At 36.7% G+C, this 72,089-nt stretch overlaps 3 protein-coding genes and 2 long non-coding RNA genes across 8 annotated transcripts; 3 read left to right on the forward strand and 2 right to left on the reverse strand.

Moving 5' to 3' along the window:
- The first annotated feature begins 12,181 nt into the window (after positions 1–12,181).
- On the forward strand, positions 12,182–16,081 carry LOC110794144 (SAP-like protein BP-73). Of its 4 annotated transcripts, XM_021999085.2 has the most exons (4): positions 12,184–12,337; positions 13,292–13,468; positions 14,597–14,967; positions 15,436–16,081. In XM_021999085.2, exons 2-4 carry the CDS (start codon positions 13,401–13,403, stop codon positions 15,771–15,773), a joined length of 777 nt encoding a protein of 258 aa, XP_021854777.1. In that variant the 5' UTR covers positions 12,184–12,337; positions 13,292–13,400; the 3' UTR covers positions 15,774–16,081. The 4 variants fall into 4 exon arrangements, with proteins under 4 accessions (XP_021854779.1, XP_021854778.1, XP_021854777.1 ...); XM_021999087.2 differs by lacking the exon at positions 13,292–13,468 and having other exon boundaries at positions 12,182–12,337; XM_021999086.2 differs by lacking the exon at positions 13,292–13,468 and having other exon boundaries at positions 12,182–12,337; positions 14,614–14,967.
- A 2,155-nt stretch (positions 16,082–18,236) lies between these two features.
- Positions 18,237–21,096, reverse strand: LOC110794143 (uncharacterized). The gene is made up of 2 exons (XM_021999084.2): positions 20,192–21,096; positions 18,237–18,551 (listed from the first exon to the last, which is right to left on the reverse strand). Exons 1-2 carry the CDS (start codon positions 20,668–20,670, stop codon positions 18,329–18,331), a joined length of 702 nt encoding a protein of 233 aa, XP_021854776.2. The 5' UTR covers positions 20,671–21,096; the 3' UTR covers positions 18,237–18,328.
- Positions 21,097–22,177: 1,081 nt separating this feature from the next.
- LOC130462066 (uncharacterized) lies at positions 22,178–31,133 on the reverse strand. The gene is made up of 7 exons (XR_008922198.1): positions 30,295–31,133; positions 30,137–30,207; positions 29,974–30,041; positions 27,022–27,121; positions 25,401–25,471; positions 25,238–25,305; positions 22,178–22,384 (listed from the first exon to the last, which is right to left on the reverse strand). It is a non-coding gene; the product is annotated as an uncharacterized lncRNA (long non-coding RNA).
- A 1,767-nt stretch (positions 31,134–32,900) lies between these two features.
- Positions 32,901–37,938, forward strand: LOC130461258 (uncharacterized). The gene is made up of 4 exons (XR_008921685.1): positions 32,901–33,350; positions 33,436–33,620; positions 36,772–36,867; positions 36,983–37,938. It is a non-coding gene; the product is annotated as an uncharacterized lncRNA (long non-coding RNA).
- A 9,609-nt stretch (positions 37,939–47,547) lies between these two features.
- Positions 47,548–48,310, forward strand: LOC130460658 (uncharacterized). Its single transcript, XM_056828026.1, has 2 exons — positions 47,548–47,640; positions 47,722–48,310. The coding sequence occupies exons 1-2, from the start codon at positions 47,569–47,571 to the stop codon at positions 47,956–47,958; spliced, it is 309 nt and encodes a 102-aa protein (XP_056684004.1). The 5' UTR covers positions 47,548–47,568; the 3' UTR covers positions 47,959–48,310.
- Positions 48,311–72,089: the final 23,779 nt, after the last annotated feature.

Below are 72,089 nucleotides of genomic sequence, written 5' to 3' on the forward strand. Positions count from 1 at the left end.
GGCATGCGACGACGAGCAAGGGAGCTGGTCGCCCATGCGTACAAGGCGACGAGCAACAAGGCATGCGCGGCAGCAAGGTTGCTGTGCCGTGTGTGCCGTGTGGGGGCCGAGAACCAAAGGGCATCGATGCTACGGAGCGCCAGGCACGAGGCAAGGCAGCAGCATACGAGCAAGGGAGCTCGCATGCGCTGCACATGCCACTGCCCAGCGCTGGGAGCGTCAGCGAGCAAGCAAGCAGCCACAAGGGCAGCGAGCAAAGCCCGCATCACTCGGCCACACGCAAGCAGGCCTGGGCGCTGCTTCGTGCATGTGGCCCATGGCGCTGCGACAGGTTTGTACTTGGGCGAGGCTTGGGCTTCGGCCTAAGGCCTTGCCTTAGTACGTAAGGGCCGTTTTAATTTTGATTTTGATTTTTAGGTTGAAAAACGATTTAATTAAATTTAAAATTCGTAATTTAATTTTTTTCTCGGAATTTAATTTTTAGGAAAATTTGGTAATATTAATCCAACCTTTGGCCGGTTTTCTTTTATTAATCCCATCTACGACATATTTTTTAATAATCCCACCTTTACTACCCAACGACTTTTATTGGGCTTAAGTGACCGATAACCGGTGAAAAAATCATCGAGATGGTGATGAATTGATGATGATGACTGAATATATCAAGAGAGAGTACTTCCACTTAGGGACATATTACCGCCTACAATAGGTTTATGACGTGTTGGGCCCAATAAAAGGCGTTGGGTGGTAAAGGTGGGATTATTAAAAAATATGTCGTAGGTGGGCATAATAAAAGAAAATCGGCCAAAGGTTGGATTAATATAACCAAATTTTCCTAATTTTTAATAATTTAATTATTATAAATTTATTTATACTAATTATTTTACTAAAATTAAAACCTTGATTAAATTTAATTATTTAATTTAATCAACTGGAAATAAATTAAAGGATTTAAATAATATTTTATATGAGCTTTAAATTTTAATTAAATTTGTAAGTTTCCAGTTGGACTACGAAATACAATTTTATGTTTAAAATTCGTAAAGCATGTAAAATTCTTGGTTTTAGTGGGAGCGTTTTAGTCATAAACTCTTGATTAGGTCTACATTCCTTTAAGGTTAAAACAACTCGATTAGAATTAATAAGGATTGAATAATTTGTAGATTATTGGAAGCCTTGATTAATTGCTGCAAATATTTATGTGATGCGTAATATGTTCTACTAACCAGCTATGTGGGCCATTCATTGATAAATGAATGGGTGAATGGTATATTGTATAAATGTACTGTTTTGCAGGTTATGGAAAGTGACTAGTATGGCCCAAATAGGATAGAAAATATGGTCTGCGTACCATTAATTTGAATGTAAAATTGGTCTAATGCACCAAAGTTTTTAATTTAAATATGGTCTGCGTACCATCAAATAGTTGTAATTAGTTTAAATTATAGCTTATCCTATTTGAAGAAAATGGCGCCTCCCATGGCGAAATTCAAGACGGAGTTTCCAATCCATTTTCAAGACGGAGTTTGAAGTTGAAGCTTCAAGATGAAGTCGGGCCATACTAGATCACGTTTATATCTTATGCATGCTTTAAGTTATTTATTGTTTTAAATATGTCTTAATTATGCATGAGATTGTGGCTTGATTATGTTGCATGATTAAGGATTTTAGTTCACTTAAAATCTAAGCAACATAGTAAGAGCCTTAAGTTCCAAACTTTAAAAATTGAGTTAAAAGTTGACATGCCAAAATAACACTTACTTGGATATCCTTTACATCAATCTTAGTAATAGTTTTCCGCCATAGCGAGGTGTTACTTATTGATCCTAAAGGGGTAAGGTACACAAATAATTGTGAGTACATGTTAGTTTTGGTGAAACTCAACGATATAAGTAATGAGTCCTTTTATGTCGTGGCAAATAAGATAGGTTTACCTAATAAGACCTTAGACTATTAGCAAAGGCTTTGCTTACCTAAAATATTTTAGAATTGAGTCTAAATACATAATGTGCTTAATTCTTCAATGATTTAAGGGTCTTGGAATCATTTTATTCACACCTGCCGGAACACATAACTTCAATAAAATGCTTAATAAATATTGAATTATGCATGCATGCTAGAATTTAAGTTTATTAAGAGAAATTGTGAATGGTTATTTATTTGTTTATTCTTTTTCAATTGTAGTTTTTACTATGGCAAAAACAATTAATTCAACATCCGCTCAATTCTCGAAAAGGAGAAGTTGAACGGGAAAAACTTCCTTGACTGGCAAAGGAACTTGCAAATAGTTCTTATGCAGGAAGAAAATGAGTATGTCCTGGAAGAGGGGATGCCCGAAGCCGCTGGCGACGGGGTCACTCAGACAGCCCTCAATCGTTGGATTGATGCCAACAAGGATGTAAAATGTCTAATGCTTGCAACCATGAGTGCAGATCTACAGAAAACGTTCATCAACTCAGATGCTTTCACAATCATCAGTGAGTTAAAGAACATGTTCCAAGATCTGGCTCGAGTCGAAAGATTCTAGACTCATAGGCAAATTCTTGAGACCAAGCTTAAGAAAGGCGAGCCCGTAAGTCCACATGTTCTCAAAATGATTGGACTCATTGAGAATATAAGTCGGCTGGATCAGCAGTTCTCTCGGGAAATGGTTGTAGACACCATCCTCCATTCTCTTCATAGCGGGTATGATCAGTTCAAGCTGAACTACAGCATGAATAGTCTGGACAAATCGCTCACTGAGCTTCACGGTATGCTGAAGACCGCTGAAAAGACGCTCAAAAGTGATAAGCAAGATGTGCTTATGGTGCGTGGGGGCAAGTTCAAGAAATCTGGCAAGAAGAGGAATGCTAAGAAAGGTGGCAAGAAGGCCAGCCCAACTAAGCAAGCTGGCGGCACCAAGTCTGAAAAGAAGAAGGTGAGCCAACCCACTTCTGAATCTGAATGCTTCTACTGCAAAAAGAAGGGGCATTGGAAGAGAGATTGCTTGAAACTTAAGGAAGATCAGAAGAACGGAACATTCGTTCCATCTTCTGGTATTTTTCGTTATAGACTGTATACTTGCTAATTCAACTTCTTGGGTATTAGATATAGGTTGTGGCTCACACTTATATTCCAATTCGCAGGGACTAAGAAGAAGTAGAAGGTTAAGCAAGGGTGAAGTCGACCTACGAGTGGGAAATGGAGCACGGATTGCTGCATTAGCTGTAGAAACTTATTATTTGTCGTTGCCCTCTGGGCTAGTTTTGGAACTGGAAGAGTGTTTCCATGTTCCAAGTCTTACTAAAAACATCATTTCTGTTTCTTGCTTAGATGCTAAGGGATTTTCCTTTTTGATAAAAGACAATAGTTGCTCGTTTTATTTTAAAGAGATGTTTTTGGATCTGCTAGATTAGTCAATGGACTTTATTTATTAGATCACGACAAACAAGTTTATAACATAAATACCAAAAAGGCCAAAAAGAATGATTCAGATCTCACCTATCTGTGGAATTGTTGATTAGGCCATATTAACATGAAACGCATAGAAAGACTTCAAAAGGAAGGAATTCTAGAACCATTTGACTTAGAGGATTATGGTAAATGCGAATCATGTTTACTTAGAAAAATGAAAAGGCAACCTTTCTCTGAAGTTGGAGAAAGAGCAACTGAACTATTGGGTTTAATCCATACAGATGTATGTGGACCAATGAGTACAAATTCTAGAGGTGGTTTCAGCTACTTTATCACTTTCACTGATGACTTTAGTAGATATGGTTATGTCTAGCTAATGAAGCATAAGTCTGAATCCTTTGACAAATTTAAGGAATTTCAGAGTGAAGTAGAGAATCAATTAGGAAAGAAGATTAAGGTATTGCGGTCTGATAGAGGCGGTGAATATCTGAGCTATGAATTTGATGACCATCTGAAAGAATATGGAATTCTATTAGAATTGACTCCTCCTAGAACACCTCAATGGAACGGTGTGTCAGAATGGAGGAACAGAACCTTGCTAGACATGGTTAGATCAATAATGGGTCAGGCCGAACTTCCAATAGAATTTTGGGGACATGCACTAAATACAGCTGCAGTCGCTATAAATAGAGCTCCGTCTAAAGCTGTTGAAAAGACTCCATATGAGTTATGGTTTGGAAAGCCTCCAAATGTGTCTTTCCTTAAGATTTGGGGTTGTGAAGTATACGTCAAACGATTAATTTCAGACAAACTTCAACTAAAATCTGACAAATGTATCCTTGTGGGCTATCCAAAGGAAACAAATGGGTATTACTTCTACAATACATCTGAGAACAAGGTGTTTGTTGCTTGAGATGGTATCTTTTTGGAAAGAGATCACATTTCTAAAATGACAAGTGGGATAAAAGTAGACCTCGAAGAAATTCGAGTCGAACAACAAACTCTAGAGAATGCTCAAGATGACATTCAGGATGAAACTCTGAGATCTTTAGAAGTATCTGGTGAGAATCAGGAGCCATCTAGAAATGTAACCCCGCGTAGATCGCAGAGATATAGGTCTCAACCGGAAAGGTACTTAGGTATTTTGACGAACGAGAGCCATGAAATTCTATTACTTGAAAGTGATGAACCTGCGACTTACAAACAAGCTATGACGAGCCCTAGCTCCAAGCAATGGCAAGAAGCCATGCAATCTGAATTAGACTCTATGTCTGAAAACCAAGTTTGGGATTTGGTCGATTTGTCAGGTGGCTACCAAGCCATAGGAAGCAAATGGGTTTTCAAACTGAAAAAGGACAAGGACGGGAAACTAGAAGTTTTCAAAGCTAGATTTGTTGAAAAAGGTTACAGGCAAGTCCACGGTGTGGATTACGATGAAACCTTTTCACCAGTTGCAATGCTAAAGTCTATTCGGATAATGTTAGCAATCGCTGCATATTACGATTACGAAATATGGCAGATGGATGTCAAAACCGCTTTCTTAAACGGCGTTTTAACATAAACTGTGTTTATGACACAACCTGAGGGTTTTGAGGATCCAAAAAATGCTAACAAGGTATGTAAGCTTAAGAAATCCATTTATGGATTGAAGCAAGCATCAAGGTGTTGGAATATACGTTTTGATGAAGCAGTCAGTGACTTTCGCTCCGTCAAGAACGCAGACGAATCTTGTGTATACGAGAAGGTCAGTGGGAGAAAAATTGCTTTTCTAGTATTATATGTCGACGACATATTACTTATCGGAAATGACATTCCTATGTTGAACTCTGTCAAGATTTGGTTTGGGAAATGTTTTTCGATGAAGGATCTAGGAGAAGCACAGTACATACTGGGCTTCAAGATTTACAGAGATAGATCTAAAAAGATGATTGGACTCAGTCAAAGCACTTATATCAATAAAGTGCTTGAAAGGTTCAATATGGCAGACTCCAAGCGAGGCTACCTACCCATGTCTCATGGAATGACTCTAAGTAAGACTCAGTGCCCAAAAACACTGGATGAGCGTAGACGAATGAGTGGGATTCCATATGCATCATTGATTGGTTCAATAATGTATGCTATGATATGTACACGCCCGGATGTTGCGTACGCACTCAGTGCTACAAGCAGATACCAGTCAGACCCAGGAGAGGCACATTGGACTGCTGCCAAGAATATTCTGAAGTACCTGAAAAGGCACAAAGATGATTTCCTGGTTTATGGTGGAGATGATGAATCAATTGTTAAAGACTATACGGACGCAAGTTTCCAAACCGACAAGGATGATTTCAGATCACAGTCTGGATTTGTCTTCTGCCTCAACGGAGATGCAGTAAGCTGGAAAAGTGCTAAGCAAAGCACCATTGCGGATTCTACAACTGAAGCGGAGTACATTGTTGCACATGAAGCAACAAAGGAAGATATTTGGCTAAGGAAGTTCATAGGTGAACTTAGTGTAGTCCCCTCCATTAAAGGACCAATAGCTCTATATTGTGATAATAACGGAGCAATTGCACAGGCAAAGGAGCCTAGACACCACCAGAGAGTCAAGCATGTACTTCGTAGATTTCACCTTCTACGAGAGTTCGTTGAAAGAAAAGAAGTCGTGATAAGCAAGATTGGAACTGACGACAACATCAGATCCATTAACTAAACCTCTGCCGCAAGCGAAGCACAACTCGCACACTGCAACTATGGGAATCAAGCATGTTGGAGAATGGCTTTGATGTCCTTATTTTATGTTTTAAAATTTTAGAGTTTAATACTTTGTAAAACGTTATTGGTTAACCATTCATATAAATTAAATAGAATTCATTTTTCCATTTAATTTGTGGTTTATTAAATGATGAGTCCCTTCAATTTGACGATATATTCAAGATAGACTATCAGGACCAGTCCTGTGACTAAGAACTGTCTATCAAGTGAACTTGAATGTCAAAAGTTGAAAATGGTCCCTGATCGGAGTTTTCTATAAAGATGGACGCATCGAAAACGCTAGACGACTAGAATGCAAGATGACTAGTAGTTCTGTTTCTTGAACTATGTGGACATGGCAATGTCGCAATCATTTGCATAGATACTTACTTTGGGAAGACAAGTATCGGACAGACCTATGAAACTTTACTGTAAGAGATAAAAATCTGTCATAAGTAAATTTCATTAAAATTATTAGACACTAATTCTCAATACCTGAGTGATTTGAGATTACTTGTTTGAGAACTAATTACTTTGACGTTGTCAACCGTCGCACCGTAAAAGGAGGCTATAACAGCAACGCTCGGGTAATCACCTATCAAACGAAGTCTAATCTCAAGATCGCAAGATTGGGATTGTCCTCCCATAAATCGGGTTGAGATGCTGAAAGTTGTACAAGGCCACTCGGAGAGCTAGAAACTGTAAAATGCATGGCCGTGCTCAGATGAATCATATGCTATGATTATCTGTTTATTTGATCAATTGAATTCTGAAACCGAGAAATACCTCTAGACATAATAAGGATGACAACTCTTACCTTATGTTCAGGAGCAAGAATCAAGAGGCAAAGGAATTAGGCAATGCACACTTGTCCCTAAGGACAAGTGGGAGACTGAAGGAAATAATTCCCTTGGTCCAAGTATGCATTCAACGCTAAGTCTAATAAATGCGGTTCAGTATTAATTAATTATACAAATAATTCAGTGAGATCAAGTGAACTGTATGCCTAGCTAAGGGCCGCTTCAGTTCAAGTGGAATTAATAATATTAATCCACAGCTTACTCTTGACTGAACCCGTAGGGTCTCACAAAAAGTACGTGAACGGATCAAGTATTTAAGTGAATTAAATACTCCATTTATGGATATTCGGAATCGACGGATCTCGGTTCCAGTGGGAGCTGAAATCGTCAAAAGGCAAATTATGAATACTCCGGAAACGATGATATTGCCGGAAACGGAAATATAAATATTATCTAAGTCGTAGATGTTTCCGGAAACGGAAACATGGTACGTATCGGAAAATATTGTCGGAAATGGAAATATTGTCGGAATCGGAAATATTGCCGGAAACGGAAATATTTTCGGAATCGGAAATATTATCGGAATCGGAAATAAATTCCGGAAACGAAAATATTAAATATTTGTTCGAAATGGAAATTAATTCCGAAATCGGAAATATTAAATATTGTTCTTATCGGAAATGAATTCCGGAATCCGAAAATAAATCGGAAGCGCGACGTACGAAATAAACATCGGACGAGCTTGCTAGACGCAAGGCCCAGCACGAAGCTAGGCCCGCGCCTAGCAAAGCCCGCGCTAAGGCAAACAAGCAACAGCAACAGGCCGCCCCACCAAGGCAAGGCCAGCTGAGCACAAGGCAAGGCCAGGCCCAGCCAAGGTGAGGCAGCAGGCTGGCGCGCCATTCGTGGGTTGCGTACCAGCGTTGCTGGGCCGAGCCAACCCACGCGCGCGGGCAGCGGCCCTTGTGGGTTGTTCGTGCGTGTCGTTGTGTTCGTGCGTGTTTCGAATCCTTGGGCATTTAGGATTTGTCCGATTAGATTATTTTCCTAAAACTACTAGAGTTAGTTGTTAAGCTAAACACTAAATCAATAGATTTAATTTAAGTCTAATTCTAATTGAATTAGATAAATTGAATCCTAGTAGGTTTCTAGTTCCGATAATCCTACCCTATAAATAGGTGATGGAAATCACAATTTATAATACATCAATCTAAAGCATTCATATAGTTTTAAGTTAAAAACTAAGCTTAATAATTTGCCAAATAATTAAGTACGAATAACATAATACCTTAGGCTAAATTCTAGTTAATTGAATCTAAGGCGGATCCGAACGTGTTGTGGACTATCTACGGAGGGACTACACTTGGAGTCCTAAACTTGTTCTTGTTCGGTTCGGGAGCAGCTAGGGAAGGCACGCTACACATGTATGTATCCTAAATTATGCTAATTGGTTATGTGGCAATTAATTTGGATTCTTGGCTTTATGGTTTTTCCGCATGAAATATATGTTTTATATTTGTCATAACCTAACAAATAAATGCGGTTCAATATTAATTAAGCAAGTTAATTATTCAGTGAGATCAAGTGATCTGAATGTCTAGCTAGAGGTCGATTCAGTTCAAGTGGAATTAATGTTATTAATATCAAAACTTACTCTTGACTGAACCCGTAGGGTAACACAAATAGTACGTGAACATATCAAATATTTAGGTGAATATTATATTCAGTAAATAATCTAATTATGGATATTCGGAAATGATGGATGTTGGTTTCAGTGAGAGCTAAACAAACTGTCAAAAGGCAAAGAAAGAATATTTACCGGAAATTAAGATATTACCGGAAACGGAAATATGGTTCATAACGGAAATATAAATATTATCGAAGTCAAAGATATTGCCGGAAACGGAAATATGGTTCGTATTGGAAATATTATCGGAAGAACAAATATAGCCGGAGTCGGAACTATTATCAGAAATGGAAATATTACCGGAATCGGAAATATTATCGAAATCGGAAATATTGTCGGAATCAGAAATATTATCGGAAACATAAATATTGTTCGAATCGGTAATATTTTCTGGAATCGGAAAAACGAATCGGAATGACGAAACGAGCGATAGACCATCGCACGAAGCAATGCCCATCGCTCGATGGGCCGTAGCAACGCCTAGCTTGATGGTCCAGCGCGCCAAGCAAGCAAGGCCAGCGTTGCTAGCCAGCGTGCATGGGCCAGCGCTGTTGTGCCTGTTGCTTGGCCAGCGCGGCTTGGCATATGCGAGCAAGGCCATAGTTGGCCGGTTTTGGTTGCTATGGAAGCAGCTGGCGAACCCTAATGTTTTAGGGTTTTGGTTTTTGGTATATTCCCAAAACTTGCCTAATTCGTTCAATTCTAGGGTTTTTGGCTCTTAGGGTTTTTCCTATTTCTTATAAATACATGGCTTATGGTCATGAATTAATACACACAATTCAATACACTTTGCCTATCACCTAAAAGTTAGATCCCGAAATCATAAACCTTAATTATATCCTACTTAGTACGATCTAAGGCGGATCCGAACGTATTGTGGACTTTCTACGGAGGGACGACGTTTGGCGTTCTAACTTGTTCTTGTTCGATTCGGGAGCAGCAAGGGAAGACACGCATCACAAAGTGTGTTCACTAAATTATGATAAATGATTATGTGCATTTAATTTGGATTCAGGCATTATGGTTTATTCCGCATGACAATAGATTGTTCATAACCTAACAATATATAGGCTTCACAGCCAGTGACTAGAGACCCCTTTGTTTGATGTTTACCACCCTCGTACATTTAAGGGTTATGCTGGAGTACACACAGGATTTGCCTCCATTTCTCCCACCCCACTTCGACTAATTACCTTACCCTTAAATTATTCGTCAACACACTAGTTCTTATAAAATACTCAAAACCCTTTCCAAAGGCATAAACATAGGAAAATTTACAAAAAGCTTCTCCTGATCGGCTCATTAAAGTTATCAACGTCCTCATTAACTTTTGCATGAGTGTCCTCAACATGAGCGTTTTCATTACTCCCTCTGTCCCTTAATACTACCTCTAAAATTTCCTTCACCGGTTGCCATTTAACCGCCAATGAGATCACGAGTCACTTACCGGAGTAATGCAACATTCTACTAAATTAAACCAACAATTTTGAGAGTAATATATTTCTAGTGATTCTCTCTCTCAATAACAAAGGGGAATAATCTTAGTAATTTCCTTGATTGAATCACCCAAGACATCAAAAAGTTACTATGCCTACGTTAACTGTTAGTTACACAATTTTTATACTAATTCAGACACACAATTGTATCAAACCTGCATAGTTCCCTTACAAATTTGGATTGAAATTTGTTGGCCACGGCCAAATGATTAGAAGATAATCTAACAAAAATAACATTCATGACCTAGTGATCATAATATGAAACCACAATACACCACTTAAATGGTTGTATATCAATTCTCTCATATTAAAATTACGTTTATAATTTACATAGAAATAACACCTCCAATGGCTTCAATCAAACAATTAACATAATAAAACTAATGTATTCTATAATTTATAAACATGCAATACAAAATAATGCGGTACCTTAGAGTTTGAAAATTGAAAATTGATTAAATCTCCCGCAATGTCAGGTAATAAAATTCGTTTTTTCTAATTTTTGAGAAAGGGTAATGGAAATTTAACTAAAAAAGAGTTCATCAGTAAAAATAAAAAACACGATTTTTAATTTTTTATTTTTAAAAAACGATTTATTTTATTATCTTTGGCGGGATAAAATTTTCGCCAACAATAGCGTATTTCGCCAAATTCTTACTGCCGAAATATCACCACATGGAGCAATTCTCCCAAAATATTATCGCCCTCGCTCCCCCTATTTTCCCGCCCAGAATATTTCACCAGATCTTAATCTAACAGTTGTGGTTGATTTTGTATGTTGAGGCCACACACATCCATTGTAGTATGTGTATCATCTTTCGTTTTTATGAGGAAGAGGAAAAAGTAGATAATTGTTTACTCATGAAATACAAATAAAAATGGATATAGGGATGGAAAATGTAGAATGTGTAAGAAATATTAATCATGAAAACTGGGAAAAGTGAGAAAAGTGGATGTTCGAGAATAAAACAAGACATGTATAGGAGAATGCCCGATTTAGAATATAGTACACTTAGTTAGGAACAGATAGAGTACTAGTACTCCCTCCGTCCCTTGATACTCACAGCGCTTTCCTTTTCGGGCCGTCCATTAATACTTGCACCGCTTCTATAAATAGAATTTTTTTACCAATATTATATTATTTCTCACATTTTCCTACTAACCCACTCACACCCTTACTCCCTACCAAAAATCATTTTAAAATTCACACCCCACTTTCCACTTTCCACCCCTTACTCATTTTCCACTTTCCACCCCTTACTCATTTTCCACTAATTATATTAAAAAAATATTCTACTATCAACTAACACCTATTAAATTAATAAGTCAATTCTAGTATTTTAAACTCCGCACCGATCTCAAGAATTAAGGGACGGGGAGTAATAAATAAGGTTGGATATTCACTCTTAAGATATACTCCCTCTGAACCTAAATGTTTTTCCCGTTTGTCACTTTACGCGGTTATTAAGGAAAAAGAAACATTGTAAGATTCACTATTATTAATGTAGTTTTATGGGGAATTGTTGCTTTTTTATTCCATTTTCACAAGAAAACAAAATAGTTGAGCCACTAGAATTTAAGGAATAAAAATGTCAACTCATTAATCCATCCAAACTTAATAGAATTTTTTTACCAATATTATATTGGAAAATTTGGTAATATTAATCCAACCTTTGGCCGATTTTCTTTTATTAATCCCACCTACGACATATTTTTTAATAATCCCACCTTTACTACCCGACGACTTTTATTGGGCTTAAGTGGCCGGTAATCGGTGAAAAAGTCAACGAGATGGTGATGAATTGATGATGATGACTGAATATATCGAGAGAGAGTACTGCCATGTAGAGAAATAATGCCGCTTACAACAGTTTTATGACCTGTTGGGCCCAATAAAAGTTGTTGGGTAATAAAGGTGGGATTATTAAAAAATATGTCGTAGGTGGGCTTAATAAAAGAAAATCGGTCAAAGATTGGATTAATATTACCAAATTTTCCTATTATATTTATCATCTTCCAAAAGGAAAGAAAATAAATTGGAAGATCATTTTGGGACACATTAAAAGGAAATTGAAAAAACATTTAGATTTGGAGGAGTAAAGATAAAACCTTTAAATCAACAATTTAGGAGGATTGAGCTTTTGCACGCAGTGGAGAATCTGATCCCCTGAGAATGGATGCAACAGCTTTCTCTCTCCTCAGCAATCCCACATCGTTGTTTCTGGGAGGTAATCACTTTTCTGTATCTCTATTTCAATCTTGTTTTTCTAATTTTTCTTTCATTTCACATTTCCTTGAAATAACAGTTTGATAAATTTTCTGTAATAGTTCCAGTACTAGTAAATCTTTTTTGATTCTAATGTGCACTAGTTCATATCAACAATTTTAACAATTTGTTAAACAAAATTGTTTAGTTACTAATCGCTTCCTCGGTCCATCCGGTGTTATCACAGTCATGTTTATATAGGCTTTGTTTGGTTTAGCGTAAAATGATTTTCGTTTGGAAAATATTTTTCAAAGAAAAACTCAATTCCAAATTATTTTTCGTTTTTGATTCCTTACAATAAAATTAATAGAAGAAGGAAAATGGGAGAAGATTAATAGGAAGAAGAAGAGGGTTAAAGAAGAAAGGAATAAGGTGGAAATGTGTTATTCCTTTCTTTCAAATGGAAAAGGTTTTTCCATCTTTGGGTGACCTATGGAAAATTGTTTTCCCATCACTTGCCAAACCAAACAACTTAAAATATTTAAGAAAGAAAAAAGTTATACACCAAACCAAATGGAGTATAATTTGAACTATTAACGTGATGACTAAATCTGGACAGAGGGAGTAGTTAACTGTGATGATCTCAAATTATTGTTTTTCTTAGATGAAATTTGATGTAATAGAGATTAAAGGAAGGGAAAAGTATTTGTAGAGATTATTTAGTTGCATCATAATGGAAATTTGAATTATGGTAGAAGAAAGTGATGTTCTATTGAGTTTTGTTTCAGTTTCGAAACCCTTATTTAATCTCCAGAACCTAGTAATGTTTTACAAAATGTGTTGATTACACGAAAACGATTGTTCATCGAACTCCACGAATGCTTGATGAAATTAGGCATAAGGAGTTCTTGTAAGTGGCGTGTTGGATTTAGGAAGTGCCAAGCTGATTGTTTTCTCTACCTTCTGTTGTTGCCAGGGAATGTCATCAAAATTCTTTTGCTTCACACAGAAAATAACTCAGGGATAGTATGAAGTTACAAGGGTATGACATGGAGAAATTAATTAGGTGCTAAAATAAGGGGGTGATGGTTATTCAGACTTGGTCGAAGAGAGGGTCAGAGGGGATAGGCATCCTCTTACTACCATTTAAGAGGTGATCTATACCCTGCCTACCTATTTAATATATTGGTTAGAATTTTGTAGTAGTTTCCATTACATAAAGTACCCTCTAACTGGTTCTTCTTATTTCAAGTGTGGTCTAAAGATTCAAACAACAATCCACTTTTTTGCATTGAACCAAAGATGATCTTTTCTTAGTTTTTTTGGTTGAGCAATAATCTTATTATAAACTAGAGCTATGGTTTTATCTTCTCTCATTACGAACATGAACTTAATGCCCGTGATGTGACTCTGTATGTTACTTTTTCTCACCGCTTTATGTCTTCCTTACCACCGTCAAGAAAATGCTTCTAACCTTTATTTCCAGACGGTGGTTTTAACATTAAGGGAGTGTTTGGTTGGATGTAAATGGTTTTCCAAGAAAATAATTTTCCTGTTTTCAATCATTTTCCTTTGTTTGGTTTGTTAAAGGGTGGAAGACAGTTTTCTTAATGGCAAAAACTGGCAAATATATAAGGGTAGAGAACATTTTCCATTTGAAAGGAAGGGAAGCAATATTTCCCTCCCTCCTTAACTCCCTTTTTCTCTCCTTGTTTTTTTTCTCTATAACATTTCTGGTAAGGAAACCAACAAAGGAAAACTAATTTGGAATTTGTCAAAACAAATGGATCCTAAGATTTATATTGGTAGTCCCACTTACTCTTATTTTGGGTGAGCAAGTTAAGAGAACCATTAAAAAATCAATGGAGTGCCAAAATCACCTTTCCCCAAGCACCCTGTCTCCATAATGGAGTTTTCTTTTTGGGAGGGGGGGGGGGATTCGGTTTAGATATGGTATTAAATGTGTTAATTAGAATAAATTTTCGGAAGGTTTGGTATGAAAGTATGAACTAGGAAGAGTGAACCATGCTTTACCTGAACAAAAATGTAAACAAACGCAACAAACAAAAATGTCAAATAATATTTTAGATATTGCATATAACTTAAGATTGATCTAGATAAGTTCCATGCTTGATCCCATTTAAAATGATTGTGGATGCAACGTTTGTTATCTTCAATGACTCAAAGTTAATTGTAGAGGGAGCAAATTCTCATTGTGGTTGCGGTTCAATGGTGTGCGCATATTTGGGACTAGAAACTGAGTCATCATTTCTTGATGCAGCTTGTTATATTTGGCAGAGACTGTATGCAGATTAATGCCTGTTGCATCCTGCAAGACACCATCATTTCAGCATAAAAACTCAAGCATCAAAGCTTACACAGCTAATAGGGGAAGTAGTCCTTTGTTAAAAGAAAGTGTCCTGGGAAGAGCATTTAAAGATGATGAGTTTAGCACACGTTCAACATCTGACGGCAAGTCCTCAAGAAGTGATAACTTAAAGGCGTTGTTTAAACGCATACAGGTCGAAATATCTCAAGGGGACTCAAGAAGCGGAAAATATAGCAAGAGTTCCAAAGCATCAATTAATGGTGATTTATCTGTTGAAACATCTGTTCTCGAATTCCTTCAGCGATCAGAAAGGGAAAAGAAAGGTGAGGTTAGCAGTAATCTCAGCCTCTTTTCACTACTAAATAAGTATACATAATTAAATTATCTAATAAAAATCAGGTTAACAGATGGACTACAGCACGTTCTTTTCAATTGTTTAATCAGAGTCTCTATTGTCTGATTGCTTTATAATGCTTGATTTGGATTAAGCAAGCTATCTGTCATCCCAATAGTAAATATAATTTATGTAACTAAACAAAACTGGATTGTGTGATAAAGTAAATTACGATTGTCAGTTGATTATAACATCTGGGTTCTGAAAACTTACTTTTGTAATTCAATCTCTGAAAACTAGTTGTGAACAGTGACAAGAAATTGTTGGTCTCGTGTAGAATGACTTTTCTTTTATGGTAATTTGATTTCAATAATCTATTATTGAAATATCGGATTGAGATGATTTGTGGACTTGTGGTTGAGCATATTTTACACAATTGAAGCAACTCCTTTTGCAGTTGAGGATTCAATGTTGAAACGTAGTGAAGAATCCAATCACAAGAAAAAAACAACGAATAAGGAGAACTCGATACCTATCCCAGAATCTGCAGCTCCTCTGTTTTCTCGTCCACCTTCCAACTTTGTGAAGAAGTCTCCGATTCCGTCCACAACACCGCTGAGAAGCAAAGAAATCGAAGTGACTAATAGAGAGGAGTTGAGCTTAGAAGCTGACAAAGAGTCTTCTGAAATTGAAGGAATGAAGCTCATTGAGCTCAAAGAGCTCGCCAAAAAAAGGGGTATCAAAGGCTATTCCAAACTAAAGAAGAGTGACCTTGTAGAACTGTTAAAGTCCTAGGTAAATGTCTAAACTGTCTCTTATGGTTGATATCCTAGCAATTACTAGCTTTTGGTAACCACTGAAAAGGTGGGGAAGGGGGGTTTAAATTTCAATCTGATGCTGATAAACATTCATCATTCTTGGTTTCCTTATATCTGGTTTTTTTTTCTGTTCAGAAAGTGTCACTGTCATGCACCTTTTGCTAGACAAAATATCGGCTCTCGGTTAATGAGCCTTACACCTACCCTTCTACTTGACAATGTATTCCTGTGACGATGTGCATTTCTTGATATGACAAAGTTGACTTTGATGCTGATTAGCATTCACATTCTTGGTTTTTTTCTGCTCAGAAATTATCACTATCATGCAACATTTGTTAGACAAATATTGGCTTTCAGCTAATCAGCCATACACTCAATAACAGGCACACATAAGTTTCAATCTTATTCGCAGGATTGACAGATCAGAAAAATACAGACTCAATATCAGTGTAGGCTATGAACTCAACAGACTATTCTCGTCAGGTTTATGTGTTCCCCTCACATTGCATCTGAGACCACTTTGTAGCAGATGCATCCTTCATCAAATTTAAGCAACAGGAAATGTTTATTATGCAGAATCAGTTTTTAACTCTCAGATATTCCAGTACAACTTAGGAGTCTGTAGGCCCTAATCTGATTTGTTTAAGGTGACGGCCACATATTAGATTCGATAATACATTTACGCATCAGTGGCCACTGGCCACGTTACCTGTCATAGCAGATTATCATGTGTTGATAATTGCATTTAGTAGTCTTAATTAAAACATCAGTGGCACATTTGGGGGACAAATTAATAATGTTGGGGTCATTTTAAGGAAAGTAGCGACTATTAAACTGTTAGAATTGGCAAATTATCACATCGAGTATTCTGATATTTGCCTTCATATAAGTATATACAATCTCAATAGGCCTTCCCCTAACTCAAAAAAGAGAGGAATAGATGATAGATCTAGGTTCTGATCCCTGTCTTACTTAAATGTAAGTGAATCGGAGAAATAATAGGTCGATCACTAAGATTTGTGAGTGATGTCATATCTCGGTGTTATTAGTACGTGCAATTTGTCTGAACTTCTTTTTCGTAACTAAGGCGCTGAACTGAACTGAATTGAGCTGAACTGAACTGAATTGAACTGAACTGAACTGAACTGAACGCTCCTGAACTGAACTGAACTTAACTTAACTTAACTTAACAGAATATATTACCGAAATAAATAATAAATAATAAATAATAAATAATAAATAATAAATAATAAATAATAAATAATAAATAATAAATAATAAATAATAATAATAATAATAATAAATAATAAATAATAAATAATAAATAATAAATAATAAATAATAAATAATAAATAATAAATAATAAATAATAAATAATAAATAATAAATAATAAATAATAAATAATAAATAATAAATAATAATAATAATAATAATAATAATAATTAATAATTAATAATTAATAATAAATAATTAATAATAAATAATTAATAATAAATAATGTTAAATAATAACTAAATAATAATTATTATTAATAACTAAATAACTATATAATAAATTATAATAATAATAATCTGTAATTGATTACTCAATAATTTCAATAAATGATAAATATTAATAATAATAATATTTCATATTTAATAACTAATAACTAGATAATTAATAACTAATAATCCGTAACTAATTAATAAATAATATTAATAAATAATTAGTTATAAATAATAATAATAATAATAATAATAAGTAATATAATAATATAAATATAAATATAAATATAAATAATAAGTAATATAATAATATAATAATATAAATATAAATAATAATATAAGTAATATTAATAATAATATAATAATAATAATAATAATTATTATTATTATTATTAAATTAAATTGAATTAAATTAAACTGAACTGAACTTAATGCTCCTGAACTGAACTGAACTGAACTGAACTGAATGCTCCTGAACTGAACTGAATTGAACTGAACTGAACTGAACTGAACTGAATGCTTTTGAACTGAACTGAACTGAACTGCCAAATAAGTCCTGAAACTGAAATTAAGCCAAAAAGAACAGGGCCTAATACAGAGTAGCGAATGCTATTAGTTAGTCTGTCTGATACTTTGATAAAAGAATCTGAATTAATTACTTATATAATCTTGTATAAGGAAGATTGTCTTTGGTGTATCAAGTTGGTAATTTGACATTTCTACTACTCAATCCAATTGAATATCCTACATTCCTACAAGATCAAGTCCTTAAATATTGGTGTGACATCCCATAAATAATCCACATTTCTTCCAATTGGGCAAGTATATTCATAAGAAAAATATGAATTTAGGAACTCCCAAGTTATGGGTTCAAGTAATACAACCTGTTGCCACTGCTCAGATCTTGAACCTCAAACTTGATTTCTCAAATCTCGAAACTAAAAATGCTCGTGTGTAGGAAAATTAAACCAAAATCTTAGGCATTAATTGGCTAGGAAAAAAGGATTTATTATGTTGTCGAAAAAATTATGTACACATTCGGAAAAATCAGAACATGCTGAATCGAAAAAACCATGGTAGGACAAAGGCGATGACCAAGCAGGCCATGAGGAAGTTACACAATGGCTGTCCATGCCAGCATCCTTCTGCACTCCTGTCCGCTGAGTCTAATGCGTTAGCATTCATTCTGCCATCTTTCCACTCCTCCATGAAGCTCTCGTTCCCCACTCCTCTTATATTATTTGCTATCTCCCCACATATTTCGCATATCCTACACAATCACAAAGCCAATATAAGAAACTTTAATTTCATAAAGTCCTACTACTCCGCATTTGAGTTGGGAATGGAGTTGATAAACTGTAATCCGATTGTATTACTGAAATACGATACAACATATCGATAGAAGAGAATATAACTTTGTGAAACTAGTTACTCGAGAGTTCTGAGACCAAAGGGAAAGATTTTTTAATTTTCTCATGGGAACTTCATGATCTGTTGTGAGGTTGATCAACTTTTTACGCAACTTAATACCCACATAAGTGATAACTTACTTATGCAGAAAGGTCTGCAAGTGGAACTTCCCATACTTTTCTAACACAGGTTACACATTTGTTCATGAAAAAGCAAAGCAACAACTTTCACGGGCTTTCCAGCTTGCATATGCAACTTTCATTTTTATGGACTGCTAATATTTACAGTAAGTTGTCTTCGTCCAAATCAGACTCGCTATAATAGGATCATCAAAATGAACAAAGTTATTCTGGATAATCTTGTGATATGTCATCCGAAAATAATTAACCATTGACATGTTTTCAAGGTTTTAATTAACACTCTTTGTTTCCTATCATATCTAGACTCTAGAGTAACATAAAGGAGTTCAATATCTTTGTTCAAAATATATTCAAGTAATGATTCATTTGGTTTTCAAGTTTGGTCACACCAGGTTATATTCGGGTTTATTTGTTAATTCAATGTTATTAAGAAAAACAATCACATTAATAATCGGTTTGGCTTGGTGATGTGACTGATGTCAAATCAAATAATCTAGTGTCGGATACGTATTGGATCCGGGCTCTATTAGTCTAGAACTGGTAAAAAGCAATAGGCACATCCAGAATGGATCACTTCCCAAATAGTCAAATCTGAGATTAAACGCCGAAGAAAGTTGGGAGTATAATTTAATCTTAACCAAGATGTGCTATTTGTGAATGTGTTGACTTTATGAACCTACAGAAAGCTACATACCTAAATCCTTAATCTTACACTTTCAAGTCATCAAAGTAACAACTTGTAGTTAGGTATTCCGTAATACTCTCTCCGTCCCAAAATTATATTTTTATTTCACTAAAAATACGAATTTTAAGAAAATTGAAATTTAGTATATTGATGATTAATTTGTATGAGATATTAGAATATTTGTATTTAAGAACGAATAATTTAAAATATATTAATTTGAAATATAGTATATTGTTGATTAATTTGTATGTAAGAACGAATAAAGTTCCTGTAAAAAAATTTAAGTACGTGGAGAAGGGGATTTAGTACATAGGGAAGTTTTCTATGCAACGTTTTTTTTCCTTTTGTTGTCCTAAAGGAGTGTAATATGAGAAAAGTATTTTAGATTCAAATAAGAAAATAAGATTATAATTATAGTACGCCCCGATTTAAAATACAAGACTTTAATTTTGGTAAGGAAGAAGTATCAAACATCAAAAGTCGAAGTTCATGGTACAATCGGCGAGTACAACTAACAAGTGGTGATTTTACGGAACACCTTTGCAAAAACAAATTGTAACCACCGACTAAATCAACCTAAATGCTATCACAGATGTTATCTATTGCACTGTTGAGTTTGAAACCACAAAACATTATACCTAAAATAAACAAAAAACATATAGAAATTGTATTTACCTGTTTCCCTTGAGCTTGAACCAAGCTTCGCCACAATAAGAATGTGCAACACTAAGTTCACCTTTACATCCACATCCAAGCATAATAAGATCAGTTTTCGCCGCGAAAAATGGAAACTTCCATGGTTGCTCAGAACTCAAGTGACAAATCCTACAAACTATTTCACCATCACAAATATCTCCATCACCAAGTTTTAAATCAACAACCCACGATTTCTCTCTCTCTTTTCTATCTTCAGCAACCTTTGTTTCACCCACAATTCCTGTTGCACAACTCTCCCCTGAATCAGCTGATCTGTTTTCAGAATCTCTGACAACATTAACAGCAACAGAAGAAACAGATGGTTCTTGTGAACAACTCAAATCTGGTGAATCTTCCTGTATTGTAATCACACTTTCTGAAACTCTTGCATCATTAATTGAACAACCTGAATTCTGTTTCTCAGTTTCTTGAAGCTCGACAACAGTTTCTTGAATCATTATTTATGAATTATCAAAATAAATTAAAAGAAAACCAGAATCCAAAACAACCTTAAATCACAATTTTTTTCAAAAACCCATCATTTTTCCATTTCAATTTACATAAAATGCAAAACAATTAGAAGAACAACACCATTATTTATTTTTGTTTTAAAAAACAAGGGAAAAACTCCCGTAATGTCAAGAGAAGGTTTAAGAAAATATGAAAAACATAAAATTTTATCTAAAATAGTGTTTTATTCGATTATAATCTATTTAAACAGAGAAAATGGTGAAAGAGACACTAGAGATGAAATGGAAAGTCTCTCTTGTTTTCTCTCTCCTCTGTTTGAGACTCTGCCTTGACCTGGGATTTTAAGAACAAAAGATGTTTTTTATATTTATATTTATTTTTGGGTTTAATCAGAGTTTTTATGGGAAGAAAGGATAAGAAAGAAGCAAGAAGAATGATCTAATATGGTAACCGAAAAAGGTGTGGATCTAACACCCAATGTCCCAATCACGGTTATCTCTTAATCCTGGTATCAAAATGTACCAAGTAAGTTGTATTCATAAATCATCTAAGTCAGACTGTCGGATATATTTATTTAACTATCAAATTATGTTAAGTAATCTACTCCGTACTCAATATGGAAATATTAAATGAATATTTACTTCTATATATTTATTAAACTAGTTGTTGGACCGTGCGCGCTAGCGCACGATCCCCCAAGATATACAAAATTATTTTGTATAAATATTGCGTAAAAGATCGATATTTACAAAATTATGGTAAATTCTAAAAAAAAAAAAAAAAGTTCGATTTGCATATATATAATTGATAATACAAAATCATAATATGTTTACAATAAACATTAGCAACGTGTTTCTAATGAAAAATTTATGAGTGCATTGTGTTAATCAAACTATTCAATGAGAAAGGCCATAAATTTTACAACTGGTCAAATGAAAACTAACAATAAATCGCAAAAGCATGTGATTATAGTAATAAGGTCGCGTCCTTGAGTGTGGTATACTGAAATTTAAGCGTCTACCATTTCTCAAAAGGAAGTGGAAATACTATAGCTATGAGAAGATGAGGTAAAACACCATTGTTTGTACGAGCATGCATTTGAGAAGAAATCCATGGTCTTGCTTTAGGATGGGAATTATTTTCTTCACGGGCATCAGCAATCTCAAAATCCAAGGATTGCATTTGAATCTTGCTGCCCTCCACATATTGTGCTAATGCAACCTTCTACCAAAATATTTTGGTCAAAAAAACTAATTATTAACAAAGTTTTAACAATCAATGGAAAAGTATTTTGAACAGTGTTCACATTACCTTGATATTGTATACACACTGTATTTTATTCCACATCAGTTATCATTTATTTCTATGTCCCAAAAATTAACCATCATTGAATATAAAAAAAAAAACTCCTAAATCATTTTATGAATATATCATTGTAATACAGAGCATAAGTATAACAGCCCGCTCTTAACGAGCTGCTAATTAGAATTACTTAATAGCATTAATCAAACTTAGCTCTTAACCCACAAGGAATTAATCCATAATATTCAATAACTCTTCATATTTAACTTTAATAATATTCACAAAAAAACTATTACAACCTTCTATATGAAATTCAGCTAGCATATATCTCTTTTTGCATTCGCGATCCCTGATTCAACTTCCAGCATTAACTAACCCTGCAAAATCACGAATAGGAATCTGCTCCCACCAGGACAGGTTCAAAGAACAAAGTCAGGGAAACTGAGTACACATTGCCAAACCTGAAACTCATTTTAGTGGCTTAAAACATAATTTTGTGAGTTATTTATTTCAAAGATAAAACCGATTCAATACGAATCAAATCATATTCAAATTAAGCTCAGTAATCAAATTGCAATAATTTAAAGTACTTGAAACATTGAACAAAACTTTGATGTTCATAACTAATAAATAACTCAAGCAAGGCTTGGACTCAATCACCAGGTGATTCCCAAAGATCGTAAGATTTATATTTTCAGAAGTCCTCAAATCCATTTTTCAACGTAACTAATCTCATATGCTTTGAAAATGAATCCATCACAAATTCTCAACTCGTATCTCAGAGTCTACCTGAGCTTAAACAACTAACACAACTTAACTAAGACTAAGTCTCCGCTTCTCGGTATAACATGAAGAAAATCTGTGGTTGTGAGCCTCACATCCAAATCACACATATACATTCCTTTGGAAATAATAAACTCAAATACGATTTGCTCTCGATCATATATTTTGGAAATAAAGTCAAATAGTAATATCAAAAATGTATTTCTTAGAAATCCTTGATAATCCGAAGCTTGCACAAAAGCAAAGATTTAAGAGATATTTGCTTTTCCTAGAAAATCATTTACATTATCAAATCACACACAATGACAAGTCTCACATTATTTGCTACTTCTAGCATAAAGCATAATCAAACATATTTTATCTTTTAAACATATATATAAATCGGGGAAGAGAACACGAATAGAGACGGGTTGAATAACCACTGTCTCCAAACTTTTAGGGGTCGTCACCCACCTTTTTACATATGCTTGCAAGACTTTTAGGACATGTCCCCACACAGATGTACATATGTACATTTACACAGATGCACGGATGTGCATTTACAAAGATCACACACAAATACACAAGTGTTGTTCATGGCCGTTGTTAACGGCTTCTTCCCCACTAAAACACATTTGAAAACTCATTTAATAAATTTAAGAAATATAATTCTTCAAAGGCTTATATCACAAACCAAATCACATCTGAATTAACACAATTAAACACAATTGAAAATATTGTCACAATGATACTTATTCAATTTAACAGATCCATTCAAAAGATTTGCTTAAAGATCATAATAGCTTATCCAAAGATTTTTCACAAACTCTGTATACATAAATCTTGAAAACAAGATAACCTAAGCACCTATATGTTATTCGGTTCGCTTGAAAGCACTCGCATATAGTTAAAATCCAAGATATATAGTCGAAATCCTTAAGCTTGTCAGGAATTATACTCATGAATACAAAGTAGTAAACTCAATATTAATCTATTGATATATTCTCGGTCCCAAAACGCAAATATTAAGTTTGTAGCACAAAGATCACCATTTCAAATTACTCCAACCTTTAGTCACAATAGTATAATAAACTCAAACCCTTATTATACTATGAAACATTCATAACTCCAAGTATAATAACCCAAAATCTTCCTTATCTAACTCCAGTTGCATATAGGTTATACCCAAGTTAGCGTAATAGCTCAATTAAGACTAGTCAACTTAAATTTCTCTTGATCGTATGTGGTTACATACCCAACACTGTAATTTAGATCTTAAAATAATTCTCATTAAGAATAAAGTATAAAATGATGTGTAAATACACAATACAATCGTATCAAAAAAATATATATATCATTTATATTATTTTATCTTAGTCAAAGAATAATCTTAAACTTTTAAATTCAAACATACTCTTTACAGAAACCGTGTAAAGATCTCAAATGAAATAATTTAATAAACATTGAGCTTCAAAACTCGATAAATGATAACTTGGTAAATATAGGCCATAAATCATAATTCAGAAAATTAAAATACATTATATATTGAGTAGCTCAAAACTGGATTTTTAGAAGATCAATTAGTTTATTTTTATGGTTACCCAATTCATAAAACTTATTTCAAAAAGCCATTCACGTTGTAACCAATCCTTATCATCATATTCGAGTTAGAATTATACAATAACTAATATGTTAGTAAAACTACCGTTTAGTGATAACGTTAACTATAACATAAAGAAAATATTTATCTTATAGATCTTATTATAAAATTATATCGCTCAAATAATAGTTCAAGATAAACAAAAGAATATAGAGGAATATATCTATCGCTTATGATTCAACCGATAGTCCCTGCTAAACCTTATTAATCCCAACATAGGTTAATATTTATGAGTCACACTCATAGTTCCATAATCATGTACTCCGTACCTTATTTCATAATTTGTCATATCTATAGCTTGATTACCCATAATGATATTCAACTGTATTTTCCGAAATGCACTAAATATACTGAAGCTAACATGAGCCAACTTAGAGTATGGAATTCCGATTACATTACAACCCATATTATTCTTAACAAATATATGTATCTTTATAAATCTCACATGGGTCACATCCTCCAACTATGTAACCAAACCTTAATAAATCTCGCTACCAAGTCTTCACAAGTCTCACAATCGAATTGGCACAAGTTTCATTTTCAAATGTATCAAAATGTCTCACGATCAAAATTTCAAGTCTCAAAAATCGAGCTTTCACAATCCTCATGTTTAAATCAATTGAGATATATAGATTAAAAACACAAATATTAAAATCATTGAAATTCTATAAATATAATGTTCATATTCACATCTTATATAGGATTTCCAAATCACAATATTATAAGTAAAACTTAAATCGAAATTCATATTGTTAAACGTAAAATCACATTCTTAAAATAAAGATAACACAAGCCATAAATTTTCATCAAAGTGGATGGACAATGTGTACCTTAATTGTGGGGTGATATCTCCTCAACTATGGCTCACGAATCAGAGATTTATTCACTAACACTTTCCCTTAATTCAATACCAACATAATATAAGAATTTGACAAGAAAAATCCAAAGAATAAGGTACTAATTCAACCCAAGTTACAGCCCTAGCAGATTTACCTTAGCTGGTGGGTTTGGCTTCGGTTGGCTTGGTTTCCCTTGGTTTTTCCACAAACGATTGCTTACCCAATCTGCACAAATAGGTAAAGAACAATTTCCTAAAGTTTCATGCAAAAATTCAGAAGGAAAAGGGACGAAAATTGGAGGTGAAACCTCACCTGGAACACGCCAGAACTAGCGAGACAGAAGGAGAGGAGGGAAGAGCTCTGGGAAGAGGGTTTCTGGACTTTTCTGGGGTGGAGAAAACTATGAGAGGTTGCTCTGTATTTATAGGAAGGGTGGGTGTAGGTAGTTTTGTAATTTCTCATTCTTAGGGGGGTCAATTTGGTCATTTCCCAAGGTGGGTCTGCTGCAGAATACTGCTGGAAGTATCTATGTTTAAGCTTTACTTAATGGGTGATTAGGAGGATAGAATACCTTGATTAATACCCTAATATGTCACATGTATTCCCCAAATAGTTCCCATTAAAATTAATTTCATTAATTAGGTGCTTGAATGTGTTTTTCGGGAATTACCGTATTACCCCAAATGTCAATATCAGAGTTCCCAATATTGTTTTCAATTCTTCAATTCTCATAAAAAAAACCCTAGAATACGGATCCAAATTGAGTGATTTTTGTGCCTAAATTCATCTACGAAAAGAGATCTACAACTTCTATTCAGAAACAAGAAGCGGAAAATAAGCACAAGATCTTCAAAACATGGAAAATAGAAGCTGGTGCTGAAAGCAACAACTGTAGTAGCAGCGACAAGAAGAGGGGTTATCTCCTACAATAATGCTCCAAATTGATTGATTCTTGAACCTAAACTGGTTAGTTTTTCAAGGGCTACAACTTTCATGCAGAAAGAATTTGCTAAACATGAGCGAAAGATGGATTAATTTCATCAAACAAGAACGACGTTCGAGAAGGAGAAGATGAGATGGGTTTTTTTTTGGGTCTTCTAATTGGGTTCACAAATGAAGGAACTCACTCCTTAAAAAAAATGGAACATGGAGGAGTTGACAACAATAAGGTTTGTGTGTCTTCCTCTTTGGTTGACACATATGCAAGAGGAGGGAGGAAGGATGACTAAGACTCAAGGCTAAATTAGTCTTTTGCATTAACCCAAAATAATAAGATTTAATAAAATACCAAATATCTTTAAAACACTAATAAATCTTTATCTTAAATTTATATTCCTTAAACCCATTTTCTCAAATTATTTAAGACACATATTTAAGCTATATAGTTAAACTAATAAATATTATTATCAATTAATTAAGAGCTGCTTAAAAACAGGCTATTACATCTTCAAATCTTCCTTTCAATTCTCAACTCATCGATTTAAAACACAAAACTTTGAGCTTAACGTCCCAAATGTAACTCACATAACCATTAATTCTTTGTCGATCGAATTACCCATTTTTAACTAGTATGCTATGATATGAAGATCATAGCAAATCTAAAACCAACCTGGCTCTGATACCACCTATAACAGCCCGCTCTTAACGAGCTGCTAATTAGAATTACTTAATAGCATTAATCAAACTTAGCTCTTAACCCACAAGGAATTAATCCATAATATTCAATAACTTTTCATATTTAACTTTAATAATATTCACACAAAAACTATTACAACCTTCTATATGAAATTCAGCTAGCATATATCTCTTTTTGCATTCGCGATCCCTGATTCAACTTCCAGCATTAACTAACCCTGCAAAATCACGAATAGGAATCTGCCCCCACAAGGACAGGTTCAAAGAACAAAGTCAGGGAAACTGAGTACACATTGCCAAACCTGAAACTCATTTTAGTGGCTTAAAACATAATTTCGTGAGTTATTTATTTCAAAGATAAAACCGATTCAATACGAATCAAATCATATTCAAATTAAGCTCAGTAATCAAATTGCAATAATTTAAAGTACTTGAAACATTGAACAAAACTTTGATGTTCATAACTAATAAATAAATCAAGCAAGGGCTTGGACTCAATCACCAGGTGATTCACAAAGATCGTAAGATTTATATTTTCAGAAGTCCTCAAATCCATTTTTCAACGTAACTAATCTCATATGCTTTGAAAATGAATCCATCACAAATTCTCAACTCGTATCTCAGAGTCTACCTGAGCTTAAACAACTAACACAACTTAACTAAGACTAAGTCTCCGCTTCTCGGTATAACATGAAGAAAATCTGTGGTTGTGAGCTTCACATCCAAATCACACATATACATTCCTTTGGAAATAATAAACTCAAATACGATTTGCTCTCGATCATATATTTTGGAAATAAAGTCAAATAGTAATATCAAAAATGTATTTCTTAGAAATCCTTGATAATCCGAAGCTTGCACAAAAGCAAAGATTTAAGAGATATTTGCTTTTCCTAGAAAATCATTTACATTATCAAATCACACACAATGACAAGTCTCACATTATTTGCTACTTCTAGCATAAAGCATAATCAAACATATTTTATCTTTTAAACATATATATAAATCGGGGAAGAGAACACGAATAGATACGGGTTGAATAACCACTGTCTCCAAACTTTTAGGGGTCGTCACCCACCTTTTTACAAATGCTTGCAAGACTTTTAGGACATGTCCCCACACAGATGTACATATGTACATTTACACAGATGCACAGATGTGCATTTACACAGATCACACACAAATACACAAGTGTTGTTCATGGCCGTTGTTAACGGCTTCTTCCCAACTAAACACATTTGAAAAATCATTTAACAAATTTAAGAAATATATAAATATAATTTTTCAAAGGCTTGTATCGCAAACCAAATCACATCTGAAATTAAACACAGTTCAAAATGTTGTCGCAATGATACTTATTCAAATTGACAAATCCATCCAAAAGATTTACTTAAAGATCATAATAGCTTATCCAAAGCTTTTCACAAAAATTTTATACATAAATCTTGAAAACAAGATAACCTAAGCACCTATATGTCATTCGGTTCGCTTGAAAGAACTCGCATATAGTTAAAATCCAAGATAAGCTTTTCAGGAATTATACTCACGAATACAAAGTAGTAAACTCAATATTAATCTATTGATATACTCTCGGTCCCAAAACGCAATATTTAGTTTGTAGCACAAAGATCGCCCTTTTTAAATTACTACAACCTTAGTCACAATAGTATAGTAAACTTAAACCCTTATTATACTATGAAACCTTCATAACTCCAAGTATAATAACCCAAAATCTTCCTTATAAGTAACTCCAAATGCATATAGGTTATGCCCAAGTTAGCATAATAGCTCAATTAAGACTAGTCAACTTAATTTTCTCTTGATCGTACGTGGTTACATACCCAACACTTTAATTTAGATCTTGAAAATAATTCTCCTTAAAAATAAAGTATAAAATGATGTGTAAATACACAATCTAATTGTATCAAATATATATCATTTATATTATTTCATCTTAGTCAAAGAATAATCTTAAACTTTTAAATTCAAACATACTTTTTACATAAACCATATATAGATCTCAAATAAAATAATTTAATAAACATTGAGCTTCACGAATCGATAAAGGATAACTTGATAAATATAGGCCATAAATCATAATTTGGAAAATCAAAAAAACATTATATATATTGAGTAGCTCAAACTGGATTTTTAGAAGATCAATTAGTTTATTTTTATGGTTACCCAATTCATAAAACTTATTTCAAAAAAAAAAAACCATTTACGTTGTAACCAATCCTTATCGTCATATTCGAGTTGGAATTATACAATAACTAATATGCTGGTAAAACTACCGTTTAGTGATAACGTTAACTATAACATAAAGAAAATAATTATCTCATAAAAATAACTTATAGATCTTATTATAAAATTATATCGCTCAAATAATAGTTCAAGAAAATAAAAGAATACAGAGGAATATATCTATCGCTTATGATTCAACCGATAGTCCCTGCTAAACCTTATTAATCCCAACAAAGGTTAATATTTATGATTCACACTCATATTTCTCTAATCATGTACTCCGTAACTTATTTCAAAAAAAATTCATAACTATAGCTTGATTACCCATAATGATATCCAACTGTATTTTTCGAAATGAACTAAATATAATGAAGCTAACATAAGCCGACTTAGAGTATGAAATTCTGATTACATTACAACCTATATCATTCTTAACAAATATATGTATCTTTATAAATCTCACATGGGTCACATCCCCCAAATATGTAACCAAACCTTAATAATTCTCGCTACCAAATCTTCACAAGTCTCACAATCGAATTGGCACAAGGCTCATGTTCAAATCTATCACAATGTCTCATAATCAAAATTTCAAGTCTCAAAATCGAGCTTTCACAATCCTCATGTTTAAATCAATGGAGATATATAAATTAAAAACACAATTATTAAACTCATTGAAATCCAAAAAAAAATATTCATATTCACAACTTATTTGGGCTTTCCAAATCACAATAGTATAAATAAAACTTAAATCGAAATTCATATTGTTAAACGCAAATCACATTCTTAAAATAAAGATAACACAAGCTATAAATTTTCATCAAAGTGGATGGACAATATATGTGTACCTTAATTGTGGGGTGATATCTCCTCAACTATGGCTCACGAATCAGAGATTTCTTCACTAACACTTTCCCTTAATTCAATACCAACATAATATAAGAATTTGACAAGAAAAATCCCAAGAATAAGGTACTAATTCAACCCAAGTTACAGCCCTAGAAGATTTACCTTAGCTGGTGGGTTTGGCTTCGGTTGGCTTGGTTTCCCTTGGTTTTTCCACAAACGATTGCTTACCCAATCTGCACAAATAGGTAAAGAACAATTTCCTAAAGTTTCATGCAAAAATTCAGAAGGAAAAGGGACGAAAATTGGAGGTGAAACCTCACCTGGAACACGCCAGAACTGGCGAGACAAAAGGAGAGGAGGGAAGAGCTCTGGGCAGAGGGTTTCTGGACTTTTCTGGGGTGGAGAAAACTATGAGAGGTTGCTCTGTATTTATAGGAAGGGTGGGTGTAGGTAGTTTTGTAATTTCTCATTCTTAGGGGGGTCAATTTGGTCATTTCCCAAGGTGGGTCTGCTGCAGAATACTGCTGGAAGTATCTATGTTTAAGCTTTACTTAATGGGTGATTAGGAGGATAGAATACCTTGATTAATACCCTAATATGTCACATGTATTCCCCAAATAGTTCCCATTAAAATTAATTTCATTAATTAGGTGCTTGAATGTGTTTTTCGGGAATTACCGTATTACCCCAAATGTCAATATCAGAGTTCCCAATATTGTTTTCAATTCTTCAATTCTCATAAAAAAAACCCTAGAATACGGATCCAAATTGAGTGATTTTTGTGCCTAAATTCATCTACGAAAAGAGATCTACAACTTCTATTCAGAAACAAGAAGCGGAAAATAAGCACAAGATCTTCAAAACATGGAAAATAGAAGCTGGTGCTGAAAGCAACAACTGCAGTAGCAGCGACAAGAAGAGGGGTTATCTCCTACAATAATGCTCCAAATTGATTGATTCTTGAACCTAAACTGGTTAGTTTTTCAAGGGCTACAACTTTCATGCAGAAAGAATTTGCTAAACATGAGCGAAAGATGGATTAATTTCATCAAACAAGAACGACGTTCGAGAAGGAGAAGATGAGATGGGTTTTTTTTTGGGTCTTCTAATTGGGTTCACAAATGAAGGAACTCACTCCTTAAAAAAAAAATGGAACATGGAGGAGTTGACAACAATAAGGTTTGTGTGTCTTCCTCTTTGGTTGACATATATGCAAGAGGAGGGAGGAAGGATGACTAAGACTCAAGGCTAAATTAGTCTTTTGCATTAACCCAAAATAATAAGATTTAATAAAATACCAAATATCTTTAAAACACTAATAAATCTTTATCTTAAATTTATATTCCTTAAACCCATTTTCTCAAATTATTTAAGACACATATTTAAGCTATATAGTTAAACTAATAAATATTATTATCAATTAATTAAGAGCTGCTTAAAAACAGGCTATTACAATAAGCACGAGAAAAACAATGCCCATGTTTTCTGAAATTTGATAACAAGTCCATGCCATAAACATATCCTGAGACGTGAGCCAAACAAAGAATCAGGCCTGCAAATCGTAGTCACACTCTATAATCATGTTTTCTAAAAGTCTTAAAATATTTTAGAAAAGTCAAATATAATAAACACAGTTTATGTTGTTACCCCTAGAATTATTTTTAAAAAAGAAAATTATAATTTTTGAAATGCAATAGACGAGAAGCTTGGTTCGAAAATGAAAGGGGTTGCGGAGGTGAAGATCTCATCTAGTCATCCCAAAGAAAGAGAAAAATGTGTCAACATTAAGCCAAAGGTTATAAATGTAAGTACACTATTTTTAAGGAAAAGACAAAAAAATAAATATGAAGGAAATTGGGGGCAATACAGGTAATTCACTATTGTGTGAATAGTAATTAAAGTGTGAAGCTTTATAAGTGTTAGGATGAATGAAAACCTAGTTAAATAGATGAGATGCGGGTGACATATAAAACGAGTGATGAATCAGGTTGAATTCGAACGACGCTTTATTCCTTCGTTAATCCTTTATCCATCTATCCATTTAATTTATTTTTCATCTAAAATTTTTATAAAAGTTAAAAATTAAAGAAAATTATTTACGGAGTAGTTCTTATTGCAAATTAGTTTTTCAACCATTTGTTGGGTTTTCATTTTATAATTATTCATAAGTTAGAGGTGATGTAACTTCTTTTTTTAATGTATTGTATTCACCCATTAGTCACCCGAACCACGTGTTTCATACGTGGATGACGAATTGATAGATGCGATTGTAAGAATGTTAATGAGCCGATACGCCCGTGAACAACTCGTGAACAAGTTCGGTCAAAGATCGGTCATTAATAAATAAATGAGTCCGATCAAAATTTTGAAGATCGAATAAGAAATGATATTAGCTCGGACAACTTGGTGTTCGGCTCGTTTAACCTCCCGAACAACTCATTCATGTTCGTTCATAAGCTTGTTCATGTTTAGACCTGTCAAAAATTCTGACCCGAAAATCGGGTCCGAACCCGACCCGAAAATACTAGATCTTGAACAGAGTTTTTTGACACATAACCCGATTTTAACCGAATGGTCAAAAGCCGACCGAACCCGTTTTTGACCCGACGGATTGAAAAACGTCATAATTATACTAATAAATGAGGTTATAAGCAATTTAAAGCATATAAAGACGTTGTTATTATTTATGGGTGGAATATGATTTTGATTGAATTGTCCACCATTTTATGGTTGAATTTGATTAAAAATAAACTTGTATATAAATTTTTGTTAATTTGTGTGCATATTTTATGTACTCTATATATATTACACAAATTAATTTAAGGGAAATTCTCAATGGTAGCCCTAAACTTTTGTATATTATATATGGTAGCCAAAAAAAATAGAAATATCACATGTAGCCTTGTGATTCTTATATTTCTATCAAGTGACATTATTGATGATTTTTATGTTGTTAAGTGGTTAACGATGTTAACGGTAGTTCCTATTTACACCCAAAACTACTTCAGAACACCATAAGTTTGATCCAAAGTTAAAGGTAAGTCAACTGAAATTTATAAAACTTGTTATCCAGCACAGTACTGAATACGCCTCTCGATCATCGTCCATCATATCGAAGCACATATAGTTCATCAAACTCAAAACCAAACCCAAATATAAAATTTAACAAACGGAAAAAAAAAAAAAAACTCAATCAATTAGTAAATGTTTCTATCTTTCTCGATTAATTGAACATCAAGACTACCAAATTCCTTTAAAATCCTAAATTTTCGTATAAAGTCAGATTAAACCAAATGATAGATAACCTGAAACGAGATGGTGTTTGGCGAATTATGGAGATCGATTCACGAACTCACCGCCGTGCCCGCCATTAATGGTCTTTGAATTGAAGTTATCTATCTAATATTTTCCTTTCTAATTTTTAATTTGGATAATAAACGTGTTGGGCTATGATTTTGTAGGGATATTGATGTTTGTGATTTTGAATGCGAGTATTTGGGGTTACGGGGTTTCGCTCGTCTTTGCCGGAGATTGTGAAGGTGGAGATGATGGTCATTGACTGACAATAGTTGGATACAATGAAAGAAGAAGATGAATATGCTTGTTTGAGTAACTAGTTGTTGGATAGCGCGCACGATCTCTTAAGGTATACAAAATTATTTTTGTAAAAATGTTACTTAAAAGCTAGGAACTTACAATTCATGGTAAATGCTAGAAATGATATGTTAAAGTTAGATGTTGGATTTACATGTAATAGAAAATAGAAACCATATGCGTTTTAATTGATAGTTCGAAGGTACAATATATAGGAAATTATACCCAAAGAAAACAATACATTTTGTATAGCAATGGAAGAGTGAAATCGTAAATGTTCTATTGTTAAGAATAAGACAAAAAATAAAACAAAGAAGGAAATGAGGGGCATGCACGTAAATGCACTATTGGATGAATAGTAATCAAAGTATGAAGCTTTATAAGTGTTAGGATTGAGTTTCATTAAAAAAATTATGCACGTAAATGCACTATTGCATGTATAAGATTTGAACCCGCGACCTCATGTTTAGACAATGAAGTGTTTACCATTGAGCTATAACACATTACATGTTATATATCATTGTAAAAAAAATATATACGAATAAATGTAATAAAAATGAATTGATTAATAATATTTTCAAAATACGAAATAAGAATAATATAAATGTTACTAATGCCGAAGTTTTTAAAAGGTTAGGGAATTTCACCCATAAGATAATCCGGGACATCGCCCGGGCCTAAAAACTAGTTAAACATCAAACAATAAAAGTTCACATGAACATTTGCTCCCAGTCTTTCTCTCTCCTCTGATTCTCCACCTCTTTGACTCCCTTCCGCAGTTCCGCCCTTTCAACCACCGCCCCTTCATTAAAAAATTAAACCCTAACTTTTAGCTTAACTTTTTTTTATTGATATTTAGTGTACAGAATTGTATTACTCCGTAGATTATTTATCAAATAAATGCAATTATAGGAGTTTTGTGGATCTTGTGAGTTGTTACATCAATCAAAAGAGAGTTGCTACTCATTAATGGTTGATGATCCCCGCAAATATTTTACGGTTTATAGTATTTTAATAAAAGAGTGGGTCCACCATGTGACAATTTATGTTATAACGGTGATTCTGTCTACAACTTGGTGTATGGATGTACTGTCGAAAACTAATTCGGTCCATACAAACATTTAGGAAAGATGGTCTAATGGTTAGACCACTTTTATACACTGGAACAATTAATTAGTTAACCACTGAAATCAATTAGTTAAGTCTGAAATTCAATTAGTTAAGCAACGAAACCAATTAGTTATGCAACCGAACTAATTAGTTAAGCACTAAACCAATTAGTTAACCAATGAAACTGATTAGTTAAGCAATGAGATCAATTAGTTAAGATTTTATGAGTTTTAGTTAATAATAAATTTGTTCAAAAATAATAACTATTTGACTCATAAATTTAACTATTTATCTTTATACCTTAACTATTTTGTTATTCAATTATTTATGATTTTATTACTTTTAGTTATGTTTTACACTAGTTTAGTTAGTATCAAAAAAGTGGTCTAACCGTTAGACGGTCTTACACAAAAGTTTCTGTTCGGTCCAAAAATCCGACATGAACTTTTGGTAAAACAAGCACCTATAATTCGATATGTACCCGACTCGTAAAAATTGATAATCGATTTAAACTCGGTATTATAAGACCCGAACTTGGACCTGACACCCTAGCGAAAGATGCCCGATAACCAAACTGACCCGAGAAGATAATGACCCGAACCTAATTCGGTACTAGATCCGACAATGACCTTAACCCGATTATTACCTGACATAATCTATTAGCGACCGGACCTGTGTAGTAAATATTTTACGCTTGAATATTTAGAGATGACCAAATCAGTTATTGACTCAAAATCCATATTAACTTTATTATGTATTGAGTTGATAAGAACACATGAGGACCTCAATTTTGATCAACCCGAGAATTATCCGACCCAAACTTGAACCGAACCTGAAAGTACCTGCTACAAAATCGATTTAAACCTAACTAGATAAGACCTTAACCCGAAATTGAACCCGACCTGAACATGACTCGATCCGAACCCGACCTGTAACCGAAATGAACAAAAAAAAACTGACATGACCAGACCGAACCAGACCTGAACCCGGGCTACAAAGTGACACGACACGACCCGACTTTATCATTATCTGAGAGCCGAGGTGACCCGAGCCGGGACCCAACTCGTGTAACCATTTTGACAACTCTAGTTGATCCTAACACTTCGACTCGAGAACTCGACCTAAATCAACTAAGATCTGTAATTGACTAGGACCCAAAATGTTATTAAAATAGGAAATCTGTAACTCGGTCTTATCATTCCCGACAAAATCGTAAACCGATTTTAAACAAATATTGTATGACTCGAATCCTAACCGGATACTCGACTGGAAATGACCGATAACATAACTGATCCAATCGGGCAATTATCCGAACTCGATTTGACAAAAAACGACGATAATGATCTGAAACTGATTATAACCCGACACAACCTGTTAGTGACCCGACTATGGTGACCCGACTATGGTGACCCGTTAACCAATTTAACTCGACATGTTAATCATCCGACTTGTCATTGACAAGGATAATTAGTACCTCTAAACCTCAATTAGACCCGATATCCTTCTTTTAACAAACTCGGAATAACTTGTTAAACTAAAATCGAAACAACTTTTTTTGCAACTTTTAAGTATAAAAATATTTTACGCTTCAACATTTTGAGATGATCAAATCACTTATTGACTCGAAATCCAATTTAACTTTATATCTCTATTATATAAAGGAACAACTGAGGGCGTTTTGGTAAGTCCACTTTTTGTGTCCCCAAGCAAAAAGACAAATATACCCTCTATAATTTATCAGTTGCAACACAAACCTAAACCTTCGGCCGTTCACTTCCTCAGTCGTTCACTTCCTCATACTTTCTCTCTCCTCCCTTTTACTCAAAGATCTCAAACCTTCGATTCTCTCTCATCTTCGATCTCATCCTCAAGTAATTACAAACAATTCCTTTCTACTCTCTCCTCTCCTTTAAGATCTCAAATGCATTTTTCTTTTTGCATTTTTTCGCATTTTGTTCTTCTCTATTTTTCCTGATTCTTCGTGTACCAATTGCAACAACATCAATGATTTTCAATTGGTTTTTGGATGTGACGATCAGATTTGATTAATTTTGAGAAATTGCGAATATTTTATTTGTAATTTACGGGTTAAGGTTGAAGTATGGCGTGGCGACGCAAGTTCGAAGCAAGAACTGGACGATTCCGACGCTGAGTTCGTTGAGGTTGATCCGAATAATCGCTACGGTAGGGTAAGTATTTCTTAATCGAATTTCATAATTTTTTTTTTTTGTAATTACGACATTTTGGTAAATTACAATCAGGTTATGAGTTTGGAATTAGATATGGGTTTCTTTTTGCTGTTAGGTGAACTCAGCTGAAACATCTTCCTGCAAAAATATTCACGGATGGCCTCGATAACAGTGCCCTTCAATGAGTTCGTGAGATATTTCGTATTCTTCTTCTTCCTCCCCTTTTCTTTTCTTTTTTTTTTGTTAATTTTTTTTTGTGTTATTTTTTGTGTGTCTGATTTTTTTTTTTAATTTTTAATATTGCTAATTTTGCATTTTATGGGGTATTATTTTTTGAGAGTCTGATTTGAATTTTGATGAAGTTTTAATTTTATACTTTTTAGTGCTCTTTCAAAAAAAAAAAAAAACATTCTGGGTATGATTTGAATTTTTGTAATGTTATAAAATTTGCGATTTATATTTTGAATTTTTGTAATGTTACAAAATTTGCAATTTATATTTTGAATTTTTGTAATGTTATAAAATTTGCAATTTACTCTTTTTTAATCTCATAAATTGAAAATATGATGGAAGAATTTCCTTCATATTGATAAAGAGTGTAGATAAATTAGGATTTCATGCAATGCAGATATTTTGAAATGATTTCGGTTTATTATGGAAGCTGCTGATTCCTCCTGCCATTAGAATTTTAGGAGTGGGAATTTCGTTGGGTTTTCATTTTTTGTTATTGGACCTTATTTAGATTATCTGAGTATATTGTATTGAGTTTATTTGAAACATTAATTTTGTGTTCTTAAAGGAAATAGATGTTTCCACGTTGCGTCTTTGATATACCACACTCACAAAACATTATTGTAGGGGGTTTTTTTGTGCTAATACTTTTCTCCTACGAGAAATGGCTTGGAGCTTTGTATGTTTTTGGATTTCGAAGGAGTCGCCACCAAACAATTTTAAGGGTCCCGTTTGAAAAGACCAAAGTTGACTCTTTAGTGGATAAGGCATTGAATCTTAGAAACGGATGGGTGAGATCCGGGCAAGGGAACGAGATGCTTATTCCGCGAGCCTTAAAAATTGTATTTGAGTGCATGGCAAAGTGCATTTTTGAATAACCCTAGTCATGACAGTATGTGGGTTTGAACTTAGAATTTTAGCACATAGAATTTCTACTTGTATGGTGACCACTTCGCTTTAAAGTTAATTTAAGGGAACCTAAGACCGGTTTGTCCAAGAAATTATCTTTGTTAAGCGTGGTGTAACTTTGCATTTTGTTGTATTTAGCATGTGAGGTGATGAAAGCAATAAAAAAGTAAAGAAACATCACAATGAATAAAGGAATTATTGAAAGTGCGTACAAAACCACATCATCTCAAAGTGAGATGAGTAAAGAATGCGGAATTGAAATAGCAAATAATAAAGGTGCGAAATTGAAGTGCAATATTGAAAGGCATTATTGAAATTGCGGTATTGAAGTGCATAATTGAAAGATGCGATATTGAAATTGAACTATTGTATTTGAGATCCGAACGCCAAAAGACTACTTAATAATAAGTGCGTCCGACACGGATTCAAGTCTAAAAATCTCAACTTTAGGACAAGTTGCTCATCCAAAAGTGTCTTAGATTTTGGGCATAGAAATTGAACTTGAAATATTGAATCTTGAATATTGAACTTGAATATTGAACTTAGGAGTCTTGAATCTCAAAGATTAGACCTTTTAATGTTGGAAAGGTTTCATATTTGATGTGCTCCATAACTTGAAATGATTCTAGTTTAAGGAAGTGATTACAAACAACCTTAAACATCATATACTCTTGAAGATGAAACTTGCACTTGAATATTGAAATGAGGAGTCTTGAATCTCAAAGATTAGACCTTTTAATGTTAAAAAGGTTTCACCTTTGATATGCTCCATAACTTCAAATGATTCTAGTTTAAGGAAGTGATTACAAACAACCTTAAACATCATGGAATCCTGAAAATGAAACTTGTACTTGAATATTTAAAAGAGGAGTCTTGAATCTCAAAGATTAGACCTTTTAAATGTTAAAAAGGCCTCACCTTTGATTACTCCATATTTTGAAAATGATTCTAGTTTAAGGAAGTGATTACAAACAACTTTAAACATCATGGAATCCATAACTTTGTATTTGAATCATATCATAGAAAGTGTTGATTTTGTAAAAATATGTGATTGTTCTATCAAAAGTGTCAACTTTACTAATCATTTTGAAAGAAAAATTGTAGCACCCATAGTAGATTAGGATTGGGATTCGGAATCACCTAGTTAGGTTTAGGTTAGAATTCCTCTTGGAGCTCCCAATTGCTTGAACACTTGAGATTTGTATGAGAATTTGAAGTTTTTGTATTTGATTTTTGAGGGGGAATTTCAGAATTACGACGTTCTGATTGTAATTTGGTGCCCTAAAGTGCTTGGAAATCAGGGTTTAAATAGAAAATGAGATGCTAAACGCCAAATGACAGCTGCGCCTAGCGCAGGCTATGGCGCCTGGCGCCGCTGACGTGGCACATGAAACGCCAAGGCAAGGACGATGACGCCGTCCTTGCATTTGGCATTAGTGAGCGTACCTTTGTACGAAATGTACGAACTTTGGCACGTAGAATTTTCTTAATAGTTAAGGCTTTGATTTTGCGACTAAAAACTAGCCATTTTCGGGTTTTTGAATTCGGTTTTACGGGACGAGACCCGGCTTGCTCGGTTTTTGTGGGTCGGTGCCCGAATTTGGATTGCTTAGTGTCATTTTGACTGGAAAAGGTCTTGTAAAACCAATAGAGAGGTCCATTGGGTGAGATTGTGTTTGGATTTTGAAATTGATTTTTGGAAATTGAATTTTGTACCGAGTTCCGTAATGGGAACGGTCTCGGGAATTGGACTTTGGATTTTGAATTTTGGAATATGTTTTAGCAATTGGGACTTCCGCACGGAGTTGTTCCAACCACCTAGCAAGGATAATAGTATCGTCATCATTCCAAAGGGGAGACACGATTTAGGTGTCTACAGAAGCCCCCACTTTGACTGCGCGTCCGGTTAGGAAAGCGCAAGTCAAAGTTTTCGACTAGGGACGGAGAACGGTCAAGATGTTCTGCAATCAAGACCATTCTTTGTACGCCGTTACCTGCACAAGACAAGCGTTAGGAAAAAGGATAGAGGCTACCTCCGTGCGGTTGTGACGACTCTGATTTGTACTTGTACTGCTTTTCCGCCTTTGGTTTAGGACGGGGCTTGGCATCGAAAATTTTGAATCTTGAATTTTTGAATTTTGAATTTCGAAATTTCGGCTGACTTTCCTGGAGCTTGGGTCCGTTTGGAGTCGAACGCCTAAATTCTTGTATTTTTCGGACTTTGCATTCTTGAAATATTTATCTGTTGATGTTTGGAGAAACAGATACATACCAGTGATTTCGGAAGGTAGCATGATTTTATGTTTGATGCCTGGTGTAGAAAACCGTAGCAGCAAAGAACGTGCAATCAGCACGGAGGACCGCGCAGAGAAGATTCCGTGCATGCAGCAGCTGGGCTATAATGCCCCCTTTGCCGTTGTTAGGTTATGATACATATAAAACATATATATTTCATGCGGAAAAACCATAAAGCCAAGAATCCAAATTAATTGCCACATAACAATTAGCATAATTTAGGATGCATACATTTGTAGCGTGCCCTCCCTAGCTTCTCCCGAACCGAACAAGAACAAGTTTAGGACTCCAAGTGTAGTCCCTCCGTAGATAGTCCACAGCACGTTCGGATCCGCCTTAGATTTAATTAACTAGAATTCAACCTAAGGATTTAAGTTATTCGAATATAATTTGTGGCACATTATTAACTTTAATTTTAACCTTAAAACTATATGAATACTTGAATTCATTAATTATAAATTGTGAATGCCATCACATATTTATAGGGTAGGATTATCGGAACTAGAAACCTACTAGGATTCTATTTATCTAATCTTATTAGAATTAGATATCAATTAAAACTATTAAGTTAATGTTTAATTCAACAACTAACTAGTAGTTTTAGGAAATTAATCTTTAATCTAATCCTAATCGCTAAAGGATTCGATGCATGCACATTAAATCATTGAAGAATTAAGCACATTATGTGTTCCAACAGGTGTGAATAAAATGATTCCAAGACCCTTAAATCATTGAAGAATTAAGCACATTATGTATTTAGACTCAATTCTAAAATATTTTAGGTAAGCAAAAGCCTTTTGCTAATAGTCTAGAAACTACTCTTGGTTGATAGGTACGTCTAAGAACTTATTAGGTAAACCTATCGATTTTGCCACGACATAAAAGGACTCCTTACTTATATCGTTGAGTTTCACCAAAACTAACATGTACTCACAATTATTTGTGTACCTTACCCCTTTAGTATCGATAAGTAACACCTCGCTATGGCGGAAAACTATTACTAAGATCGATGAAGAAAGGATATCCAAGTAAGTGTTATTTTGGTATGGCACCTTTTAACTCAATTTTTAAGTTTGGAACTTAAAGCTCTTACTATGTTGGTTGGATTTTAAGTGAACTAAAATCCTTAATCATGCAACATAATCAAGCTTTGATCTCATGCATATTTAAGACATATTTAAAAGCAATAAATAACTTAAAACATGCATAAGATAAATGTGATCTAGTATGGCCCGACTTCATCTTGAAGCTTCAACTTCAAACTCCGTCTTGAAAATGGATTGGAAACTCCGTCTTGAATTTCACCATGGGAGACGCCATTTTCTTCAAATAGGATAAACTATAATTGAAACTAATTACAACTATTTGATGGTACGCAGACCATATTTAAATTAAAAACTTTGGTGCATTAGACCAATTTTACATTCAAATTAATGGTACGCATACCATATTTTCTATCCTAATTGGGCCATACTAGTCACTTTCCATAACCTGCAAAACAGTACATTTACAATATACCATTCACCCATTCATTTATCAATGAATGGCCCACATAGCTGGTTAGTAGAACATATTATGCATCACATAAATATTTGCATCAATTAATCAAGGGTTCCAATAATATACCAATTATTCAATCCTTATTAATTCTATGGAAGTTGTTTTAACCTTAAAGGAATGTAGACCTAATCAAGAGTTTATGACTAAAACGCTCCCACTTAAACCAAGAAATTTACATGCTTTACTAATTTTAAACATAAAATTGTATTTCCTAGTCTAACCGGAAACATACAAATTTAATTAAAATTTAAAGCTCATATAAATTATTATTTGAATCCTTTAATTTATTTTTAGTATATTAAATTAATTAATTTAAATTTAATCAAGGTTTAATTTTAGTAAAATAATTAGTATAAATAAAATTTATAATAATTAAATTATTCAAAATTAAATTCCGAGAAAAATTAAATTACGAATTTTAAATTTATTTAAAATCGTTTTTCAACTGAAAATCAAAATTAAATTAAAACGAATCAATCGGGTCAAGACGAGGCCATGGGCTTGCGCCCATGCCCTGTCGAGTCCACGAGGCAGCATCGCCCCACTCGAGTGATCGCACAGCAAGGCACGAGCATCCACGCGCAAACGCAGCAAGCCAAGCATGCCACGCTTGCGCGCAGCAGCTTGCTCGCTGTGTCGTAGCATTGCTTGCTGGGCGAGGTAGCGCTCGCTGGTCGAGCCAGCTCTCGCTCCCTGCGCGCGCGCGCCTCGTCTCGTATGGTGCCTTGCCTCTCGCCCCATCCGCCCATGCACGTTGCAGCACTTGACGTAAGGCAGGGCTACTGCCTTGTAATCGCATGCCACATGCTTGCTCGCTGCATATGTACCGCATGGGCGACGAGCTCCCTTGCTCATCGTCGCATGCCCGCACTATACAACACCTCTTAAGGGTAACACTTAGCGTCCATTGCTTTGTGCGTGCAAGATTCGTGAGCGGTTCTTATAAAAATCAAAACTTTACAATTTAAATTTATAGACGAATTAATAAATCATATTAATTTCATAAATTTAGGGTGAAAAATCGAAAATTTATTATTCAAATTAATTTCCGATCAAGTTTATTTTCATGGATTCAAATCTAGGTCATAAAATTTTAAAATTTTCCAAATTTAACAAATTTTATGGTGGTTTTTAATCATGGATTCCTAATTAAATTGTCAATTAATTATGAAAATCAAATCAAATTCTAAATTATTCGAATTTCAACAAATTAATTACAATTACAAATTAGGTTGTATAATTAACAAGCTTAGGCATTAAAATTGTTAAACATATACAATAGTTCAATCATTGATTCAAGATTTACAAACAAGAATCGCAAATATTTAATTTAACATCTTAAAAAGTACAAATTTTGCGTTCGAAAAACTAAAACCTACGAGAAGTCATAGTTAGGCTTCGGATTTGGGAATTCTGGGTTCGGCATCAAATCGATGATTTTAGTCAAAATTTTAAAACGCCGTTTACATGCGAAATTCACTATAAAATTATACGATTCCGACCATTATTGACTAAACTGCCGAAATTTCTGCGAACATATAATTAAATAATTGCACGAATTTGCAATTCATTACAAAAAAACGAAATTAATCACCCCTTTAACTCATTGCAAATTTATAAAATTTAACCATGTTAACTATAATTGATTATGGAATTAATTAGAGGCTCGTGATACCACTGTTAGGTTATGATACATATAAAGCATCTATATTTCATGCGGAGAAACCATAAAGTCAGGAATCCAAATTAATTGCCACATAACAATTAGCATAATTTAGGATGCATACATTTGTAGCGTGCCCTCCCTAGCTGCTCCCGAACCGAACAAGAACAAGTTTAGGACTCCAAGTGTAGTCCCTCCGTTGATAGTCCACAACACGTTCGGATCCGCCTTAAATTTAATTAACTAGAATTCAACCTAAGGTTTTAATTAAGTTATTCGAATATAATTTGTGGCAAATTATTAACTTTAGTTTTAACCTTAAAACTATATGAATACTTGAATTGATTAATTATAAATTGTGAATGCCATCACCTATTTATAGGGTAGGATTATCGGAACTAGAAACCTACTAGGATTCTATTAATCTAATCTTATTAGAAATAGATATCAATTAAAACTATTAAGTTAATGTTTAATTCAACAACTAACTCTAGTAGTTTTACGAAATTAATCTTTAATCTAATCCTAATCGCTTAAGGATTCGATGCATGCACACACTCAACGCACAACCCACGAGGGGCGCTGGGCGCGCGCGCGCACGGAGAGGGCTCGGCCCAGCAACTGCTCGCAGCCCACGAAGGGCGCGCGCTCTACTGGCCTCCCTGGGCCTGGCCTTGCGCTTTGCTTGGCTGGACCTTGCGATGCTAGCGGGCTGCCTTGCTGCCTTGCTGCGGGCGGGCTTTGCAAGGCGCGGGCCTAGCTTCGTGTTGGGCCTTGCGTCTAGCAAGCTCGTCCGATGTTTGTTTCGTACGACACGCTTCCGATTAATTTCCGATTCCGGAATTCATTTCCGATTCGAACAATATTTAATATTTCCGATTCCGGAATTATTTTCCGATTTCGATAATATTTCCGATTCCGAAAATATTTCCGTTTCCGGCAATATTTCCGATTCCGGCAATATTTCCATTTCCAATAATATTTTCCGATAGGTACCATGTTTCCGTTTCTAGCAACATCTACGACTTGGATAATATTTATATTTCCGATACGATCCATATTTCCGTTTCCGGCAATATCATCGTTTCCGGAGTATTCATAATTTGCCTTTTTGACGATTTCAGCTCCCACTGGAACCGAGATCCGTCGATTCCGAATATCCATAAATGGAGTATTTAATTCACTTAAATACTTGATCCGTTCACGTACTATTTGTGTGACCCTACGGGTTCAGTCAAGAGTAAGTTGTGGATTAATATTATTAATTCCACTTGAACTGAAGCGACCTCTAGCTAGGCATACAGTTCACTTGATCTCACTGAATTATTAACTTGTATAATTAATTAATACTGAACCGCATTTATTAGACTTAGCATTGAATGCATACTTGGACCAAGGGCATTATTTCCTTCAGCCGTGCCATTTGAAGAGCAACCACACTCATTTTTCTTGCTTTTCTTTCTCAAAGGTCGATTACTCTCCCCTTGATCTTGTTGTTCTTTCCTTGTCCATGTAAGTATTTCATGTTTTGTTTACGAAATAACCTCTAGGATTGCATGTAGTTTCAATTTTGTTATCTTGAAATTCTTGTTGATATGATGCTTGTATGATAGTAGGCTTCTTGAATCTTGTAGAAAATTGTTTGGTAGCCACTTGAACTTGAACTGTTGGAACTTGTAGAATTTTGAACTGTTGGAACTTGTAGAATTTTGAATTTTTCCTTGAATTTTTTACTTGGTATTTGTAGATAGTGACCCCACTGGTGATCTTGTTGGGTCTTGTAGGAGAGTAGGCTAGGATGGCCTAGATGTTGTTGTAGAATTTTTTTGAATATTGGCTTCGGCATGGATAACCTAGGCGTTGGTGTAGAACTTTTATACCTGCTTCGGCATGGATAGCCTAGGCGTTGGCGTAGAACTTATATTCCTGCTTCGGCATGGATAGCCTAGGCGTTGGGGTAGAATTCACTTTTGAAGTAGAGGTCCCCGACTAAACTTGTATGGCCATTGGGGATTTTTTGGACTTTGATCTTTGTATGGGCTAGTATAAGATAGCCCCCAGGCTTGAATGTTGATTTTTTTTGTATTTCGAATGATTTAGCATGCCTCGTCATACCTGGAGGAAGCTCGCCGAACGTTCGACAGTTCGAGCAGCTATGGAGGATGCTTCGGATAACGAAGCGGCGATAACGAATGTGCCGGGGCCAGGCATGGTACCACGTACAGTACCTACCTTCGCTGGCACTGGCTGGAGGCCTTCGTATCTTGTATTTCGACCAGAGTTTCATCTGTCCCAGCGGCCACGCGCTGGCTTGGTGAGTTTTGTACTGTGTTTTGAATTTGTCTCTTGAACTTGTATAGATCTTGAACTGATCCACCCATTTGTAGGCTGACGGGGAGCCGATGCGCATATTTTGGTCTTTGAGGGATCTTTGTACTGTTTTCCCGACTGTCTATGACGATGCAGAGGCTCGAGCGATGTGGACACATATGGGTCTGGTTGATTTCTGGGATGCTTTGGGAAGCGCCCAAGGGAGGATGGGCATCAAAGCTCGACTACAGGCCCTGTTGGAGCGGTGGTGGGATACCACCAACACTTTTCATATGGTCTGGGGGGAGATCACCATTACCCCTTTCGAGTTTGCTATGATCACCGGCCTCCCCTCTTCTGAGAGGGAGGTGACTTTCGTCCCCAAATTGACATGCCATTTGGATGGTGTTAGGGAATTTATTGGCCCTGTTGTTGATTTGATTACGGACGACACTCGTGCTCATGTGACGGTGATTATGGCTAGGATCCGCAGCACGGACATATTTGCGGAGCAGAGGGTTCGACTCTTCCTTCTGACCCTTGTGAGTAGAGCGATGGCCCCGGGCAGGAGTAGCCGGGTGCTGGTTGGCTGCATGGGGGCTTTGAGTGACTTGAGGACTGTTTCAGACCTCAACTGGGGTGGTCTGGCATACATCCACCTTTTGTATGAAATGAAGAATGCCTCCCGGACTGCGCCGGAGAGCAAGGCGAGTGTTGCTGCATTGTGGAGCGTGCTGGAAGTATTTGGGACTCCTTGTATTTTGTATTTTGTACTTGCATGTTTGTATCTTGAATCTTGTACACATAGGATTTGACTGATGCTTTTTCTTTTTTTTTGAAGATCTGGGCGTACGAGCATTTTTCGACTTTGGCGCCAGCTCGTCCTGGGGTTGCGGCTTATCCGTATGCTGCCTCTTGGGTAGGAGCGGTGCGCAGTGATGTGTCTTTGGCGACCTTCCGCAGAGCTTTGCGGGTTTTTCCTGTTGGATAGGTATGCCTTTGTACTGTTCTTGACCTTTGTATTTGTTGCACTTGTATACTTGTCGGAGCTGTCTGTTTTGTAGGTGGTTTGGCGTCCTTTTGCTGGTGCGCCTACACCTGCTTCGGCCATGCGGGCCTACTTCTTGTCTGGGCGGCGGGTCTTGCTCCCGGGGGTGTATCGTCATATGTGGTATCTGGGGGAGCGAGTGTCTCTTCAACACAGTACGAGAGGCAGGCTCGTCCCTAAGGATCATCCGGAGACCTTGTTGGCGAAGATTGAAGATGTTGCCCAGCTCTATTTAGATGCCATGGAGGCTAGGGACGAGTCCATTTGTCTCCCTTGGGAGAATTTGGTAGATAGGAGAGGCAGTCATGATGGCCTTTTGGCGAGGCTCACTCCCCCTGTACGCTTCGTGCTGCCGGCGAGCTTTTGAATTTGAATCTTGTATTCTTGTATTCTTGCATTCTTGTATTCTCTGATCATTATATGAGTGTTGGTAGGAGGAGGAGATCAACCCAGAGGATATTCCCTATGCTGACAGGGTTATCCGCTATGTTGACTCGGACGGAGAGCAGGTGGAGGTTACCGTTCCAGTGGCTTCTCCTCCACATCGGAGGGCGTACGATGCTGTACCAGAGCATTATGCAACTGTAAGTACCGTTGTATTTTCTTGAAATTAATTGTAATCTTGTATCTGGAAATTGATTTTGAATCTTGTATGCAGGCGCCTCGGGTGAGAGTGTGTCGCTGGATGCTTGTGATTGACTCCCTGAAGAGGCATTGCGCTAATCTGACCAAGAAGCTTACTGGCCGGGATAGAGAGGTGCATTCTGTGACTGTGAGATTTTGTATTCTTGAAACTTGTATATGGATGTCTGATTCTTGAATTTTGAATTTTGTATAGGAGCGTCGTCGAGGTCGCAGAGATTCTATGGACAGGGAGTCCCCGGTGGATTCTTCGAGAGAGCAAGCCGGGCAGAGCTTAGGTCAGGGTCCTAGTACTAGTACCCGTCAGAGGCATTCTGATGTTGATAGGGGAGTTGTTCCCTTTACATATGCTGAGCCTACCAGGCATTCTGTTGGAGGTATGGGCAGCCAGATGCCTTTTACGCCCCCCTGGTACTTATTTCGGAGCGAGTAGCTCCCAGCCTTGGAGTGCAGAGTCTTGGGCTTACTGGCATGAGTTTATGGGGCGGATGCGCCAGGCCTATGATTTTGAGATGCAACGCTAGTTCATGGCGATCCCGCAGCCTTATCAGTATCCTTCCTATCAGCAGGGAACTCATCGGCCTCCCGGCACCCTTCGTATTTCGAAGAAGGAGCATGTTACCCCTGGGATGGAGCTAGACCGGGATCTGGAGCGCTATATGAGCCGGAACAGGAACAAGGAGCCTGTGATTGACATTGCGGCTGATGATGATTCAGATTGATCTTGCATGGTAGCGAGTTCCAGCCTACCTCGATTTTACTTTTTTATGAGGATTTTTGTATGGATTTTTGTAGCTTGTATTTCGGATTTGCATTTGTATGGTTTGTACTTGGATTTTGTAACTTTGGAATTTTTGGATTTTGTATGGTCGGAAACTTGGATTTTTTATGGTTTGAATTTTGAATGTGTCTTTGCAGGGTTTGAATTTCGTACGCGTTGTGTGTGCTTTTGAAATTTGTAGCTATATGTATATGCATGCAAAATTTGAAAAAATTTACCCATTTTTTCGGGTGTACATACCTAATATAAGCCCCCACTTTGACTGAAGTTTTTTGGTTAGAAAAAGCGCAAGTCAAAGAATATTCAACTCTTGCTTATGCAAATGCAGACTCTACAAAAAACATGCCCATTTTTTCGGGTGTACATACCCACTATAAGCCCCCACTTTGACTGAGGTTTTTTGGTTAGAAAAAACGCAAGTCAAAGTATATTCAACTCTTGCTTATGCAAATGCAGACTCGACTTAGGACGCCGATCTAGAATTAGAATGCTTGAATTTTGAACATATTGACCCAAAATCGACCTGAAGCGCTGACTCGGACTGCTGGAATTTGCACGGCTTGCGGCTTTTGGAATCTTGAATTATTGGGGCTGCACTAGCTGTCCAAAGCTATAAAGAGTGCGTACCCAGAATCATAAAGGGGACGTTGGGCTCGTCCTTGTTGCAGGCCTTGGCGCCCGGCGCCGGTGTACCATCATAAATGCCGGTTTTTGTATAAATAGGGAGCTTTCCGGATCACATTTTTGCACCAATCCTTCTCTGCTCTTATTTGTATACTGCTTCTTCACGAAAAGGAAAGATAATGGCCATATCTTTTGAAAAAGCCTTGAACTCTTGGCTTGGTGCGTTAGGCAAATTAGGGAAAAGGGAGCTTGACGGCATGCATCTTGGGGTGCTCGCCTCTTTCCGGTTTGTGAAACTTGATGTGCATTTCATTCTTGCTGCTTTGGAGGCTTGGGATCAGATTCACCATGTTTTCCGCTTTGGAAACAACGAGGTATGTCCCCTCCCTGAAGAGTTCAGTGCTATATTGGGGTGGCCCCTTATGATGGAGCCATGCATGCCTAGTGTTGAAGAACACTTTTTCTTGGCTTTTGAAAGGTATTTGGGCTTGAAGCCCCACTTTTGAGTGCTGTTGTATATGGCCTAGGGGTGTATTTGTCCCTCCTTGTCACTTACTTTGTTGGGCTTGATGTCCCTAAGGTTTTCCGCTTGAGGGCCTTGAGTTTTTGTATCTTTGCTCGCTTGCTCTTTTCGAAGCAGGGGTTTGGCAATGGCGATGCCTCCCTAATAGAGATTGTGGAGCAGTTTGCTAGTGGCAGGGACCCAATGCCGCTCGTGATTGGCGAGACATTGATGGGCCTTGATATGCTGAAGTCGGACCCCTCTTCATTGCCGTCGGGAAGTCCGGTATTACTCAAAGTAAGGATCTGAACTTTTCTTGTATATTGAAATTGTACTTGTATTTTGAATGTTGAATTTTGAGTTGCTTCTCTTGCATTTTCTCTAAGGTCTGGCTTATGGAGAGACTCATGCTGGTGGCACCACCGGAGAACATGGAAAGCTATAATAGGAAAGGATTCACTGTGCGGCCCATGATGTATGGCCGACTTTCATTGGATGAGTGGCTCTGAGCACTCTCGGGGGTTGAATCTTGTATCAGGTGGGTAGTTCCATGGTGGGGAATTGCTGCTATGAGACATGGACCTGGCTCTACTGCTTTGAGGGTGCCTAGCCTCACAATGTTAGTCTTATACTCTCCTGCTCGAGTGATGAGACAATATGGATTGAAGGAACAAATCCCGGACTGTGATGAGGAGCATCCGAAACCTATTGCGCTGAATGCTAATCGACTTGAAGTTTAGAGGCGGTATTCGGTGCCAAACCATTCTTGAATATCCAGTTCCCACCCGAGCCTGCTACTTTGACTGCGGGGTATATTGTATGGATGAAAGGTCCAAGCTAAAGGGAAATTTCTCTCTCCGGACCAGCGGGAGCCCGAGGTTCTAGAGCTAGACGCCCTGCATCAATTGATTATGAAGAAGGTGACGGGAGTGTGGCCCCTCCGGTGCTTGACCGTTCTGGGTCCAAAGGAGGTTCGTCATCCTCCCGTCTAGGAAAACTAGCAAGTTCCTTCTTTCGCCGCTTGGGCAAGGGGAAGATTGATGAATGATTGCGGGAAGGGCCAGGGGATAGTACTCAAGGTGCCAAGACTCAAGAGCGTAGTTGCCCAACCCCATATCTTTGTAGGCTTAATGTGTTTGAAGTTGTATTAGCAAGAAGTGTGTTTAAGAGTGTGTTTAGAAGATGTGTTTAGGAATTGTGTTTAGCGAAGTGAAAAAAGGCTTTGAACTTTGCTTCACTTGATTCCAACCTTGTACTTTGAATTAGCTTTGGAGGCTGTAGAGCCAAATAAAAGTCATTGTGTAAAATTCCGCTTGAACATGCTTTGTTTTTTAATTTGCATATTTGGAATAAGAACAACAACAACAATTGAATTGTGAATTTTGATTTGATTTTTAGGATGCCCTTAATTGATGAAACTTTGAATTTTTTTGTATTATGGTGGCCGGGCGTCGGGAGGAGGTTGCCTACGTGTCCCGTTAAGGAATCAGGCCGAACGTAGTTCTAACCTACAGAACTTTTTGAATTTGACTTTGACTTTTGAATCTAGAACTTAGACATAGAACTTCTTGAGCTGATCGAGGTTTGTCAAGGAACGAAACTCTGTCCCATCGACATCTGTTAATTCGACTGCTCCCCCGGAGAGGATTTTCTTGACAATGTATGGTCCTGCCCAGTTGGGTTTGAATTTTCCCTTGGGTCCATGACGCTCTTGCGAAGGGCTTTCAGGACAAGCTCGCCTTCCTTGATGTTTCGGGTTCTGACCCTCTTGTTGAAATGTCTAGCCACTCGGCGCTGATAGACTTGTACATGGTGAGCGGCTTGAAGCCGATGCTCATCAAGCAAGACTAGCTCGTCATATCTTGCTTGTACCCATGCAACTTCTGGGATTTTACTTTCGAGGACTATCCTTAGAGAAGGTATCTCTAGTTCAATAAGTTGTACTGCTTCAATTCCATAAACCAATGAAAATGGGGTTGCGTCCGTTGAAGTGCGGATTGAAGTTCGATACCCCTACAATGCAAAGTGTAACTTTTGGGGCCAGTCTTTGTAATCGGTTGACATTTTCATGATGATGGCTTTGACATTCTTGTTGGCTGCTTCGACTGCCCCATTAGTTTGCGGGCGATAAGGCGAAGAACGGTGATGTTGAGTTTTTTACTCGGTGAACAGATCTTCACACTCTCCTTAGAAATGGGTTCCCTGGTCACTAATGAACTCGTGAGGAACGCCGTATCTGCATATGATGTTTTCTTGTATGAACTGGGCCATTTGCTTGGAACCCAACACTTTGAATGACCTGGCTTGGACCCACTTAGTGAAATAGTCGATGGCGACCAGTATAAATTCATGACCCCCGGTGCCTGTTGGAGTGACTTTACCGATTACGTCGATACCCCAAGCTGAGAATGGCCATGGTGATGACTGAGAATATAGCAAGGATGGGGGAATGTGCTTCAGATTCGCACACTTTTGGCAGGTAGGACATTTCTTGACAAAGAAGTAACAATCCCATTCGAGGGTGGTCCAGTAATACCGAGCCTTGATAACTTTGAGGGCCAACATCTTCCCATTCATGTGGGTACCACAGACTTCAGCATGTACGATGTCCATGACTCTTTGTGCTTCGTTCTTGTCGACACATCAGAGATTGGGGCCGCTAGGGGACATCTTGTATAGAACGCCGCCTTCTATGACGAAATTGGCTGATTGTAGGCGTAAAGATCTTTGACTCTTGCTTGAAAAGTGCGGGGGATACTCAGAGTTTTGTAGATACCTTTGAATGTCTGTAAACTAAGGCTCATCTTTGTTAGGCTCGACGTCGTCAATAGCATGGACATATGCTGCTTCTTGACGCGTTTCAATTGTAAGTTGCATTTCAGCCATGCCATTTGGAATGTTGATCATTGAGGCCAGCTTTGCTAGTGCATCGGCAAATTTATTATCCTATCTTGGGAGGTACGTGTAGCGAAGCTCTTCTACTTGCTCAGACAACTTCTCAAGATAGGACTGGTATGGGGCCAAGCTTTCGCTTCTAACTTTCCACTTGCCGGAAATTTGATTGATGATTAGGGAAGAATCCCCGTACAACCGAAGTTTCTGGACACCAAATGCTAAGGCGACTTCCAGGCCCATAATGCATGCTTCATATTCTGCCCCATTGTTCGTGACATTGAATTGCAATTTTGCTGACATAGGAATGTGAGTGCTGTCCGAGGCTATTTGAATTAATCCAACACCACATCCGTTCTGATTTGAGGCACCGTCAAAGTGCAGCGACCAACTGTCATCGCTTGTCATTAGAATTTGCTCATCGGGTAAGTCATAATCCTCCTCGATCTTCTGCCTCAATGGGACAATCGGCTAGGAATTCTGAGACCGCCGAACCCTTGATGAATTCCGCTAACATGACCAACCATCTGGACAACCGTCCGTTGAGAGCTGGCTTTTCAAATAGGTACTTGAGAGGATCCGCTTTGCTAATTACATATACTGTATGGGAGAGCATGTAGTGCCGTAGTTTCTTTGTGGCCCAAACCAAGGCGATACTGAGCCTTTCGAGTTGAGTATATCTGGTTTCGTACTCGAGCAGCTTTTTGCTTATGTAGTATATGGCATTTTCTTTGCCTTCAATTTCCTGGGCAAGCATGGCCCCTACTGCTGAATCTGTTGTTGTAAGATAAAGCCTGAGGGGAGCCCCCGGTTGTAATAGCCCTAATTTACGAAGTCCGTAATTAAGTATAAACTATTGTTATTTTTAATTTAATTATGCTCTTAATTTTCCTTAAAATTTGTGTTGAGAATATGCCTATTGTTAAGATACAATTTTTCACTTTTGATTAATTAGTGTGAAAATTTTGATTTATGAGCCTTGATATCAAATGTCTAAATTGCCCTTGTGATTCTAAGAGGAGTTAGGCTACCTTTCATTCCTTTGATTCGTGTCATCTTCAAGTAGAGCCAAGATATTATTTCTTTGCCTTGCTATCATAATTCATGCATCATGATCATCATTATCATCTTTCAATACCTCTCTACATTTCAATAAAAAACAACTAAGTTGATTAAATAGAAGAAGAAAAAAACCCCACCTCTGTTCCACAAATTCGTACACCTTACGTTCATAGTTTGGCCATAATTCCTTCTTAAAAGTTGTAGCCCTTGAAAAGATAATCAGATTAGCCTCAAAGATCACTCAATTTGGAGCATTATTCCAAGAGATAATCCCTTCCGAAACTAATTGTTGCTGCTGTTGTTGTAATGTCAGCACCGGCTCCTATTTATATTATTTCAAAAACCTTCTGATCATTTTGAGCTTCCGTTCTCTGAATAAGAAGTTTAGATCTCTTCAACCTGATGAATTTAGACTCACATATTACTCAATTTGGAATTATATGCTAGGAGTTATGCTTCGAAGAAATTTGTTGTTGCTGTTGCCTTATTCCTTTTGCCTTTTCGGGTTTGGGTTAAGCTTAAACAAGTTGGGTTGATTTATGAATGTGAGTTTTTCAAATATTATTTGAAGAATGATCCTGGAGTTATATAGATATGAAGATCTTGTATTATGGAAGTTGGTGTATGATTGTTGGATTTGAGTTAAGGAGTATGAAAAAAAGACTATCAATTGAGGTAACTTTTATGTTCAGCAAAATTACTTGTGCCCTTGTGTGTGTTTTAATCTATTTTATATATGATCATATATACATGGCCATGAATATCATGAATTGCATTTATATTGAATTGTTGTATAATTTGATTGATATTGTGAAATTGTTTGTGAAATTGTTCGGAAAGAATTCGTCTATTGAAATAGATTTTGCAATGATATTGTAAATTAAAAATGTACTTTGTTGTTTTGCTGGCATTGGATTATGAACGGATATGGAAAAGTGGGCAAGGTACAGGTGGAGGAAATATTCAAAAAAAATAAAGCTAAGGCCAAAATGGTCGAATATAAGTGATAAGTTGTGTTTGAAATTAAAGCTAAGATCTGAATGGTCGATTATAAGTATAAGATATGCTATGTGATAATTAAGATATGTTTACCACTGATTTGTGAAGGGAATGATCAATGCCAGCTATACGTTTTTAAAGTTACCAAAGTCTATTTCCGAACAATTGCTAAGTTATATTTTGAAAACTCTTTGAACAAATGGTTTGGAATAAAAACGTTTTAACGGGTTGAAGTAAAGGTTACGAGTTTTCCACTCATTTTGGATGTTTTGTTTGTTTTGTATGTCTTTTCTTTGTTAAGCAGGTTTATGGAGGCTTAAGCTGAATTCAAATGGAGCTTGATTGTATTCAATGGATTTAAATTATGTGTTTATATATTAAGGTTGTATTCATTTAGTATATGAATTGTTGTAAGTTTAATTGTGAGGTGAAAGGTTTATTATTTATTCAAGGATTATTTAATTGAGTTATTTAAGGTTATTTTATGGGCCCATAACCCACAGGTCCAGGATCGAGTTTAAGGTTAAAGTTATTATTTTTCCGCTGCGTGTTTAAGGTTAATTGTGATCATTAAGGTTTAAGTGTTCTTTATTAACAGCTCGACAGAGCGGGCTGTTACACATGGTATCAGAGCGGGCCTGCGACCGTATGTCGAGTTATTAGATGACTTAGCTACATAGCAGGGAAAAAGATCTATGGGATTAGTTGTGATTGATTAAGAATGTTGATATGAAAGTTTGTGGATTGAAATATAGGAGTAGGAGTTGTTAAGGGAGAGTTGAGATTTGAAATGGGGTAATGATTTTATGGAACTAATAAAGTTATACAAGTTAAGGATTTTGCTGTTGAGGTTTGGAGATTTTAGCGAAATATCGATATGTGAGTTAGTTAATGGTTAAGTTAGTATGAGTTTTGTTTAGCTTTGTTTTCTTTATGTGATTCTTTGTTTTTAAACGATCTAAAATTTTCTGTTTTCAAATTTCTAGGACGAAATTTGTTTTTAAGGGTGGTAGTATGTAATAGCCCTAATTTACGAAGTCCGTAATTAAGTATAAACTATTGTTATTTTTAATTTAATTATGCTCTTAATTTTCCTTAAAATTTGTGTTGAGAATATGCCTATTGTTAAGATACAATTTTTCACTTTTGATTAATTAGTGTGAAAATTTTGATTTATGAGCCTTGATATAATATGTCTAAATTGCCCTTGTGATTCTAAGAGGAGTTAGGCTACCTTTCATTCCTTTGATTCGTGTCATCTTCAAGAAGAGCCAAGATATTATTTCTTTGCCTTGCTATCATAATTCATGCATCATGATCATCATTATCATCTTTCAATACATCTCTACATTTCAATAAAAAACAACTAAGTTGATTAAATAGAAGAAAAAAAAACCCCACCTCTGTTCCACAAATTCGTACACCTTACGTTCATAGTTTGGCCATAATTCTTTCTTAAAAGTTGTAGCCCTTGAAAAGATAATCAGATTAGCCTCAAAGATCACTCAATTTGGAGCATTATTCCAAGAGATAATCCCTTCCGAAACTAATTGTTGCTGCTGTTGTTGTAATGTCAGCACCGGCTCCTATTTCTATTATTTCATAAACCTTCTGATCATTTTGAGCTTCCGTTCTCTGAATAAGAAATTTAGATCTCTTCAACCTGATGAATTTAGACTCACATATTACTCAATTTGGTATAAGTGATAAGTTGTGTTTGAAATTAAAGCTAAGACCTGAATGGTCGATTATAAGTATAAGATATGCTATGTGATAATTAAGATATGTTTACCACTGATTTGTGAAGGGAATGATCAATGCCAGCTATACGTTTTTAAAGTTACCAAAGTCTATTTCCGAACAATTGCTAAGTTATATTTTGAAAACTCTTTGAACAAATGGTTTGGAATAAAAACGTTTTAACGGGTTGAAGTAAAGGTTACGAGTTTTCCACTCATTTTGGATGTTTTGTTTGTTTTGTATGTCTTTTCTTTGTTAAGCAGGTTTATGGAGGCTTAAGCTGAATTCAAATGGAGCTTGATTGTATTCAATGGATTTAAATTATGTATTTATATATTAAGGTTGTATTCATTTAGTATATGAATTGTTGTAAGTTTAATTGTGAGGTGAAAGGTTTATTATTTATTCAAGGATTATTTAATTGAGTTATGTAAGGTTATTTTATGGGCCCATAACCCACAGGTCCAGGATCGAGTTTAAGGTTAAAGTTATTATTTTTCCGCTGCGTGTTTAAGGTTAATTGTGATCATTAAGGTTTAAGTGTTCTTTATTAACAGCTCGACAGAGCGGGCTGTTACACATGGTATCAGAGCGGGCCTGCGACCGTATGTCGAGTTATTAGATGACTTAGCTACATAGCAGGGAAAAAGATCTATGGGATTAGTTGTGATTGATTAAGAATGTTGATATGAAAGTTTGTGGATTGAAATATAGGAGTAGGAGTTGTTAAGGGAGAGTTGAGATTTGAAATGGGGTAATGATTTGATGGAACTAATAAAGTTATACAAGTTAAGGATTTTGCTGTTGAGGTTTGGAGATTTTAGCGAAATATCGATATGTGAGTTAGTTAATGGTTAAGTTAGTATGAGTTTTGTTTAGCTTTGTTTTCTTTATGTGATTCTTTGTTTTTAAACGATCTAAAATTTTCTGTTTTCAATTTTCTAGGACGAAATTTGTTTTTAAGGGTGGTAGTATGTAATAGCCCTAATTTACGAAGTCCGTAATTAAGTATAAACTATTGTTATTTTTAATTTAATTATGCTCTTAATTTTCCTTAAAATTTGTGTTGAGAATATGCCTATTGTTAAGATACAATTTTTCACTTTTGATTAATTAGTGTGAAAATTTTGATTTATGAGCCTTGATATAATATGTCTAAATTGCCCTTGTGATTCTAAGAGGAGTTAGGCTACCTTTCATTCCTTTGATTCGTGTCATCTTCAAGAAGAGCCAAGATATTATTTCTTTGCCTTGCTATCATAATTCATGCATCATGATCATCATTATCATCTTTCAATACATCTCTACATTTCAATAAAAAACAACTAAGTTGATTAAATAGAAGAAAAAAAAACCCCACCTCTGTTCCACAAATTCGTACACCTTACGTTCATAGTTTGGCCATAATTCTTTCTTAAAAGTTGTAGCCCTTGAAAAGATAATCAGATTAGCCTCAAAGATCACTCAATTTGGAGCATTATTCCAAGAGATAATCCCTTCCGAAACTAATTGTTGCTGCTGTTGTTGTAATGTCAGCACCGGCTCCTATTTCTATTATTTCATAAACCTTCTGATCATTTTGAGCTTCCGTTCTCTGAATAAGAAATTTAGATCTCTTCAACCTGATGAATTTAGACTCACATATTACTCAATTTGGTATAAGTGATAAGTTGTGTTTGAAATTAAAGCTAAGACCTGAATGGTCGATTATAAGTATAAGATATGCTATGTGATAATTAAGATATGTTTACCACTGATTTGTGAAGGGAATGATCAATGCCAGCTATACGTTTTTAAAGTTACCAAAGTCTATTTCCGAATAATTGCTAAGTTATATTTTAAAAACTCTTTGAACAAATGGTTTGGAATAAAAACGTTTTAACGGGTTGAAGTAAAGGTTACGAGTTTTCCACTCATTTTGGATGTTTTGTTTGTTTTGTATGTCTTTTCTTTGTTAAGCAGGGTTATGGAGGCTTAAGCTGAATTCAAATGGAGCTTGATTGTATTCAATGGATTTAAATTATGTGTTTATATATTAAGGTTGTATTCATTTAGTATATGAATTGTTGTAAGTTTAATTGTGAGGTGAAAGGTTTATTATTTATTCAAGGATTATTTAATTGAGTTATTTAAGGTTATTTTATGGGCCCATAACCCACAGGTCCAGGATCGAGTTTAAGGTTAAAGTTATTATTTTTCCGCTGCGTGTTTAAGGTTAATTGTGATCATTAAGATTTAAGTGTTCTTTATTAACAGCTCGACAGAGCGGGCTGTTACACATGGTATCAGAGCGGGCCTGCGACCGTATGTCGAGTTATTAGATGACTTAGCTACATAGCAGGGAAAAAGATCTATGGGATTAGTTGTGATTGATTAAGAATGTTGATATGAAAGTTTGTGGATTGAAATATAGGAGTAGGAGTTGTTAAGGGAGAGTTGAGATTTGAAATGGGGTAATTATTTGATGGAACTAATAAAGTTATACAAGTTAAGGATTTTGCTGTTGAGGTTTGGAGATTTTAGCGAAATATCGATATGTGAGTTAGTTAATGGTTAAGTTAGTATGAGTTTTGTTTAGCTTTGTTTTCTTTATGTGATTCTTTGTTTTTAAACGATCTAAAATTTTCTGTTTTCAAATTTCGAGGACGAAATTTGTTTTTAAGGGTGGTAGTATGTAATAGCCCTAATTTACGAAGTCCGTAATTAAGTATAAACTATTGTTATTTTTAATTTAATTATGCTCTTAATTTTCCTTAAAATTTGTGTTGAGAATATGCCTATTGTTAAGATACAATTTTTCACTTTTGATTAATTAGTGTGAAAATTTTGATTTATGAGCCTTGATATCAAATGTCTAAATTGCCCTTGTGATTCTAAGAGGAGTTAGGCTACCTTTCATTCCTTTGATTCGTGTCATCTTCAAGAAGAGCCAAGAAATTATTTCTTTTCCTTGCTATCATAATTCATGCATCATGATCATCATTATCATCTTTCAATACCTCTCTACATTTCTATCAAAAACAACTAAGTTGATTAAATAGAAGAAAAAAAAAACCCCACCTCTGTTCCATAAATTCGTACACCTTACATTCATATTTTAGCCATAATTCCTTCTTAAAAGTTGTAGCCCTTGAAAAGATAATCAGATTAGCCTCACAGATCACTCAATTTGGAGCATTATTCCAAGAGATAATCCCTTCCGAAACTAAATGTTGCTGCTGTTGTTGTAATGTCAGCACCGGCTCCTATTTCTATTATTTCAAAAACCTTCTGATCATTTTGAGCTTCCGTTCTCTGAATAAGAAATTTAGATCTCTTCAACCTGATGAATTTAGACTCACATATTACTCAATTTGGAATTGTATGCTAGGAGTTATGCTTCGAAGAAATTTGTTGTTGCTGTTGCCTCATTCCTTTTGCCTTTTCGGGTTTGGTTTAAGCTTAAACAAGTTGGGTTGATTTATGAATGTGAGTTTTTCAAATATTATTTGAAGAATGATCCTGGAGTTATATAGATATGAAGATCTTGTATTATGGAAGTTGGTGTATGATTGTTGGATTTGAGTTAAGGAGTATGAAAAAAAGACTATCAATTGAGGTAACTTTTATGTTCAGCAAAATTACTTGTGCCCTTGTGTGTGTTTTAATCTGTTTTATATATGATCATATATCCATGGCCATGAATATCATGAATTGCATTTATATTGAATTGTTGTATAATTTGATTGATATTGTGAAATTGTTTGTGAAATTGTTCGGAAAGAATTCGTCTATTGAAATAGATTTTGCAATGATATTGTAAATTAAAAATGTACTTTGTATTTGTTTTGCTGGCATTGTATTATGAATGGATATGGAAAAGTGGGCAAGGTACAGGTGGAGGAAATATTCAAAAAAAATAAAGCTAAGGCCAAAATGGTCGAATATAAGTGATAAGTTGTGTTTGAAATCAAAGCTAAGACCTGAATGGTCGATTATAAGTATAAGATATGCTCTGTGATAATTAAGATACGTTTACCACTGATTTGGGAAGGGAATGATCAATGTCAGCTATACGTTTTTAAAGTTTCCAAAGTCTATTTCCGAACAATTGCTAAGTTATATTTTGAAAACTCTTTGAACAAATGGTTTGGGATAAAAATGTTTTAACGGGCTGAAGTAAAGGTTACGAGTTTTCCACTCATTTTGGATGTTTTGTTTGTTTTGTATGTCTTTTCTTTGTTAAGCAGGTTTATGGAGGCTTGATTGTATTCAATGGATTTAAATTATGTGTTTATATATTAAGGTTGTATTCATTTAGTATATGAATTGTTGTAAGTTTAATTGTGAGGTGAAAGCTTTATTATTTATTCAAGGATTATTTATTTGAGTTATTTAAGTTTATTTTATGGGCCCATAACCCACATGTCCAGGATCGAGTTTAAGGTTAAAGTTATTATTTTTCCGCTGCGTGTTTAAGGTTAATTGTGATCATTAAGGTTTAAGTGTTCTTTATTAACAGCTCGACAGAGCGGGCTATTACACCGGTATTGTCGGCTTGAACACTGGTGGGTTCGAAAGGTAGTCTTTGATGGTGTCGAACGCATGTTGACAGTCTCCGTCCCATACCTTGAGCTCACTCTTGCGGAGTTTTCAAAATACTGGTTCACAGATCATAGTGAGCTTTGAGATGAATCTACTGATGTATTGCAGTCTGCCAAGGAACCCCCGAATTTCTTTCTCATTCGCCAGCGGTTTCATATCTAGAATGGCCTTGATTTTTGAAGGATCAGCCTCGATGCCCCGAGAGCTGATGACATACCCGATTAACATGCCTGACGTTACCCCGAATGCACATTTTTTAGGATTGAGCCTCATATTGTATTGCCTGAGCCTATTGAAGAACTTTCGAAGTACTATTGTATGCTCATATCGCTATTTGGATTTGACGATCATGTCGTCGACATATACCTCAATTTCTCTATGAATCATGGCGCTCATAATGGCTGTGGCTGTTCTTTGATACGTAGCCCTCGCGTTCTTTAGTCCGAACGGCATAACTGTGTAGCAATATGTACCCCACTGAGTGATGAAGGTTGTATTCTCCATATCTTCCTCTGCCATGGGAATCTGATTGTAGCCCGCATACCCGCCCATAAAAGAGAGTAAGGCATGATTTGCGGTGTTGTCGACCAAGATGTCGATGTGAGGCAATGGAAAACCGTCTTTAGGGCTAGCCCTGTTAAGATCTCTGTAATCAACGCATATTCGCACTTTGCCGTCTTTATTTGGAACCGGGATGACATTTGCAATCCATTCTGGATACTTGGATTCTCGAATAAACCCGGCCTCTAGCTGCTTAGAGACTTCTTCTTGAATTTTGAGGGAAACATCCGGTTTCTTGCGACGAAATTTCTACTTGATGGGCTTTGAACCTGGGATGAGGGGAATTGTATGCTGAACGATGCTTGGATCAACCCCTGGTATATCATGATAGGACCATGCGAAGACGTCTATGTACTCTGAAAGTAGCTTGATAAGATCATCCGCTCTACTTGAGATAGAGTCAAACCAATCTGATCTAGTTTTGGATCACTACTGTTAGAAAGGTTACCTTTTTCAGTTTCCTCAATTATGGGCGTCCTATTTTCATGATTTTCAATAGCTTTTAATATTTCAAGGTCAGTTTCTTGTGAAGCAAAGTTGTTTGGATTAGGAGTGTGTTTTGAATTTGGACTTGAAGAGTAGGAGGAAATTGAAGTATTATTGAAATTAGCAATCATTACATCGACAACTTTAACTTGAAGTTCATCCTTTAGAGGCTCTTGATTGATGCAAGACTCTAGCCCTAGACTCTTAGGCTCATCACTAGACTCTGATCTAGACTCATCCTCTGACTCGGACTCGCTCATCATAGATCCTTCGCCCACAGTAATCTTGAACATTTTGCCATTTGGAGCAGAGATCTTGAGGGATTTCCTCCACTACTTATCAGAAATGACATTCCTATGTTGAACTCTGTAAAGGCTTGGCTTGAGAAATGTTTTTCGATGAAGGATCTAGGAGAAACACAATACATATTGGGCATCAAGATCTACAGAGATAGATCCAAGAAGATGATTGGACTTAGTCAAAGCACTTATATGCATAAGGTACTTGACAGGTTCAAGATGGATGACTCCAAGAGAAGTCACCTACCCATATCTCATGGAATGACTCTTAGCAAGACTCAATGTCCGAAGACACCGGATGAGCGAAGAAGAATGAGTGGGATACCATATGTGTAATACCTCGTATTTTTATAATAATTATAAATATTTTTTTTATTATATTTATAAAGCATTTTTATTATTTTTAGAATTTATTTCGCATTTAAATATTATTCAAATGTATTTTAATTAATTAGAATATTTATTATTTTAATTAATTATGAAACGAATTTAATTTTCGAGTCGGGAAATTTAATGGAGTCGCAAGTAATTTTAAAGGTTTGGGTTTTTATATAAAAGTCCAACTAGTTTTATTAAACGAGCCCAATCAAAACAATTTAATTCTAAACACTAAGGCTAGCCCAATCATTTAATTGCAAAGCCCAATATCAAATTCCTAAGCTTAGCCCACTAGCATTTAATTGCAAAGCCCAATATCAAATTCCTAAGCTTAGCCCACTAGGGATTTGAGAGCCTATAAACAGGACCCTCCTCATTAAATGATCCCCCTTATTTTTCATTAAACCCTTCCTCCTTTTCTTGCCCAACACTCCTCTCTCTCTCCTCTCCCTTGTGCCTGGCTCCCTTCACCCGTACACGGCCGAGCAGGGCTGCTCGTCGTGCCTTGCTCGTCGCTGCTGCTCGTGCCGTGAGGCCTTCGTGCACCGCACTCCCCGCCCACACTCTCTTGTTCCCTCGCTCGCAGCCAGCGCTGCTCCCCTTCCCCTTGCTGTGCTGCTGCTATTGTTGTTGTTGTTGTGCGTTGCTGTGTTGCTGCCCCTCTCGCCCAGCCACACACGCACACCCCTCTCACTCTCTTGCTCGCCCAGCCGCGCACTCGTCCCCTCGTGCCGCGCTGTTGTTGCGCGCCCTGCTGCTGCCTTCGCCCTTCGTCTGTGCGCGCACACACGCATCGTGTGTGTGTGTGAGTTGTTCTTGTTCGTTCGTTCAATTTTTCGCCCAATCACATTCAATTCGTGGTTGTTCCGTGCTATAGGCCAGATTGGTATAATTCTCTTCTTTCCTTACCTATTCTATTTCAATTCCGTATTTCAAATTATATTATTATTATTGTTTTGAATAATTAAAATGCTGGGAATCGGTTGTGAACACTGTATTGTGATGATTTACATGTTTTGATTCTTGAGGCGTATTTTAATTATTAAAGTATGAAATTTCAGATTCACTTATTTAATAAAGACTTGATTTTTATGGTGTTAAATTGATTTTATTGGAGAATTAAGGTTGGAGAATTAAGGTTATGGGTCAATTGAGTAGCATAATTAGGTGAATGATTTAATTATGATAATCAATTATATTTTCAGATTTATAAAAAGGTTTAAAGTGTCAATTTTTATTGATTTCAAGGGTGGAAAAAGTATGTTTTAATACTAGGGTGTAGTTTTGCAAATTGAGACGATTAATTTATTAAAGAACGATTAAAATCTAATTATCGTCAAGGTTTTATATTTCATAAAGTTGCTGGAAATTTAATGAACATGAAAATAATTAAGGTTTCATTAATTTGATGATAGGAGGTGATTTCTAAGTGAGTGATCGTGTTCGCAAAGTGGCCCCTATACTTAGATATTCAAGGTACGTACAAGTCTAAGGTGACCAAATTATTTGTCAAGGGACATTACATGATTATTTATTGATGTGAATTATATTACGTGACCTTGGTGAATTCATATCTGATTTGGTGGATAATCATGTGAATTATTATTATCGGAATTATTGATTTGTTGATTGAACAAGCATGTTGGGACTATTGTGAGTATGGATTTCATTGTCAATCATGTTGTTCAATATTTATGCATGTATGGATTGTTTCACATGCAAGGGATGAATTATTTATTGTTATGCTATTGTACGGGATGTCTAGCATACTTTTGAGCCAATTATTCGTACCTCGTTGTACTATTTATTTTACCACATGTGAAGGGTTCGCTCACGTAAGCCACCGCACATGTAGGGTTCAGTTGGGAATATTTTATATGAAATGAATTAGGATTTTTCGTGTTAGGGCACAACCCTCATGTTAACAGGCATGATTGGAATCTCACGTTTTGTGAGAAGGAACTTGGTAGTAATTTCACTACGTCTTGATTTATTGATCACAAGTCCTAAAGGATTAAAATGAGATTGTTTTGGTTGTGGTTTATTAAATGTATGTATGTATGTATGTTTGTTTGAGTCTCGAGTTCGCTATTAATAAAATATTAATAAACGTAAAGTGCAACCAGAACAAGTTTCATAACTCTTGGAACGTATATACCTCGAGTATGAACAATGGGGGGAGACTTGCCGGAATAATCGATCTCCTACTAATGATACAAGATGTTGCTCCATTTAATTTATGCGCTGAAATTCCATCAGTATGGCCCGACACTCGGTATGGTCCGATATTCATTATATTATTTATTATGGTGTTTGGTGGGCTCCCAACACCCTTCCTTTTATGAAAACTTCTTTTGGCCCGTTCGAAGCTTATTCTAATTAAATTGTGAGTCAAGAGTCGAGTCAAGAATCAAGTCTTATATTCATGATTTGTTTGTTATTTATTAAATGGCTTTTGCACGTGGATTAGTATTTTAGCGAGTGATGCATGTTTATAATTTTCTTTCACTCTAGCCTTGTAATTACTCAGCTTTTGCTGACTACGTGCTTTATGTCTCTTGGTCATGGCCTTCGCCTTAATGACCCTATTATGATCCATCTTTGCAATTGCCTTTTTGGGGAGTGGATTTAATTTAGCAGGTTGGTAGAACAAAGTACGATTGAAATCATGTAGCTTTGGATGGTTGAGAATTGCATTCTTTTGTGCTTTGGAAACTATTTTAATATTTTAATCTTGTATTGCCTTTGTGGTTTGAATTATACTTTGATCATGTTTGAGTTTATTGGATTTTCAATACTTTAGTTTTGGGCCGTTATGGTTCCAATTTGTAGGAGGCCTGTTTTGGGTAAATTCTACTTAGAGACGAACTTGCCTTGATGATGGTGCTAACAATCGATTGAGCAAGATAATTTAGAGTAACGAGAGCAAGTTGTAAGAGCATGGTATGAGAGTATTGTTATTGCTTAGCATTCGTATATATAAACTGACATTTTTGAGCCATTTTATAGGCTCTCATAATAAGAATGTAACGTATGTGCTTAATTGCACATAATTGAATAATAAATGCGTGATGAAGGTTGGCTCCATCAACGGTTTGTAACCGTTACACTAATCCCAGCCGTTGTGGCGAGTCTGAAAGGTGCTACCATACGCCTTGCTGGCAGCCACGTAGGCTTTGCTTGCCACATACGACCACGTCACCAAGAGGGTATTTCCCTCCCTAACAATTGTCCCCAAACCCATTTTGAATTTATTCCGAGAAGTTCAAAAGGAGAAATGGGTTTTTACGGAAAAAAGGGTGGAAATTGCCCCTTGATCCTCCCAACACTGACGGCGTTAATGTAATGATGATTTGCCTTGGAGAGATCAACCGCTCAACTGCGCCAATAAATAGGCTTGTCCGTCTAACCACTCCCACACACTTCTACATTATCTCTCCTCTCTTTCCCAGAAAAGAAATCGGCGTCTTTCTCTCTCCTTTCCTCAGGTAACCGCTTCCCTTCCATCTTCTTTCCTTCTCTTTACTTTCTTCAATTTCTTCTATGTCGCAACAAATGGGGACAAAATCCACCCGCGCGAAGAACAAGAAGGTAGTTGTGGAGTGCGATCTGGACGAGGGGCCAATTTTCAGCCCTACTAACATACTGGACAAGAAGAATGCTCGGCCGACCACTTGGGGGAAACAAGATGTGGAGGCGCTCAGGGAAGAGTGTGGCTTCCCTCCGTCGGCGGTAATTCGGATGCCGCAACCCGATGAACGGGCCGATTGGACATCGGACGGTTGGGTGTGTTTTTATGAGTACCTCTTCAGAATTGGGTACACTTACCCCTTCTCGCCACTGGTGCGGGGAGTTTTGAAGGCCTTGGCGGTGCCGCTGGCACAGTTAATGCCGGAAGTCTGGAGAGTAATGCATCTGGTCGACCATTTGGCCCGCCAACTAGACATGGAGTTCCGGGTTGAAGACCTGGTGTACACCTACAAAGTCCAGAACTATGGGGCTGGAAGGTACTTGATGCATGTCAAAGATGACAGGGAGGCTCTTCTTGGTGCGGACAAGTCGAACGACCGCGGGTGGATGGGTCGGTTCTTTTTTGTGGAATTGGCTAGTTTAGGGCCCGACTTCGACCTCTTGACGGGGGAATGGATGGCTAGAGGTATTTTTGTTTGCTTTTTGTGTTTTTGGGCTTGTTGATTTGACTTTGTCTCACTTGCTTGTTTTTGTAGGTGCATCATTCGACACGGTTGGAGTCGGTGCCGAGGCTGTAGAAAAAACTGCCGTGCTGTTGGGAGTCCCTCTAAAGGACAGAGCTTTCATTGGCATCAAGTTCGAACGTGAAGAACTTTCTCAAGAAGAAGAGATCTCTGAGCCTGCAAATATGTCGTCATCAACAGGTAAACATGTGTTAGGGTTAGTTTACAACTTTTGGTTCGTTGCCCTTTTCAAAACAAATATATAAATTACAATTGTTGTGCGAGATTGTGTCGTCGAAATGTTTTGCATAGGAACTGGCCCGTCGACACGCTCTGGTAAGGCTCCCTCTGCGGACGCGTTGCTGAGGAAAATGTTCGAGACACTGGGAAGTGTGTCTCGACCTAAACCCATCACTGTGCTATCACCTCCAAGGCCGCCAAAGGCTTCTATTGATGCCACGGTGACTGGGGAGACCGGGTCGTCTATGTCTGCTGAGAAAAAGCTGCCGCCTCCATCTCGGAAGAGGAAGCTTACAGTGGAGTTTCCTGACGACTATGGGTCGGTAGACGCGCCACGAGTCCAGCTTTGGCCTGAGGTCGACCGCCTGTGGATGCCGGCCAGCCGAGAGCGTCAAGAGTCCCAGTCCCCAGTTGCTGCAACTGTTGAGAGCGTCTCGGGTTCATGGAAGGTATGACCTGCTTTGCTCACTCTTTGTTTCTTTATTTTGTTACATGCCATCATCGTCTCGTCATTTAGTGACTTAGAATTTCCTTTTCCTGTTGAAATAGGCCCTGCAATCTGCTTTGGCTACACGCCATCATGTCATAATGTTAGAGGACCAAATAGTAAAAATGAAAAACGACATGAAGAAAGCAAAGTAGGAGGTTGGTCGTCTTGGCGGCGTGGCCAAGGAGGCGACGACCAGAGCTGAGGCGCTGCAGGTGGCGCAAGAGAAGAGGGCTGCTGAGATTGCAACATTGAATGTCGAGAAGGAGACGTTGGTTGCTGAGGTCGACGAGCTGAAGACGTCTCTCTCCAAAGTCAAGGCGAGGATTTTCGAGTATACTGGTTACTACACTTGGAAGATGAAGGCCAAGATGATGGAGGAATTCAAGGCGGGCAAACATGTGAGCTGGACTCCTGATGAAGATATTGCTCAGTTCAACGCTGCATTCCCCGAGGACTATATCCCCCCTGGTGCTGTGAGCGATGAGGAAGACGTTGAGGAGGGTGCAACAGCAACCAGCCCAATGCCGAGACGGTGGCGGCACCAGGCGATGGCGAACAAGGGGAGAATGCAGGTCCAGCAGACCCTCAGGAGTAGCTCTGTCCCCCCTCCTTAAAAAAATTCAATGGTGTTTTCTTTAAACAATGGTTTGTTTTAAACAATGTTTTTGTGTTTGGCCTTTAAGGAGGTCAGAAAAGATATTGTGGCTGTGTTTCGCCTTAAAGGCGGCAGTCTTTTGTGTGTTTTTGGACTTGTCCAAGGGGACAAGTCATGTAAATATTTGTGGACTCTTTAATTTCCAGGTTTGGTGTGTGTGAATTGCTTGTGTTTGGAAAAAATGTGTTTGGTTTTGTGTTTTGTTTTGCAGGTTGGGCACATACCTCAAGTTTGACTTTGGCGACGCCTCCAGCCTGTCGGCAAGATGCTGCGAACATGTACACTGTAGACAAAAAATGTAGATCTGTATTCCATTTGTGTATGTAATGTACATTGTAGTGTACCAAGCGTTTTTATCATGGCCTAAATTGTGTTTTGTAGTTTGTAAAATTGTATTATGTAATGTATACAAGTATGTTTTAATGAAATAAAGTTGACAATGTTTCTTTGCATTTGTATCCTTGAACATGTGAGTACAATTTCGAGTTTTTGCTTTTCTGTATTCTGTGTTGTACACTTCAGTTCATCCATCCTCTCTTTGTCGAATTCGTCATCATGCGAACATCATACTGTCAACATAGCAGAGCGTGAGGGTTGGCCGTTGGTGAAGCCAACGGCCCTCCGATGCTTAAGTCAGTATAGAGTAACATGAAATGAAACAAAATTGCGACAAGGAGGAGAAAAGAAAAAAGGTTCAGAAGGAGTACTAGACGACGTCGAGACATATACATGTGTTTGCCATTCCTTCTGGATGTGCGTTCATGCTGGCACAGTGTTGTTACCTGCAAAATGAGATGATGGCGTGAAGGTTGGCCGTTGGTGGAGCCAACGGCCCTCCGATTCCTAAGTCAGTAATGATAATAATATGATTCGAAAAAGAAAGAAAGACAGAGATGAGGACTTAACTTCTTTGGTTTTTGTAATTGTGTTTCACCATAGTGGCGTCCGAGATGTTCTCGTGTTCGTAATACGTCATGCCCACACCGTTTTTAGGGGTGTCGACATAGTGGCGGTGAATGCCAAGTTTCCTGTGTGTTAGGAAAAACTAGACAAAGAAAAGATTCAAGTGTTCAGAAATGGTATAGTTTCAAGTGCGCCGCGTTCCAGCTCCTTGGGATAGATATACCGTCTCTGTCAACCAACTCGTACGCGCCATGACCTGTTCGTCTTACGATCTGGTAAGGACCTTCCCATGTCGGAGCCAACTTGTCGTGTCGAGGATCCTTCTTATTTGGAAAGACTTTGCGCATAACCCAATCTCCTTGCTGAAATACTCGAACTCTCACATTCTTGTTGTAGCTACTCGCGACTGCTTGTTGGTATGATGCCATTCTGACCAATGCCGCTTCTCTAAGTTCGTCGACGGTATCGATATCATAGGCCAAGACTGAATCGTTCATTCCTGGTGCCATGAAACTGCTTCTTGCTGTGGGGAGCTCGACTTCGGGAGGGATGACTGCCTCACAACCGAAGACTACGGAGAAAGGAGTATGATTAGTCGCCGTCTTGGGTGTCGTCCTGTCAGCCCAAAGGATCATAGGTAATTTATCTTCCCATCTTCCCTTGGCGTCGTCAAGGCGCTTCTTGAGGTTGTTGATGATGATTTTGTTGCTATACTCGGCTTGGCCATTTGCTTGAGGGTACCTTAGTGTTGAGGTGTGCAAGGTGATGTTGTACCTGCTGCAGAATTCTTTGGTTTTGTTGTTGATGAACTGAGAACCGTTGTCGCAGACGATCTCGGAAGGGATACCGAACTGACTAAGGACATTTCGCTTTATGAATGAGATGACCTCAGTATCTCGAACTCGTTTGAATTCTTCCGCTTCGATCCACTTGGAGAAGTAATAAGTCATTGCCAACATGAAGGCGTGCTGCCCTGATGCTTGTGGTAAGGGTCCCACTATGTCCATCCCTCACTTCATGAAGGGCCAAGGGGACAAGATGGGGTGGAGTACTTCACAAGGTTGGTGAGAGATGGATGCGAACCGTTGGGATGCGTCTTTCTTCATGGTGGGCCAATAATATCCCATGGTAAGAGTTTTGTGGGCTAAGCTTCTTCCTCCGGCGTGGTTTCCACATTCGCCATCATGTATGTTGCACAGTGTCGACTCGACCTCGTCGTGATCTAAGTATCTCAGGTACGGTCCTGCAACTGATTTTCTGAACAGTATCCCATGGATTAAGGTGAACCTGGAAGCTTTCATGCGGAAGGATTTTTCGTGGGTGACTCCAGGTGGGATGGTATGGTGTTTGAGCCAGTGTATGTAGGGGTCGCGCCATGAAGGCACTTGAGTTGGTGGAGCTTGTTCGGTGATGGGTAGGTTATCTTTGGTGATGGCTGGGTAAATTAAGTGGACTACGGGAATGGAGGTGAGCTTGGGTTTGATATTTGAGCCAAGGTTGGCTAAGGCGTCATCCTGGGTGTTCTGATCTCTTGGTATTTGTTGTAGGGTGCATGAGTCGAACTTGTTGACGAGCCTTTTCGCTATTTCCAAGTGAGCCTGCATCTTTGAGTCCTTTGCTGCATACGAACCGTTAATCTGACTGATAATCAATAATGAATCACAACGTACCTCGAGTCGGCGGATACTCATGTCGAGTGCTAGTGATAATCCCAGGATCAAGGCTTCGTATTCCGCCTCGTTGTTGGTAGCTTTGAACTCGCAACAGACAGACTGTACTATGGTTTCCCCTTGTGGCAACTTTAGCACAATGCCCAGGCCTGTCCCCCATATGTTGGAGGATCCATCAGTATGCAGAGTCCATGTCGATGAGAGTCCACCATCGGTTAGTATGTTGATTTCTTGGTTGACTTCGTGTTGGAGGCTTGGGCTGAAGTCAGCCACAAAATCTGCTAGAGCTTGCGACTTGATGGTTGTGCGAGGTTCGTACCTAATATCGTGACAACCTAATTGTATTTCCCATTTGGACATCCTGCCAGATAACTCGGGTTTCCTCATGATTGACTTCATGGGATAGTTAGTTCTAACAGTTATAGGATGACATTCGAAGTAAGGAAGTAATTTAATGGAAGCAACAACTAATGCAAGGACAAGTTTTTCAAGATGGGAGTACTTCGTTTCGGCGCTAAGGAGAGACTTACTAATGTAGTAAACAGGTAACTGTCTGCCGTCTTCTTCTCGTACTAGTACTGCACTGATGGTCGACTCTGTGACTGCGAGATATATCTGCAGTTCTTCACTGGCTTTTGGCTTGGACAGTAGCGGAGGGTTCGATAGGTACTGCTTGAGTTGTTGTAGTGCAGCTTCATGTCGATCGGTCCAACTGAACTTCTCGTTCTTCCTGAGGATGACGTAGAATAATTTGCACTTGTCGGACGACCTGGAGATGAAGCAGTTGAGAGAAGCCACTCTGCCTGCTAACTTTTGTACGTCCTTTTGATTTCGAGGTGATTGTAGATTGATGATCGCACGGATCTGGTGAGGACTAGCTTCGATGCCTCTTTGAGTAACCATGTAGCCTAAAAACTTCCCAGAGGAGACTCCGAATGAACACTTGGTGGGGTTGAGCTTCATGCTGTATTCTCGTAGTACGTCGAAGGCTTGTTGGAGATGTGAGATGTGATCTGAGGCTTTCTTAGATTTTACCAACATGTCGTCGATGTAGACTTCCATCGTGTCGCCTAACTGTTTTCTGAACATTTTGTTAACTAGGCGTTGGTAGGTGGCACCAGCGTTTCTTAATCCGAATGGCATGACTTTGTTGAAGGAAATAAGTCCTTCACCCAAGGTGCATTAAGTCTAATACCAAGGTTCAGATTAATTGCGAACAATTAATTCAGTGAGATCAAGTGATCGGAACAGCTAGCTGGAGCAATGCTTCCGATCAGTGAGTTCTAATGGATATTGAACTCACAACTTACTCCTGACTGAACCTACAAGGTCACACCAATGACACGTAACAGATCACCGGATTAAATGAATCGGAAATTCATTTAATAGCTTTTCGGGAATTAGTTGGAAACGTATTATACGATACAACCTTTGTTGGACTCGTATATCGTATCGCGAATATTCGTAAGCTGGGCGACACGAATAAATCGTATTGTACGACGGTG

Source organism: Spinacia oleracea, chromosome 5 (genome assembly GCF_020520425.1).
Source record: "Spinacia oleracea cultivar Varoflay chromosome 5, BTI_SOV_V1, whole genome shotgun sequence".
NCBI classification, from domain to species: Eukaryota; Viridiplantae; Streptophyta; class Magnoliopsida; order Caryophyllales; family Amaranthaceae; genus Spinacia; species Spinacia oleracea.

Excerpts from the sequence above, each read along its gene's own strand:
- LOC110794144 (XM_021999085.2), top strand. The coding sequence starts at position 13,401 with ATGGTTATTCAGACTTGGTCGAAGAGAGGGTCAGAGGGGATAGGCATC. Across the intron at positions 13,469-14,596 it reads CTCTTACTACCATTTAAGAG|CTTGTTATATTTGGCAGAGA; the intron begins GTGATCTATACC and ends TTCTTGATGCAG. Across the intron at positions 14,968-15,435 it reads ATCAGAAAGGGAAAAGAAAG|TTGAGGATTCAATGTTGAAA; the intron begins GTGAGGTTAGCA and ends CTCCTTTTGCAG.
- LOC110794143 (XM_021999084.2), bottom strand. The coding sequence starts at position 20,670 with ATGATTCAAGAAACTGTTGTCGAGCTTCAAGAAACTGAGAAACAGAAT. Across the intron at positions 18,552-20,191 it reads TTCAAGCTCAAGGGAAACAG|GATATGCGAAATATGTGGGG; the intron begins GTAAATACAATT and ends GTGATTGTGTAG.
- LOC130460658 (XM_056828026.1), top strand. The coding sequence starts at position 47,569 with ATGCTTGTGATTGACTCCCTGAAGAGGCATTGCGCTAATCTGACCAAG. Across the intron at positions 47,641-47,721 it reads TTACTGGCCGGGATAGAGAG|GAGCGTCGTCGAGGTCGCAG; the intron begins GTGCATTCTGTG and ends AATTTTGTATAG.